Source organism: Acomys russatus, chromosome 29 (assembly GCF_903995435.1).
Source record: "Acomys russatus chromosome 29, mAcoRus1.1, whole genome shotgun sequence".
Lineage (NCBI taxonomy): Eukaryota > Metazoa > Chordata > Mammalia > Rodentia > Muridae > Acomys > Acomys russatus.
In genome coordinates this window covers 39,153,865-39,222,674 of record NC_067165.1, presented here as the reverse complement: position 1 = coordinate 39,222,674, position 68,810 = coordinate 39,153,865, and the positions used below count along the sequence as shown (strand labels likewise).

The 68,810-nt window shown below is 51.5% G+C and overlaps 3 protein-coding genes across 3 annotated transcripts; 1 reads left to right on the top strand and 2 right to left on the bottom strand.

The window, feature by feature from the left end:
- Positions 1-13,550: 13,550 nt before the first annotated feature.
- Mthfr (methylenetetrahydrofolate reductase) lies at positions 13,551-26,274 on the bottom strand. The gene is made up of 12 exons (XM_051171792.1): positions 25,565-26,274; positions 25,056-25,301; positions 22,672-22,910; positions 21,860-21,970; positions 18,983-19,176; positions 18,089-18,339; positions 17,735-17,869; positions 17,455-17,635; positions 17,030-17,212; positions 16,137-16,238; positions 14,163-14,282; positions 13,551-14,013 (listed from the first exon to the last, which is right to left on the bottom strand). The coding sequence occupies exons 1-12, from the start codon at positions 25,672-25,674 to the stop codon at positions 13,798-13,800; spliced, it is 2,088 nt and encodes a 695-aa protein (XP_051027749.1). The 5' UTR covers positions 25,675-26,274; the 3' UTR covers positions 13,551-13,797.
- A 2,118-nt stretch (positions 26,275-28,392) lies between these two features.
- Positions 28,393-61,664, top strand: Clcn6 (chloride voltage-gated channel 6). Its single transcript, XM_051171791.1, has 23 exons — positions 28,393-28,506; positions 29,442-29,501; positions 36,913-36,978; positions 37,348-37,413; positions 38,386-38,452; positions 41,943-42,049; positions 42,546-42,672; positions 45,196-45,263; positions 46,708-46,766; positions 47,648-47,780; positions 48,835-48,948; positions 49,200-49,366; positions 49,893-50,019; positions 53,112-53,238; positions 53,454-53,607; positions 53,710-53,869; positions 53,953-54,059; positions 54,907-55,093; positions 55,910-56,067; positions 56,233-56,389; positions 57,946-58,053; positions 58,141-58,266; positions 60,602-61,664. Exons 1-23 carry the CDS (start codon positions 28,420-28,422, stop codon positions 60,680-60,682), a joined length of 2,613 nt encoding a protein of 870 aa, XP_051027748.1. The 5' UTR covers positions 28,393-28,419; the 3' UTR covers positions 60,683-61,664.
- Positions 61,665-65,736: 4,072 nt separating this feature from the next.
- Nppa (natriuretic peptide A) lies at positions 65,737-66,940 on the bottom strand. Its single transcript, XM_051171301.1, has 3 exons — positions 66,718-66,940; positions 66,282-66,611; positions 65,737-65,865 (listed from the first exon to the last, which is right to left on the bottom strand). The coding sequence occupies exons 1-3, from the start codon at positions 66,835-66,837 to the stop codon at positions 65,854-65,856; spliced, it is 462 nt and encodes a 153-aa protein (XP_051027258.1). The 5' UTR covers positions 66,838-66,940; the 3' UTR covers positions 65,737-65,853.
- Positions 66,941-68,810: the final 1,870 nt, after the last annotated feature.

Here is a 68,810-nt window from a genome sequence, read left to right as displayed (position 1 = left end):
AGTTCGAGGCCAGCCTGGTGTACAAAGTAAGTCCAGGACAGCCAAGGCTACACAGAGAGACCCTGTCTCGAAAAACCAAAAACAAAAACAAAAACAAAAGAATTTAAGTGTCTGGGCCAGAGTCTCTGGAGGGTGAGGTTGTAGGAGTGAGGACTCTCAGAGTACAGAGGCCGGGCGTGGTGGCGCACGCCTTTAATCCCAGCACACGGGAGGCAGAGGCAGGCGGATCTCTGTGAGTTCGAGGCCAGCCTGGTCTACAAAGTGAGTCGAGGACAGCCAAGGCTACACAGAGAAACCCTGTCTCGAAAAACAACAACAACAACAAAAGAAGGCTACAGGGCTGGTCCAGCTGAGAGTATGAGCAGCCCAAGAAAAAGTTCAGATTCTGATTCTTATGTCTGGAACAGTTGGGTGTCACTGGAGTACAGCCAGGGGGTGCTGATAAGGGGTGGGTGTGTGCTAAGACCACTGGGCAAAGTGTAACCTGGTCATCCTTCACTCTTTACTTTTCTCCCTGTACCCATCATCTTAACCGGTTGCCCACATTTCTGCAGTCCTCTATACATCCTGGTCCTAGCTACAGATAACCCTCCCTCAGGCTCCCCTCTGTCCCCTCCCCTTTCATGCTCTATATAGCCAGATCTCGTGACAAACCATGGCACCACCTGGCTGAAGGCCTTGGAGCCTGCACACTGGCCCCTCAGGGTTGTAGAGCTGGGCCCTGCCACTCCCCAGCTCTGAGGCTCAGATACCTGCTTTTCTTACCTGAAAAGCCAGCACCTGGTTCCTGCCCCAGGGTATGGCTGTCTCTGTTCCTTTCTAGAGCAGAAGAGACCATGGAGAAACCTGGACACCAGCGTAGGGAGTGGAAGAGCCCAGAGGATGCCCATGTGCCAGGCCACCACGCACTCCCAAGGCTCAGTACTCTGCCAGGAGCCCTACCAAATCCAAAGTAATCTAGCCAGCCCGTGCTCCCACCTGGCCTTTGCCCTGAAGGACACAGCTGGCCGACTAGGTAACCTGGGGCTCTGGCAGCAAAGTAATCTACAGCTGCCAACAAGGAGGTCTCGAGGGAGGACCCGAGAGCCCTTTGTACAGCAGAGTAACCTGTGCTTCCGAGGGACCTCCAGCCCCCATCTGCAGAACAGCTGCCTGCCACCAACTGCTCCATCATCCCACCAGAAGCAGACACTCCACGTCACAGACACCCTCAGCTTGGATTTGAGACCCTCAAGGAGGAGCGTGGCACCTCTTGATGAGTGCACGTGGCCTGGTCCCAGGCCCTGGTGTAGTTCAGGGAGCTTGGCACCCAGGCTTGTAGGGGAGCCCCTCACCTTGGAGGACCTGTCTGTTTCTGTCCACAGCCAGCCTCAGGCCTCATCTCCTTCCTCCTGCAGTGCTGCCTACTGGCTGCTGGACTCCATCCAACACCTAGAACCTGAGGCGACCCATGTAGGGAGCCAGGCATCCCAGGCACACCCAAGCCCTAAACAGAGGGGCCCCACACCCACGATAGCCAGCCAACCCCTGCCCAACCTTGGCCCAGCCACCCCAGGGAAAGTGTAAGTCTCCTGGAGAGTCTGGGGGGGGGGTCCAGGCTAGACTTTCAGAGTCCCCTGTGTACAAGCTCCTGTCATGTGAGGTCACTCTAGGAACACTGGCTGGGGACCAGGAGGTCCTTTCTACCCATCACCTTGGGGCAAGAAAGAGGGGTTCCCCTAGGCCATCTATATAACAAGAGGAACAGGGGGCACTTCAGTGTCACATGAGAGACAGGCAGCAGAGAGGCCAGACTTGAATCTCCAGTCATCTTCGGTGTCCTGCCTGGGCAGGAAGGAAAAGACAAGACTCCACAGGCCAAAGCAGACAGGGATAGGAAGAGGATGGCTTCCTGCCCATCAAATACAGCCCCAGCACAGAGTACTGCGTAGGCACAGCCACTCCACCCCACCCCTGGGGCAGGGGCGGTGAGGAGGTGGGGAGAGGGTGCAGAGCACTCCCAGAAGATGGCCTTGACTGCAGCTGTCACTCTTAATCTTTGGCCTGATTGTTTCTGCAGAATAAGGCTCAAAGCATTGTGTCCCTGGATTCCCCAGGCGGCTTGGTGAGGCCCTGCTGTGTGAGGGCTGGGGATAGAGTCGAGGGCTACTTCAGCTTGGGACCCATAGGGACTTGATGGAGTCAGCACCTGATGGCAGAGCCTCGGCAGGATTTCAAGGGGACAGAACTAACTTCACCCTGTCCCTCTTGGGCAATCAGGGGCCTCCAGGGCCCAAGGACCATGGGCCTAGGTTCTATGCCCCTGGGTTTGGACCTCTGGGAATTACGGAGATCACTGTAGTGGGGCAGCTCTCCTCTCTCCAGGAGCCCTTTGCTTGGTCATCAACAAGAGTTCTTTGGGTATGCAGTGGGCTTCTGCTGTGGAGGGGGACATCACCTTTGTGATCATGGGAAAAGTCACAGGAATGGTGTCCTGGGGGGCTGAGGGTTGTATCTGCCCCCTCATCAGTCCTGCTCTGTCCCCAGCCGGAAGGTGCTGTCCAGAAGTTTCAGAGCCTGGAGGCACTTGTCACAGAGGCACCAGGCAGTGGCTAAGGCCACAGCTCTGAGCCACAGGCAGCTGATTCCACAGAGCCTCAGAGTACTGAATTGGGTCCTGTGGCTCCGGGAGGCCCGACTGGAGGCAGTGTGGGGGGACCATGCAAAGGTCCTACTGGCATGAAGCTTCCAAGAGGTCTGGGTTCTCCAGGTTGGGGCTGGGGGTAGGAGGTCACATGGTTCTGGTATGTCTGAGAAGAGGGCACCTGCCAGGTGCAGGTTGCAGCTCATGGCTGGGCCCAGGTTGATCTCTCCAGACCCTTGTCTGCCAGTTTTTGTTAGTGATTTGCTGGCTTGGCCTGGGAGGATGGGTGTGTGTGTTCTTCTAAAGTCCTTGTGTACTGAGTGAGGGTGGAAGGTTTGCCTCCAAAGGAAAGCTCTGCCTCTTGGGATTCATTCATTCATTCATCCATCCATCCATCCACTCATTTATTTCACTATTTCATTCATTCCTGAGGAAATGGGGTAGCCTTATGGTTATAATCAGAGCTTTAAGGCTAGAGAAATGGCTCAGAAGTTAAGAGCACTGGCTGCTTTTCCAAAGGTCCTGCGTTCAATTCCCAGCAACCACATGGTGGCTCACAACCATCTATAATGAGATCTAGTGCCCTCTTCTGGCATGCAGGTGTACATGCATGCAGAGCACTGTATGCCTAATAAATAAATACATCTTTAAAAAAAAAAATCTAAAAAAAAAAGAGCTGGACGGTGGTGGTGCACACCTTTAATCCCAGCACTTGGGAGGCAGAGGCAGGCTGAGCCCCCTCTTTTTTGGGGGCTTGCTAGTACTAGAACTCAGGGAGGGGCTGCATCCCTGTCCCCATATAAGCTGTTCTGGGCAGGGATCTATTCTGCCTTAGTGCTGGGTCACCCCACATTCTGCCCAGAAAACACATAGACTCCTGATCCAGGAAGCCCCTGGTCTGAGAGAGGAGAGGGTATGTAGCTCTTTCCCTAGCTGAGGAAGATGAGGTCTTGAGGCGGCCCTGCGCGGAGCATGTGGAGGACACAGGAAGGCAGTGCCCGTGATGGGGAGGCCCAGGAGGCCTGACACTGTATATTTGTGGCAGGGACTTCACTGCTTCCTGCCCTCTTCCCAGGGAATGAGGTTCTCAGCAGCTTAGTCCTCGGGACAACCGTGGCCCATTGCCTTGGGATAGTGACCCAGGCCAGCAGCTGCCCAAGGGGCCAGATCAGTGTTCCCTGAAGGAAGCCTGACAAAAGTTGGCCCTGCACTGGGCCCTGCTGAGAAGGAGGACGTGACTCTACCAGCACCAGCAAGCCATGTAAGTGTTTAGAAGTTGATGGCCCAGGGTCAGCCCTGGGCAGGTCGGTACAAGATCAGTGTCCTTTAGAGCCTGGCCAGCATCCCTAGGCCTCCCATGACCTTGACAGGAGGCCTGATATGATACATTGTGTGGCTCAGGAGATATCAGGCCCCAGGAAGTGGCCATGGTACCCTGAGACGGTGGCTAAGCAGGAAGCTGCTGGGCCGGCCGCTTTCTCCCAGCTGGCTTTACAAGGATAGGTGACACCAGGATTCTGAGCCCTGGATAATTGGTGGCTGTGGGGAGGGAAGACTGGGGCCCTCAGGGGTCAGCTTCTAATCTAAGCTCTCTGGGAGGATAAAACAGCAGTTGCAGAGTTAAGAGTTCTGTTCCAACTGGGTGGTGGCAGCACACGCCTTGGGAGGGAGAGGCAGGTGGATCTCTGTGAGTGTGAGGGCAATCTGGCCTACAGAGTGAGTGCCAGGACAGCCAGGACTACACAGAGAAACCCTGTCTCAAAAACAAAACAAAACAAATTTTGTTCTAAATTGGGCAGTGGTGCTGGTGGTGGCGGCGGCGGCGGCACAGCCTTTAATCCTAGCGCTCAGGAAGCAGAGACAGACAGACCTCTGTGAACTCGACCCCAGCCTGGTCTACAGAGTGAGTCCAGGGCAGCCAGGGCTACACGGGGAAACCCTGTCTGGGGGGTGGGGGCAAGAATTCTGTTCTAGCAAGCATGGTATGGCGACATTTAGTTCAGGATGAGTACAGACTATTGGCAATCCTCCTGCCTCAGTTTCCTGAGTGGCAGAATTACAACTGTAAGCTACCATGCCTGGCTTGTGTTTTTGATTGTTTCTGGTTTTATTTTGCTTTGTTTTTTTAGCAAAAGTGTTTTGATGTTTTAACTGAGGGCCTCACAAGAGGGCAGTGGGCTGGGCAGTCACTAGAGTGACTTGTTTGTGTCTTTTGTGGGGCTGGACATCAGGTCCTCAGACTCATCCACACTTGACGTCGTTATTTCTTTAAATATTTATTTATTTATTATTATGTATACAGTGCTCTGTCTGCATGTACACCCACAGGCCAGAAGAGGGCACCAGATCTCATTGTAGATGGTTATGAGGCACCATGTGGCTGCTGGGAATTGAACTCAGGACCTCTGGAAGAGCAGTTAGTGCTCTTAACCTCTGAGCCATCTCTCCAGTCCAACGTCCTTATATCTTGAAGCTCTGAGTGCTTCGCTGGTTTCAGCTGGTCACAGCATTTTAGCTGGGCACACTCACAGCAGGCCTGTCCTGGTCGTGAGTGCTAGGAGTCCAGGGGCTAACCTGCCTCCCTCCGCTACCTCTTCCTTTCAGGGCACCCAGAAGCGGACTCTTCGGCATATACCAAGCCAGTGGCACAGGAGGGTCTGGGGTCTGGGCCCTCCCTCAAGCAGCAGGAAGACCATGTTAGCCCTGGAGCCATGGCACAACAGCCCAGGGCAGTAGGCCTGGCTAGGCTGCAGGACATCAGAAGGGTCACTGGAGAAGGTGAGGGGCTGGAGTTGGGTGAAGGTGGAGGTGGGGAGACTCAGGACTCGCCTCTTCTCCTCAGCGTCCCAGGTCCCCCCCACTCTCCTGGAGACCTTCCTGGTGGGTATCCTGAGGACAGCCAGGTGGCAGAACAGGGACTGTGTCTTATTCCCGGGAATGTGCGGTTCCAGCAGCCTCTGGGGGCAGCAAGGTCATATTGGCATACCTTCTAGAGGCAATAGGAACCCATCCCCAGGAAGAGGGAGCCTCGTGGTCCCATACAGTGGAGTCACTGCTTTCTTTTCTTTCTTTCTTTTTTTTTTTAGACAAGGTTTCTCTGTGTAGCCTTGGCTGTCCTGGACTCACTTTGTAGATCAGGCTGACCTCGAACTCACAGTGATCTGCCACCTCTGCTTCCTGAGTGCTGGGCTTAAAGGCGTGTGCCACAATACCCAGCTGACTCACTGCTTTCTGACTGCTCCTCCCACCCATCCTTGGCCTTCCCAGAAGCAGATCTTGGTGGAGTCTGCATCTCAGGGGGCTTCCTGCTCACAGTCCTGTCAGCAGGGCCCCCAGAGTCTCCAGCCCTATTCTGCGTTGAGGAGTGGGAGCCAGTAGTGTTTTAGTTTCTCTCTAGGAGCCCTCACAGGGCCGGGCTTGAGAAGGGACTGCCTACATCCTAAGCCTTGCTCTTTGCATCTGGCTGCATGACTGAGGGCGGGTTACCTGGCTTCTCTGTGCCTCTGCTCCCCCATCTGTAGAATGAGGGCAACTACAGCACCGACTCCAATGGCTGAGCACTGGGCTTGGCATTGGAGGTTGTGAGGATCCTTTTCTAGCCCTGTAGTCTGTCATCGTGTCCTGTCGAAGGGCCCCCAGACCCCTCTAGTCTCTAGCAACCAATCCTTCATCAGGACTATGCCTGTTGCTGGGGGCAGTGGGAAGAGCGTGAGGCTGGCCCAAGGGCTGTGCTCAGAGTGGACGCTGCCCTTCTTTCCCAGTGCCCTCCACAGCTGGAACCACTGGACTGCAGCTCAAGGGGCCAGGAGAGAGCTGGCTGCTCGTTGGGCCTGGGATGAGAGCTGCAGGGCCGTGCTGGGTCTGTGGCGGCAGCGGCTGGCTGGCACAGTGGCGGGGCGTTGCAGAAGAGAGTCTAGGAGCAGAGTCAGGGACTGGTGCGAGTGGCACCGAACCACTGGCTCTCCTGTTGGCAGAGTGAGCCGAGGACATCCTTTAGTGACACTGAGTCCCACAGTCATGCCAGAGCCTGGAGATTGGGTCATAGAGGGTGGCCCCAGGCTTGGGTCTCTTCTGCTGTGTGGATCTTGACTTATGCACTTATGCACTCTTGAGTCTCTGTAAAATAGGGATAAGTACTGTACTGCTTCACCAGGTGCCTGTGGGGATCCCACGAGACAGTCCACAGCAAACTCCCTTTTCGGGCCCCATCAGTCACCTTTGCCTCCCCTGGTCTCCAGAGGTTGCTGACCTGAGCTCTGAGGTTGAGGAAATCAGAATCCTGGTGTTCTTAGGGCCATGATACTAGTTAGGCAGCATGTGGGAGGTGGGGGGTGGGGAGGGATAGGAGGTGGGGAATAGGGGGGCGGGGCGGGGGCAGCACACATAGAAGAAATAGTCCTGCTGAGTAAGCAGCCTAGGAGAGGGGCCTGTGTGGGAAGTCAGGGGCTGAATTCTCTCCAGCTTCCCAGGATCCTGGCTCAGCACAAAGAAAGACCTTTCTCAGTTTCTCTGTTTTGTCCTCAGTTTGACCCCGGCCCCGTCATGGTCACATCTCCTGGAGGTTCGTACCCCTTCCTGAGCAACAGCTGGACCCGCTCCCGTCTACCACTGAGCCACACTCCCAGCCCCTATGACAGTTTTGTTTTAATTAGTTACTCAGTTAATCGGGTGTATGTGTGTGCCTCAGCTCTTGTGTGGAAGTCACTCAAGAGCTCAGGTCCCTGCACCGCATATCAGAGTCCAGGTGATTAAGCTTAGGGTGTCAGGGTTGGCTGCACATGCTTTTGTAGGGGCGAAATGGATGTCATATCCTATATGTAATTTATATTCTACAGTTAATGATGGTCTGTATGAGAACTTGTCCACTAGGTGCCCTTCCCCCTGAGTTCTGGGAATGACACCTGCCAGCACTCTCCAGAAACTGCACCGGAACAATTAGATACAGTTAATGCCCAATGATTCTCTGAGATAAAACAGCTTCCCTGGAGATTCAGCCTCCTGGACCCAACCTGCCTGAAGGTCCACATTCCTGTGACCTCCACTCCTAATTACAGTTTTTCCTTATAAACCCATTACCCTTGAAGCTCTGCTGTGACTCTCCTATCCTGCTGCGTCAGGAAGGACTGTGATCTGAAGCTCTGAGCCCGGGATACAGGACTCTGTGTATTTTGCATCGGTATCAAGTCCTGGTGGTCTTTTTTGGGGGTCTCAAATCTGGGTGATCTTGGCATAACACTTTTAGATCTGAGGGGTTTTTTGCTGGTCCCCTGCTTATAGTTTTTTGTTTGGTTGGTTTTTGTTCTTTTGAGACAGGGTTTCTCTACATAGCCTTGGCTGTCCTGGACTCACTTTGTAGACCAGGCTGGCCTTGAACTCACAACAAGCCACCTGCCTCTGCCTCCTGAGTGCTGGGATTAAAGGCGTGCGCCACCACGCCCTGCTAGCTTTAAACCACAGACATTTAACGTCTTGTGCTGTCAATGAGCAAGAGGGAGCCTGATGGATTAAGGGGTCCCTCTGTTTCCTTCTGTCCCACAAGGCTGCAGTGAGGGGTCACCCAGGGCTGGAGTTACATCTGAAAGCTCTGTGGGGGCCAGGAACTCACTTCTAAGCTCCCTTGTTGGGGTGCTGGTAAGTCTCACCACAGGGCACCTCTCAGAACCCTCTCATGCAAGGTGAGTGACCCAAGAAGCAGTGAGGGTGTGTGTGTGCCCAAACCAGAAGCTCTGGTCTCTTTACAACCTAATCCCAGGAAGGGCAGTTGTGTCTGTCTGTCCCCATCCACCATTGCCCACCCCCACCCCACCCTGTGTGTGTGTGTGTGTGCACATGGGGTTTCTTTGTGTAGCCTTGACTGTCCTGGACTCACTTTGTAGACCAGGCTTGCCTCAAACTCACAGTGATCCACCTTCCTCTGCCTCCCGAGTGCTGGGATTAAAGGCGTGCTGCGCTACCATGCCTGGTGCGGGTCTCATTTTGAATAAATGCAACATCCAACTGAGAGCCGACCTGCACCCCTTCCCCTCTTTTGTAGCCATTTCCAGGCCTGGCGTGAGCACGTGAAGACCATACGAGTGTCCCAGGACCAGCATCAAGCCTTCCGGGATGGCCTGAGAAGAGACCCGGGGGCTATACTTGCTGTCTCACAAGAGGCCTGCAGAACAGAAACCCTGGCCCAGGACCTGCGTGTGGCCTCTGTCCTGGTCTGGAGAAGCCTTGAGCAGCGGAGTGGAGCTGCCCATGCCCAGCAGGCTTTTGTGGTGTGCCAGTCACTCTGGGGCAGTGCCGTGAGACCCAGAAACAGGCAGGAAGGAGAGCTCTGAGTCCTGATCCCAGTCCAGGTGGCCTTGTGTTGGGTCCTGTGGATGCACAAGTTCTACCGAGGCCAGGTCCATCCAGCCCATACTCCCCTGATGTTGATGACCCCATGAGTGCCCAGGGCTGGAAGGCAGCCTCACACTATGCTTCCGGTCTAGGTTTTGAACTTGGTTTTGGTAAGGGTAGAGCATATTGGGTGGCTGAGTGGTACCTGCTGAGTGTCTGGGTGTCAGGAGGACATCTTGAGCTTTGGAGTGGATCTCAATTCTGTCACTTTCTAGTGTGGTCCATCCTGGGAAAAAGCTTCTGACTTTAACTGCACTGCCCTGGCCAAGTGTGTGCACAGGCACTCAACACCATAAATGGGCAATACTTTGGCATTTGCCAGGGGAAGGAACAGATGCAGTTGTTAGGACTGCCCTCTCTGTCCCTGATGTGTGATATTCTATCCCTTTCTGGAACTCTCTGTGCACATTTGGTGCATTATGAGAGGGGCTCAGGCCTAAGCACCTGTCTTTTTCTTTCCTTCTTTTTTTGGGGGGGTTTCAAGACAGGGTTTCTCTGTGTAGCCTTGGTTGTCCTGGACTCACAGCGATCCACCTGCCTCTGCCTCCCGAGTGCTGGGATTAAAGGCATGCGCCACCATGCCCGGAGCATCTATCTTTTGCAGAGCCCTAGAATCCTGGCTCTAATGGACTCCTCCTTCTTTTCTAGGGTACCAGAAGTCTGGATGCAGTCAGCAGTCCAGGCTTATGTCCAATGAACTGCTATCACCCCATGCTGCCAGAGGCCTCAGCGTTTCTGTAGGACCCACTGGGCTCAGTCTTGGTCAACTCTGTTAAGACAGGAGGCTGGAGCCACAGATCCAGGCACTGGGCATGAACTTCAGGCAGTGGCTGAAGCTGGCCAGCAGAGGGCGCCTCCCACTCCTGATGGACACCTTTGGGTGAGGTGGGCCCAGGTGTGTGTGTGTGTGTGTGTGTGTTGGTAGGAGGAGTCACTTTCCTAGTCTTAAAATCAGCTGGTTTCTACCCATGATGGGATTGTGGCTAGTCTCCAGGGCCTAGAATCACAGACATCACCTAACATAGTCCTGGCTGGCCAACAACCTAATGGAGGCAGGGAGGAGCCATCAGGAAACCCCATTGAGTGACAGCCCTGTGCAGGTCTGGTTACAAAGGGTCTCTGTCTAGTAAAGAGACGGACACTCATTTAAACACAAACCAACAAACTTGTTCCTGACTGGGCATGGTGCTCCATGGCTTTCACCCCAGCACTAGGAAGGCAGAGGCAGACAGATCTTTGTGAGTTTGAAGCTATGCCAGGGCTGCAGAGTGAGACTCTCTCTCACCATGGGAGGGTAAAGGCACTTGCCCCGCAAGCCCAGTGACTTCACTTGATCCTTAGAACTGGTAAAGCTGGAAGGAGACAGTAAACTCCACAAAGTTGTCCTCTGGCTCCCACTGTGCATGCCCTCTCCTTACACACACCACACACAAAAAATATTTAAAAAGATTTATTATGTATACAGTATTCTGCCTGTACATCAGAAGAGGGCACCAGATCTCATTATAGATGGCTGTGAGCCACCATATGTGGTTGCTGGGAATTGAACTCAGGATCTTTTGGAGAGCTGTCAGTGCTCTTAACCTCTGAGCCATCTCTCCAGCCCACTTAACTGTTTTTTGGTTTTTGGTGACAGGGTTCCTCTGTGTAGCCTTGGCTTTCCTAGACTTGCCTTGTAGACCAGGCTGGCCTCAAACTCACAGCAATCCACCTGCCTCTACTTCCCAAGTGCTGGAATTAAAGGCGTGCACCACCATGCCTGGCTTCATTACCACTCTTAAGCTATATATACTTTCATTCTCCTGTCAGTGAAGGCAAGGCTTCCATATGCTGATGGAGAAACTGAGGTTTCTGGAAACAAAGCAGACACTGAGAATGGTACCCAAGGTCCTGCTCTTTACCTGTAGGCACATGCACACCCAGATGGCTCTCACCTGGCAACATGTGCAGGTGTGAGCTATCAGTTGGTGGCGCCTGTGTATGCTGTATTAGTCGGGAACACAGACTTTGGAGACAGGCTACATCTGAGAGGCAAGGCTCAGTAATGCCCTAAAGGGGGTGGGGTGGGGGAGGGGATGTCTTGGGACTCTTGGGTGACAGGTGAAGCACCTGATTATGCACATATGTGGGAGCCTGCTCTGGCAGAGGGCACGCAGGAATCCTTTCTGGTCAGCAGGCTCAAGCCCTCTGCATTCTATCCTTGCTCCCTGCTGTTCCCTCAGACCCACAGCTGCTGGACACCTGTCAGAGAGAATGTGCTGCCCAGCCTGGCAAGGCAGCTTCAAAGAGCCACACTGAGGACTACATCCTGGGCTATGAGTAAGCTGGGTCCCTGGGTCTCAGGCCTCAGGGGAACACTGCCCCTGTCTACCTTGGGACAACTCCCTTCTACACCCAGTAGCTCCTTGGGCCAGCCCACAGCCTGGAGACTTGATGGGAGCTACTGCTCTCCCAAACCAAGGCATTACCTTCACCTGACTCAGTTCTCTCTAGTGACACAGAGCAGCCCCTCTGCCCAACCTTCCTGGTCTGGCTGCCACTGCCTGCATGGTCCCTCAGCCAGACCCCTACAGGACTCTGCAGCTCTGAGATCAGGTCATCCAGGGCCAAGGCAAGGCTCCTCAAAGGGGGCTAGGGCAGAACCAGCTGTGCCTGTGCATAGAGAGGGTGGTCCTCTCAGGACTGTGACTATGTTACCCTTGCAGGCAGGGTGGTCCTGGGACTCTTGCTCTTCACCTGGAAGATGTCACGATGTTCTTGGCCTGCAGTAGGTACCTACAGTGTGGGCGTATCCAGGCTTCCCTGCAGGCAGGTGCCTGGCAGCGCTAGGTGGAGCAGCTGTCTCGGGCTCTGGTAGGTAGGCCTAATTCCTCTCCAGCTGCAGAGGCTCTGGGAGCAACTTCTCTCTTACTCATGCCATCCCTTGGCTAACTCGGGACACTAACTGCATCTCGTGTGACCTTTGGATCAATGTCTCAAGCCTTAGAGATGGGCTCAGGGGTCCTCATCTGCATTTCTTAGATGATGGCCCCTGTCACATCTCTTTCACCCTGGGGTGATGGAAGTAGAAGGGCCCCAGGGCTGGCAGGATGACAAAGGGTCTTTTCTGTCAACCTTCCCCATAGCTCAGACAATGTCACCTGGGACAGGCCTGGAGGCAATGACAGAAAAAGGTCCTTCAGTTGTGGGTGGCTCAACGGCTATGGCTACACGGGAGAGAAGAAAGCTGGGTCCTTTCCCAGGTGGCTTTAACCTCACTTCACCTAGCCAGGCTTCCAAAACCAGTGCACATCTTTGGGCTGAGCCAGAAAGAGGAGAGGGCACCCTGAGGTCCCCTCATTCAGTGAGTTGGTCACTGGTTATAGAGCACACAGCCTGCACTAGTGGCCTTAAGCCCAGCTCAATGTCACTGTGACTCAATCTGAGAACCAGGCTGTTTGTGGGAGTGGCTGCCCATGTTGGTCCCCATGGGGTCTGTAGGTCCCTGCAGGGCCAAACACAGGCTTCTCATTTGCAGGTCACTGGGCACAGCTTCCCAGGTCACAAGTCCAGTCTATTCTAAGCCTGGATATTTGGACAGAGGCAGGGTGGGTTGGCTGCCAGGGCAGAAGGAAGGGCGCATGGTCGAGACACACAGAGCATGGCTCAGGTGTCAGGCTGACAGGCCCAGTACAGGCCCTGGAGGGAGCCTGAGACAAGTGGCATTTCCTGTCCCTCCCTGCTTCCAGGCCTTTGAAAAGGGGCACCAGCGCCTGGTAGCCAGGAGCCCACGAGAGGAACTAGCAACAGCCTGTGCCCCTGGACACAGTTGACAGTGGCCCAAATATAGCAGGTGTGGGGCAAGCAGGGCCCAGCAGCAACTACGAAATGTTCCCTAGGAATAAACAGAAACAAGCCCAGTCTTCTGAGGGAAGGAACAGGCCCAGAGCTGGAGAGCTCAGCTCCCAGAGTTCTGGTAAACAATAAAAGGACCTCCTCATCCTGGCTGCTTCTGCCCAGTCTCTCCAAGGCTGCTCTCTACTGCAGCTGTCTGGGCCTGGGAGGCTAGGGGACAGGGAAGTCCCTACTCATACCTAACTTGCTCTCTGGATGGTTTCCTCCCTCACTCTGACTCAAACAAGAGCAGCATGCTGGGAGCCAGGCCTGAGGGCTACTGAGGGGGAATACCAGGGTCAGCTCCTAGGCTAGGCTCAACAGAGAAGACAGCAGCGCACAAGGAGCCACAGGCAGAGCCAGGCCCTGCTCAGGCGAATCTCGTCCTGCTCTGTGACAGTTAAAGAACAGAAACTAAGGCCAACAGCAAGCCTCCATTGAGGTCAAGGGTCAGAATGCCTTTAACCCTTGAGAGGCACATTATCCCCAGCCGAGGTACAGACACACCCTTCAGAAGTCCAGCAGAAGGGAGAGAGAGCAGCTGCACTCAGGGCCAAGACGGCAAGAAGGCTTGTTGGGTCCTGGGGACCTGGTGCTTAGTCAGCTGGGAGGTTTCGGTGCTCTTGTTGGCCACATCTCTGTCTCCTGCCTGTCTCGCACAGACCCCAGGGATAGGTTCCCACAGGCTGCCCCGGTGAAATGGCTCGGCTGCAATCTTGTCTCCTCCCTTTGAGGATGGAGGTGCTTGCCACCACAAGAACATGGGCTTTGGGCTTGAGCAGAGAGCATCAGCCTCCTAAATGGGGCATCTCAGATCCACACAGAGCCTGGATGCTTCCTGCCAGTCTAGCTGCCATTATCACGTGTGGAGAGATGAGGGATGGCGGCTCCAGAGAGGAAGATGCCGGGATGGAAGCTCACGGGGCCTGTGTCTCTGTCTTCATGGTATGCCTGTTGAGCAGCTCAAATGTGTCTTCTACCACCTGCCACAGGCAGCTGTCTTGCATGAACTCATTGTCCACCAGGTTGACCAGGAAGTAGTTGTCATGGATGTACTGGATGATCATGCGGGACGGGGATTCCTCCTCATAGAGCTTACCCCACTGCTCGATCCACAGAGCAAAGGCCTCATCCTACATGTGGACACAGACATACATGAGCAGGCTCAACAGGGCTGGCAACTCAGGCCCAGCTAGCCCAGACATGCAGCCTCCCAGGCCAAGTTGTAGCGCATTTGGGACACTGTATGGTCAACAGGGTGCACACCTTCCCACCCACTAACCTTCCAGAACATGAAGCTGACGGGATCCACCACAGTAGGCTGGATGATCTCTCGACCAGGGAATATGCCCCACGTGACAGCGTTGGGCTGCAGCTCAGGGGCATTCGTGATGTTCTCTCCCTGAGAAGAGAGGCAGGGCACTGCAACCCACTGCTGGCAGACCCCACCCCACTGTACACACTCCTGCTACCACTATAAGGAACATCACTCTCCACTTCACCCAGAGCTAGAGGGGTCCTGACTGGACTTCTATTCTGCCTTGCTTTTTTTATTTTATTTTTTTAAGCGTCTTTTTTTTAGTGATTAAAAAAAAAAAATCTACATTGGTGATTTGCCTGCATGTTTGTCTGTATGAGGGTGTCAAGTCCCCTGAAATTGGAATTACAGTCAGCTGTGAGCTGCCATGTGAGTGCTGGGAATTGAACTTGGGTCCTCTTGAAGAGCAGCCTGAGCTTTTAAGGGCTGAGCCACCCCTCTGTGCCCTCCTTTTTTTCTTTTTTTGGGTTTTTCAAGACAGCGTTTCCCTGTGTAGCCTTGGCTGTCCTACACTCTCTTTGTAGACCAGGCTGGCCTTGAAATCACAGAGATCCACCTGCCTCTGCCTCCCAAATGATGGTATTAAAGGCCTGTGCTACCATGCCTGCCTCCCATCCCCCCCCACCCCCCCTCCTTTTTTATTTGAGAGAGGGTTTCTCTGTGTAGCCTTGGCTGTCCTGGACTCACTTGTAGACCAGGCTGGCCTTGAACTCACAGCGATCCACCTGTCTTTGCCTCCCAAGTGCTGGATTAAAGGCATGTGCCACCACCGCCCAGTTCCCTTTTTTTTTTTAAAGATTTATTATGTATACAGTGTTCTGCCCACATGCCAGAAGAGGGCACCAGATCTCATTATAGATGGCTGTGAGCCACCATGTGGTTGCTGGGAATTGAACTAGGACCTTTGGAAGAACAGACAGTGCTCTTAACCTCTGAGCCATCTGTCCAGCCCCCCCCCCCCCTTTTTTGAGACAGGATTTACTTATCATCCAGGCCTTGAATTCAAGATCCTCCAGCAGCTTCTCATCCAGGCCTACAGTAGCAGCCCTGCTTTTCTTTTTTTTTTTTTTTTTTTTGGTTTTTCGAGACAGGGTTTCTCTATGTAGCCTTGGCCATCCTGGACTCACTTTGTAGACCAGGCTGACCTCGAACTCACAGCGATCCGCCTGCCTCTGCCTCCCGAGTGCTGGGATTACCACGCCCGGCTCAGCCCTGCTTTTCTACCTGAGCCACAGGGCCCTACTGGGTTCCCTGATCTTTGCCACCCTCGTAGTTAACTGCTGTGAACCTTGGTGGCACAGGGCAGTGGTGGTGCACACCTTTAGTCCCAGCACTCAGGAGGCAGAGGCAGGTAGATCTCTGTGAGTTTGAAGCCAGCCTGGTCTACAAAGTGAGTCCAGGATGGCCAAGGCTACACAGAGAAACCCTGTCTCAAAAAAGAAAACTGACTCAGGCCAGGGTCAGGGATGCGGGTCAGTGGGTATGAGCGCTTGCTGCACAAGTCAGGCCCCCAGCGCCCATGTGAAAAGCAACCCAGCTTGTAGAGAGGGGAGACAGGAGGATTGCTGAGGCATGCTGGCTGCCAGCATAGCTCCAGCTCAGTGAGAGATGCTGTCTCAAGGGAATAAAGCCGAGAGTGATAGAGCAGGACAGCAGACATCTTCCGTTGGCCTCCAGGTGTATGCACTTGCATACAGATTTAGCCTTCTAGAAGCTCTCCAGAGTGGCATCCTCATTGACCCTGCCTTTCCTACTCACACAGACTTGCCATTGCATATATTCCCTCACAGTGTGGGAGCCCGCCTCCATTTGCTCTGTCTGTCTTGCACGATATGCCTGGCCTGGGCTGGGCGTGTGGGGCCTGGGCGAGCGGGAGCCCCGCTGCCATCCTAGCCGGGAGCTGGCCTACCTTCACGTCCTAGCAGGGAGCTGGCCTACCTTCACGTCCACGATGTGGTAGTTGACCCTCAGTTCATACTTCCTCAGCACCTGCAGAAGGGCTTCCGCCGTCTCCCGGGAGGTGAAGAATTCGAGGTAGGCCTGAGGGAGAAGACGCCATCATGCCAAGCCCGGCTTCTCGGCAGATTCCCCGCCTCCTCCCCTCACCCTGCTCCAGGCGACCTCCACATCTAACTGGATCTGCCTAGCCCATCTCTCAGGCGCAGGCCTGTCCTCCGGGCCATCCAGGAAGGGACCCCATCAGTACAAGTGTGGGACACTGACAGGTGGCACCGTGGACCAGGGTGAACTATGGAGTTGGGTGTATGCAAAAGGCAAGAGGCCTCTGTCTGGAGTGGCCTGAGGTGGCAGCCACCTCTCCCAGCCACTGGAGAAAAGCCTGTTAGGAGCTGAACAGAGGTGGCCACTCTGACAAGCTTAGGATGAGCTATTGGATGAAAATGACCAAGAGGGCTGGACAAGACACTTCTGTCTGCAGAGGGCCTCTTTACCTTCATTTTCTAAAATGTTCAGAATACTGCAAGGTGGGCACGTTTACCAAGAAGAGGAAGGCAGGTTTGGGGCTATACCAAGGGAAACGGCAGAGCTGGCACCTAAGCCCAGGTCTTCTGAGTCCAAGGCCCCAGGCCTTGCTTCAGAGTGCAACTTAGCTCCAACAGGCCTGGGATTAAAGTCAACCTTGTCAGCAGGCAGAGCTCCTGAGAGCTGATTGGTCCCTTCTTCCTCCACACAGGGGACTTGATATGCTCTAATATATTTTGTTCCCAGAACATAAAATGCCCGCTCGCCCATTTTACTGGACAAACTGATACTTGAGGAGCCCAGGTGACTTGCTACCTCACTCTGCTCCATAGCTGAGCATCCTAGCTTACCTTCTGGAAGACATAGCCCCCACTGGGGCCCCAGCCCACAACAGGGTCCGAGGACGGCTTCCCGTTGATGTTGGGCTGCGAGTTGATGGTGAGGATGCCAAGCCTGTTGACGCGCAGCAGCTCTTCCTTCATCAGGCTGGTCTCTGCCGCCAGGGGGTCATCATTCCAGGGCAGGCATGTCACCTGCAGGGCAAGGTGGGCTGAGCCAGAGCAGTGCTGAGTCTGGGCCTGGGTTGTTTGCCCTTCATACAGTCTCTGTAGAGGCCCAGTCTGTCTCTGACTCCACGGCCTCCTCAGTGGGATCTCTTACCCCTTCCCTCAGCTGAGGCACACATCCACAAGAGAGGAGACTACTCAGCCCCATCTCCAGCCCAAGGCTCAGACTTCTGGGCCAGGTGGCTTCCTCCCTTCCCCACTGCACTCACTCTGTGGCCATGCCGGTTTGGCTCTCCTGAGAGGTAATGCTCAAAGACTTCAAAGACGCTCTCTTCGCTGGTGAGCTCCTCACCCCACATCTTCAGCAGCTCCTCCCGGGGAGACTTGCTTTTCAGGTAGAAGAGGTAGTAGTCCTTCAGCTCCCCAAAGGCTGGTGAGGAGGAATTACCCCTGGCAAGAGGAGAGCAGTCAGGACACTTCCTGTAAACCCTGGCCCTGACTCTCTCCAGGCACCAGCAGTTGTTAACAAGAAGTGGCTTCTGTCCTCACCAGCGGCCGTTGGGAAACTCATCCCAGCCCTGTGTGCGGTAGATGTAGCTTTTTGGTCTGGAGGCCCAGAAGATAGGACGCACATCTTCCTCCCGGCGCTTGGGATGTGCACTGACAGCCCAGGGCAGGGGACGCCTGGTGAGAAGGAAGACGCCTGGTGAGCTGGAGGAAGTCACCAAGCCTGACCACTGCGACCTTTTCTAAACTTGCACTGCAGGCGGAAGCTCTGAGGTGGAGGGTGGGGCCTGGGTGACCCCGCTAGCTGGGGCACCTACAGGCCTCCTTACCAGTGAGGGGCAGCACACCATTGCTGCCCTGATTCTCGTGCAATGTCCCTCAGCTTCCATTTCTTACCTGGGGTCCTCAGTCCACATGCCCAGTTGCTTTAGCACCTCCATGGTGGCCACCTCCCGGTTGAGAGTATAGAAGTGGAGGCCTGGCACCAAGCCACTGTCTAGCAGCTCCCGGCACAAGCTCACAGCCAGCTCGATGCCGTAGTTGCGGATGGCAGCATCATTGTCTTTGATGGGTTCAATTACATCCTTGATCTTCTGTGGTACCTCCAGCTTGGACAGTTTTACGAGCTGCCGAAGGGAAGTGTAACCCTGCCCAAGACACAAGGGGCATGGGGGTCATCTCTGGCCCGTGTTCCACTTTATTCCCTTCCTCGTCTCTTGGCTTATTAGTCTCATGGGGAGAGACCTGGGAAAGCCAGGTGGTATTGCCCGACTTTCTCCCTCATTTGTGGAGTCCCAGAGCTGCCTGTTGCATTCCTGCCGTCAGCCTAAGCCAGCCACTGAGCACAACACAGCAGTCACCTAGCTCAGCTATTGCCAGCCTCACGGCCAGTCATCTGCCAAACCAAAGGTTTAAAGTATAGATCCCACTCAGGTGGCCACATCAGAATGCCTACAAGTGGGGTCTAGGGACTCAATTGTGCTGAGAGTCAAGGCTGGCCCTAAACTCCTATTCCTCCTCCCTCTGCCCCTGGCATACTGGGAGTACAGGTGCAGTCCATCGGGTTCAGCTTAACGACAATTTCTGATGAGAGAAATGAGATGTCATGAGTGACATCTGTCAGCAGGCCACAGTACAAGCAAAGCCCTTTACAGACACCATTGCTGCCTGAGCGGCCACAACTGACATAACACATGTAGTGTGCGGACAATACCTGATGGGCACCGAGTTCCACCAAGGAAAGTTCAGCATGACCTGGGGCCCTGAATAAGCCCCCCCCCAGCCCCTCACCTGAATAGGAAAGATCCCAGGCAGGATAGGGCAGGAGATGCCTATCTCTTCGCAGGCCTTCACGAAGCTGAAGAAGGTGCTGGCCTCAAAGAAGAGCTGGGTGATGATGAAGTCGGCGCCTGCAGATACCTTCTCCTTCAAGTGCCTCAGGTCATCCTCAAAGCTCTCTGCCTCGGGGTGGCCTCTGGGGTAACCTACCGGTAGAGAAGACAGTCGGAAGGCGGCCTCAACCTACCTGCTCAAGGAGTGAAGACGACAGAGTGCCTGGGGCCTGCAGCAGTGTGGACAGGTGAATTGTGGGTGTCTAAGCTCACTGATGTGCTGCAGACCCTGAAGATGAACCTCAGAGTGAGTGGACTGTTCCAAACGCTACACATTGTCCTGTCTCACTCAGCTAGGTAAATCAGGCCTGCACTCTGTGGCCACAGACTGCCATATTCCATATTACTACGGATTAGGCTGTTTCTAGGGAGCCAGACTTGACTGAGCACTGGACTTAAGGCATTGGTTCACATCTTTTTGTTTTTGTTTTAGGTTGGGGATTGAACCCAGCATCTTATGCATGTTAGGCAAGCATTTGTGTGTGTGTGTGTGTGTGTGTGTGTTGAGACAGAGTCTCACTATGTAGAGATGTAGCCTTGACTGGCTTGGAACTCTGTAGACCAAGCTGGGCCGAATTCAAAGAGATTGCCTACCTCTGCCTCCCAAGTGCTATGGTTAAAGGTGTGCGCTACCACACTCCGCTCTAACAGTGGTTTTTGTTAAATATATATGACACTAAGATCCCTCTGAATCCAGGGTCCTGAAAGGTTAGGACTCACAGCTGGAGAGATGGCTCAGTAGTTAGAAGCACTCACTATTTTTTCCCCTGAGATAGGGTTTCTCTCTGTAGCCCTGGCTATCCTAGAACTAACTCTGTAGACTAGGCTGGGCTTGAATTTATAGAGATCCACCTGCCTCTGCTTCCCAAGTGCTGGGATTAAAGGTGTGAGCCACCACCTGGCTGCATTCACTACCCTTACAGAAGAACCTCTTCTGGTCTCTGTGGGCAACAGGCATGCACACGGTGCACAGGCATACATGCAGGCAGGACAAACACACATGTAAAGTAATATTGTTTAACAAAATCACACTATGTGAAGAAGAGTTGTAGAAAGAGAAATTTTGCTTCAAGAAATGAGTAGAGGGGCTGGAGAGAGATGGCTCAAAGTTAAGACCTCTTCCAGAGGACCTGGGTTCAATTTCTAGAACCCACATGGAAGCTCACAATTGTCTGTAACTCTCCTTCCTGGGGATCCAACACTCTTGCACGGACAGACATGCAGGTAAAACACCAATGCACATAAACAATTAAAAGGACGGGGCTAGCCGGGCGTGGTGGCGCACGCCTTTAATCCCAGCACTCGGGAGGCAGAGGCAGGCAGATCGCTTTGAGTTCGAGGCCAGCCTGGTCTACAAAGTGAGTCCAGGATGGCCAAGGCTACACAGAGAAATCCTGTCTCGAAAAACCAAAAAAAAAAAAAAAAAAAAAAAAAAAAAAGCCGGGCGTGGTGGTGCACGCCTTTAATCCCAGCACTCGGGAGGCAGAGGCAGGCGGATCGCTGTGAGTTTGAGGCCAGCCTGGTCTACAAAGTGAGTCCAGGATGGCCAAGGCTACACAGAGAAACCCTGTCTTGGAAAAAAAAAAAAAAAAAAGGACGGGGCTGGAGAGATGGCTCAGAGGTTAAGGGCACTGACTGTTTTTCCAGAGGTCATGAGTTCAATTCCCAGCAACCACATGGTGCTTCACAACCATCTATAATGTGATCTGATGCCCTCTTTTGGCCTGCAGATGTACATGCAGGTAGAACACTGTATACATAATAAATAAATAAATCTTTACAAAAATTAAAAGAACTTACCAAAAAAATTTCTTTAAAGTTTTACTTACTGTTTGCAAACACACATATAAAATAAAGAGGCAATTTTTTCCCCCTTGCAGTCTGATTACATCAGGGGGATAGGGGATGAGGGATGGGACAGTGGGATGAACATAAACCGAGCATGCAAAAGACAGGACCAGAGGCTCTCTAAGCTGGTGGCTTTGTCAACTTTATGACTCCTCCTCCCAATGAGGAAACTCACTAGAAGCCTTACACAGGCAGAAAGCACAGCTTTGAGACAACCTCAAAGGGACTGAGGGGGAAAATGAGGTGGGGTGGGGGGTGGGGGTGGGGATTTCTTTTCTTTCGGTTTCTCTTATCTTAGGCCTGGCTGCCCTGGAATTCACTCTGTAGACCAGGCTGGCCTCGAACTCACAGCAATCCAACTGCCTCTACCTCCCGAGTGCTGGGGCTAAAGGTGTGCGCCACCACCACCCAGCTCTAGCTCTGAATTTCTACGACCAGTTTCAGGCTGGCTTTAAACTTGTGTCCTCCTCTCTACCTGCCTTCCCCCAATCTGTCCCTTCCAGTCCCCACAATCTCCAGCAAGCATTAGAGCTGAGCCAGTGTGAGTCTTACTTCCCAGGCACTGAGAGCTAACACTGAGAACAGTCAGTGTAGGGGCTGTCTGGGGCTGGCACTACACACAGAAGCAAGACTCAGGCATAGCAGTGTGTCTCTGAGAGCCTCTCAAACAGCACATTCACAGTGAGAAGCCAGCCTGGGACCCTGTGGGTACAGAGGGAATGAAGAAGAGCCTCAGTTCTTGACTCTCCTGTCCCTGGAGTAGTCTTCATAACTAAAACTCCCCCATCCCTCAGCTTGGGCAGCAGGTGGCAGGATGAACACAGAACGATTCCATTCAGTCCACCCCTGTGTCCCCCACTCCATCCACCCAGTTGACATGGCCTGACTGAAACCTGGTTGGCTATCCTCTCATCCTGTCCCCACTCACCTGCCACACAGATGTCAAAGTAGTCGCCAAACTCGCTCCGGATGTGCTTCACCAGGTCTGTGGCACAATTGAAGCCTCCTTCTGCAGCCTCCCAGTGGTCACCTACAGGGTCTGCAGGGTTGCTGGAGGTCATGGTCACTGGGTGTCCCCTGACCTCCAGAGTCTTCTTGTTTCCTCTATCTACCCCTACACTTGGCTGCGGGCTCTTCAAAAGCAGAGACTCCCTAATTGTGCAAGTCTAGCTGACCTGGCAAACAGGAGTGGAGGACAGTGACCAGTTGTCAAATCCCTACTAAGGCCAACTCTGCAGGTGCCCCTATTGGTGGAGGGACAAGGAGAGGTGTGGCTCTCCACTGTAAGGCCTCTGACCTTACCTTGATGCCCTGGGTGTGCTCAGGCACCCTCTCCATCCTTCCACTCTCTCAAAGTGCCTACATTCAGGGTGGATTGTCTACTCATGAGAAGAGATCCTATGGTGAGGAGCAGAGGCCACAGACCCCTCCCTTGTCCCATTTGAGTGGCCTGAAGACAGCAAGCACGCAGGTGCTCCTGGGACTAGCCCAGACAGCGCCCAGACTGATTGATGGCACTGCATAACTGGGGTCGAGTGCTCCCAGAACCAGCCTCATCCCAGATGAACTGTGCATCCAGATCAAGAAGGAGAAGAGGCCACCCCACCTATGTGAGTTTACGGTGGACTCATTACCCACAGTGCTCACTGATCCTCCTGTAGCGATCAGACCCTGCCCGTGTTTAGTGTAGGGCCCAGGGAAACCAAGAACCCAAAGGGGTGGGGGGTGATGGTGCCACACCTCCCCTCAGTGCCATTATGTTCTTCAGGCCAAGCTGCTTGGCTCTGTGCAGATGGCCTGTGATGTCCTCCTGGCGCTGCTGGCAGCAGGTCATATGCAGGATGGTTTCCAAGCCACAGTAGTTCACCGCTGTGCTGGCAATCATCATGGAGGAGGTCTCCTTGTCTGAGCCAGGGTCTCCAGCTGGGTGCCAGGTAACATCTACGAAGAGGGGGCCCCCTGCCGCCATTCGGTCAAACCTGTAGGGTATTCCTTCCTTAAGTGGGGCTCCTAGGGGAAGCAGCATGCTCACTCATCCCCCCCTGGGGGCGAGGCGGCTGGAGCAGCATAGAAGGCAAGTTGCTGTATTTACTTCCCAGGCACATTACCAGAGCATCTCTCTGAGCCTCAGTGTCTTTGTTTATAAGATGTGGTGGCGCACGCCTTTAATCCCAGCACTCGGGAGGCAGAGGCAGGCGGATCACTGTGAGTTCGAGGCCAGCCTGGTCTACAAAGTGAGGCCAGGACAGCCAAAGCTACACAGAGAAACCCTGTCTCGAAAAAAGAAAGACACAAAACACAAAACAAACAAACAAACAAACAAGATTCTGGTTCGGCTAGCTGGGTGGGCCTGAGCTCAGTGGGCGCCATTACGATTGTCACACTGAACCAATGTCACATGATTGTCACACTGAACCAATGTCACTATTTCGTGTGCTTCTCAGATGCTTCGCGGAGTGCAAGCACTCTGGTTTTGGGTAAAATTAGGACGTGCCAGCTGAGAGCTTGGGACTCTCGGCAGGGGTGGACGGAGGGTCTCACTTTAGGGAAGCCAGAGAGAGATCAGCAGACACAAGGTGCTTGTGTTGCCACTGTAGCCTCCCTGCACCAGCTTACAGTCCCACAGAGCAAGGCTGAGTTCCTGAACTAGATTCAAAGCCTTCCTGGGCACGAGCACTGTGTTAAAGCTGTAATGGTATATTTAAACATCTTGGGCCTTGGGATTTCAGGGCCTAGGCAGAGGCACATGACAAGTATGGATTAAAAGGCATCAACTATCAACTTTTGTGGTTGTTTTCTTTTTCTTTCTTTTTTTTTTTTTTTTTTGAGACAAAGTTTCTCTGTGTAGCCTTAGCTGTCCTGGCCTCACTTTGTAGACCAGGCTGGCCTCAAACTCACAGAGATCGCTTGCCTCTGCCTCCCGAGTGCTGGGTTTAAAGGTGTGTGCCACCACAGCCTGGCTTTGAGGTTGTTTCTGACACAGGGTCTCATGTAGCCCAGACTGACCTCAAACTCTCTACGGAACTGAGGAAGTTCTTTCTTTGTTGTTTCATTTCAGGACAGGGTCACATGGTGTAGCTCTGGCTGTCCTAGAACTCAGTATGTAGACCAGGCTGGCATCAAACTCACAGAGATCTGCCTCCCAAGTGCTGTGAATAAAGGTGTGTGCCACTATGCCCGGCTCTTGACAAAGCTAACCTTAAACTCAGATCTGCTTGCCTCTGGCTCCTGCATGCTGGGATTACAGGTGATGCTCCCACACTGTTTAGTGCAGTTCTATGGATCAAGCTTAGTGTTTCTGCAAGCTACATATTCAGTCCATCAACTTAGCTGTACCAGCCCTCTCTGCCCCACCCCCACCCCGCCTTTTTTTAAAAGACAGGGTGTCATTATGTAACCCTGGCTGGCTGGCCTGGACTCTAGTAGCCTAAACTGGCTTTGAATTCACAGTTATCCTTTGCCTCTGCCTCTGAGTATTGGAATTAGGGCGTTACCACTCTACCTGACTTTCCTTCCTCTCTCTTTGTGTTGCACAGGGTTCTCTGTTGTTTGTTTGTTTGGAGACATGGTCTCTCTGTGTAGCCTTGGCTGTCCTGGATCACTTTGTAGACCAGGCTGGCCTGGAACTCATAGCAATCCCCCTGCCTCTGCTTCTGCCTCTGCCTCCAGGGTGCTGGGATTAAAGGCGTGCACCACCATGCCCGGCTGCACAGGGGTCTCTTGATCTAGCAAAGCTCTCTCCAACTTGAAGGAAAGGAACTGGAATTTAAAAGTGCTATCACAGAGCCTGTGGTCCCTGATTTGGAAAAGCACACGCTCAGCACCCGGCTAGCTCAACACATTTCCTGAGCTGCGGTTTGTTGACTTCCTAAGCTCCCCAAGCTCTGCCAAAGAATGCAGCCTGAGAGTGAACATTTTTGGCTTACTGAAGAGTGCGTCCAAAACACGTCTCATGCTGTATCCAAGGGACTTTCACAGGCCAGAAGTTCTAAGTTGCAGACCAAACTCTCTGCCTCGCCTCTGCTTCTTCCTGCCTCCCCTCCCCAATGCCTTTTCCTGCCGGGTTAAAGGGCAGCTCCTGGCCCCCCTCTGCCGACCCACCATTACTCAACCTCCCTTCTCACCTCGAGATGAGGTTAACAGCTCCCTCAGCAGTCCGAGGAGGGAAAAACTCCAGAGAGAACCACTTGTCACCAGAGTCCATTCTGCGCCTCATCTTCTCCCGGAGTCTCTCGTGCCGCTCCGGGTCTAGGCTGGGGGTAGAACATCTTGAACTGTCCTTGGAGCTCTCGCTGCCACTGCTGCTGCCCTCGGATTGGGGGTTGGGGCTGCTACTTCCTCTGGCCTCGTTCACCATGGCTGGATTCCTGCTGTACAGGGTGGGGGCCAGGGGGGCATTAGAGGGTTGGTAGCCAAACCCCATGCACACCCAACACCTGAGCAGCCAGCTCTAGTGGCGGACACTGCTTCAAGTAGCAAGGGAGCCAGCAAGGGTGAGACACGTGTGGCTCCTAGCCAGAGGCTCCGCGGGCTTTGCCCCCAAGCTGTCCTCTGGCTCTTTGTATGAAGACCTCCCACTAAGTACTGAGTCGCTTACAGATCCTTCAGCTCACGGATCCTTGGTGACTGCTACCTGATAAAGGGTGGCACAGAAAACGTCAGGCAGCCAGCCTCTGAGGCCCACATGCCCAGGGATGGGTAACAGTGCCCAGCTGGAAGGACTCTGGCTCCTCGATGGTTCATCTTGGTCAGCTTAGACCCAGAGTGAGTGGGGAAGGAGCCGAGGAACCTTTCCTGGAGGGTGTGCCCAACTGGGCGGAGCTGTGACAAAGAGCTGAAGCTGGGGCCATGCAAAGGGGCGGGAGTAAGGTTTCCAGGCTAGAGAGAGGGCTCAGGCGCAAGGCAAAGAAGGCGGAGGAAGGGCGGGGGCAAGTGGCAGTCAGGGACTGCAGGGGCTAGTGGAGATTAGGCTATCAGTCATTCAGGATTACTGGATTTCCCCCTCCGAAGAAAAGATCTCACTGCAGCTGGCCCCGCCTGGAACGTGTTATAGGTTTTTTTGTGCAGCATGACTAGGCAGCCTGACTGCCCGAGATCACACAACTGCAAAGACACTTGACAGGGGCTGGGCTGCAGAAGCAGGCACGCTGAAGTCACCACGGGTAGGGATTTATGTCCAACTCTGAACAAAGGCTGTCCCCATCTGTGCCTGCCCTGCCAGCAGTTCTCCCTAAACACACCAATGAAGTCAAAGGGATCAGTGACCACAGTGCTACCACATATGCAGTCCTGGCCACAGCGTGGTCACAGCCTGGCTAACGGAGCATAGGGCCATAATGCTGTCTGCTCAGGAAATAGCAAAGACCTGCAAACAAAACAAACATTACTACTGCAGGGTAACGGGAAAACACACAGTAGTGGATATCTGTGTGTTGACGTGGAGCAAGAGCAGAACTGCCGGGTCAGGTTCATTCCTTTCCAGAAACTTCCATCTCTAAGTCAATGTACCATTGTGGGTTTCATCCTTAAGAATCAGAAGAGCCAGGCGTAGTGGCGCACGTCTTTAATCCAGCACTCGGGAGGCAGAGGCAGGCAGATCGCTGTGAGTTCGAGGCCAGCCTAGTCTACAAAGCAAGGTCAGGACAGCCAAGGCTACAAAGAGAGACCCTATCTCGGGGGAAAAAAAAAAGAATTAGAAGAAACCCACTGCTCCTTCCTCTCTTAGATTCTAAACACTGTCCCTACTTAGCGCCAATGCTATTTCTAATCCACCTATATCAGTCTCGTTCTGTGGAGAACTGTCCTCCCACCTCCAAGGTATAGGCCTTGTTTCACCACTGGGACAAAACCTGAGGAGCTGACTCACATGTAGAAAACTGCTCCAAGGTTTAAGCATTTGGATTTCTCTGTGTAGCCTCGGCTGTCCCAGACTCTCTTTGTAGACCAGGCTGGCCTCGAACTCACAGAGATCCGCCTGCCTCTGCCTCCCTGAGCGCTGGGTTTAGAGGCATGTGCCACCATGCTTGGTTAGGTTTAAGCTTTTTTTTTTTTTTCCCTCTCCGAGACAGGGTTTCTCTGTGTAGTCTTGGCAGTCCTAGACTCGCTTTATAGATCGGGCTGGCCTGGAACACACAGATCTGCCTGCCTCTGCCTCCCGTGTGCTGGGATTAAAGGCATGCACCACCACACCGGTATGGTTTGAGCATTTCTGATATGTGCCATATTTCAACCAACACCCATCAATTATCCACTATTAGTTGGGATCCTACAACACACAAGGTTGAGACTGTGGACCAACAAGTTTGTTTACCCTTCTACTGTCTGGTTCCCAGCCTGAGACGGGGCCCAGGGATCCTGCCCATGGCATCCCCAGGGCCTGCCAGAGTAGTTAACAGCTGGTTCTTTCTGGGCACAGACTTCCAGTGCCTCCACAAGTCTCTCCCATCTACTGATCACTTACTTAGACTGCCAAACACTGAGCCCACCACTCCCAGAAGCATTGTGGTAGACGTCAGTGCACAGCAGGGCATTGTGGACACCTGGGCAGCAAGGCCAGTCAGTGGTCCACTACTCATTTCCAGATGCTGTTAGAAAGGCGTTTAGTTTAAAGACTATGGTGGCACACGCACTTAAGCCCAGCTCTTGGGGGGCAGTGGATCTCTGAGTTCCAGGCCTGATCTATATACAGTGTTCTGGAACAGCCAGGGCTACACAGAGAAACTGTCTCGAAAAACAAAACAAACAACCAAACGAATAAAAACCCCAGATAGCTGGATAGAGTGAGCGCAGAGCTAGAGAGCTACACACTATGGCTGGCAGCCACCTTGGCGCTGGGTGGCCTGAGGGATGAGAATCAGGTCACCTGGTCAATGGGTCACAGCCCGGGGCGGGGATCCTGGTTCCGTACGGCTCCGGGGGCCGGGTATGCCCCCAGATCAAGGACTCCTTTAACCTTAGGATAGGATACCTTCGTGCACGCAGTAGGGCTTGGGTGACAGCCACTTAAGAGTTCCTAGGCTGGAGGAGCGTCTGGAGCCTTCACGTCAAGAGGGCGGGCCAGCCCGCAACTGCCCGCCCACAAGGACTCAGCGAATCCCTCCGCGGTGTCCCAAGTCTCTTTGCTACTCACCCAGCTGTCAGAACGCTGGCGGATGCGAAAGCCACCTCTCTAGCATTTGCGGAGGAGGCGGGGGCGCAGCTGCCGGTTGCTAAGGGAGACAGGACGAGCGGCAGGCGGAAGCTACAAAAGAGGGCGACAGGAAGTCCCGCCTCCAATATGGCCGCGCCCGAAGGTCTCTTGGGAAGCCAGCCAGGCACTGCGTCCTGTGACGCGAGCTCTCGCTCCACCCGTCGGCAGCCACTCCCTGTCTCCGTACCCAAAGCGCCAGAGGGCCACGTGACTCTCCCGGGGCCAGTCACGTGAGGCACGGATCCTGGGTGGGAGGGGGGGTTGGCCTAGGGGGTCCGGAGTGGCAGGAAAAGAGGAAGATGGCGGGGTGCAGGGGGTCTGTGTGCTGCTGCTGCAGATGGTGCTGCTGCTGCGGTGAGCGCGAGAGCCGCACCCCCGAGGAGCTGGTGAGTGGCGGCTGGGCTGGGGAAGGGGGCAGTTGCTAAGGGACGGCAAGAGGCGTTGCCGGGGGTGGGGCCGAGCCGAGCTGCGCCGGCAGGTGGCTGCGGGTGGGGCCCGGGGACCGCTGCCTGGGTTCTGGAAGCATCCACCTCCCTTCGCGTGCCCAAGTCAGCGTTCTTTTTTCATAATCTCTCTGGGGACTGAGAGAGGATCTCGGCCAGCTTGGGTTAATGCTATCCGTATTTTTCTTTTATTTCCATCAGAAAGGAGTTTTGAATGAAGCAAGCATTGTAGAATGTGCCCTTTTGCAGGACTTGATGCTCGTGCAAGCTGGTTTAGTTTCTCCGGCCTTTTTTTTTTTTTTTTTTCTTCCTCCACTGTATCCTTCACTCTTTCTGGGTCACTGATGATCCAGCTTCCCCCTGCAAGGCAACCTGGGAAAACTTGAGTTGTGCTCTCAGAGTTCCTATGTTCCCTCCAATTTCATATTTGGTCTATTGTCAAGTGAAACCAGAATTTTCTCCTCGCTAAGCTGCCATCAGACATCTTCCAGGTGTCCTGAAGGTGAGCATTGTGATTGGGAGGATGTGTCAATGAGTAGAAATGTACAGCTTAGGTGGTGACTAAATATCCATCCCAAGTGGATTTTTTGAAATCTTGTTTCTCCGCCAGGCGTGGTGGCGCATGCCTTTAGCCCAGCACCCGTGAGCCAGAGGCAGGCGGATTGCTGTGAGTTCGAGGCCAGCCTGGCCTACAAAGTGAGTCCAGGACAGCCAAGATAGCATAGAGAAACCCTGTCTCGGAAAACCAAAAAACAAAAAAGAAAAGAAAAGAAAATTCTTGTTTCTCTTTGATAATGGTCCCAGCTGACTTAGATTTTTACTAATACTCCCCTCTTTCCACCCTTAACCATAAAAAAAGTCTCTGTCTGTTTTTCTAGACCATCCTCGGGGAGACACAGGAAGAGGAGGATGAGATCCTTCCCAGGAAAGACTATGAGGTGAGGTATTCCCATGCTGTCTCTGGTAACTGAAGTAGTGAGAGGCCTGGCTGCTTCAGACCGCCATCCAGAGACCACCTTTGACCTTCTGCCCCAGGGAGTGAGAGGGGGAAAGAGATAACTGACCTGGGAAATGCTGCCTAGCAAGTCCTTTCTTCACCCTAAGCCCCACACAAGGTCTGGCGTTGATGGTTAACAGTTCTGCCCGGATATGGAGTGAGTTTGCCATTGACCCTTTATACCTGACAGAGACCCAGCCCTAAGTCTTTCACTGTGAGTCCTCATAACAGGGTCCTGCTCACCAGCTCATAGGAGGCCTTCCCTCTCTCTGTTCTGACCTACTCTTGATCATAATTTCCAGTGTCAGGTATGGAACTTTTAAGAGTGTGGGGCCACATGTTGTGGTGCCCCTTTAGTCCAGCAGGGGACTTGGGGGACTGAGATGGAAAGGCCTTCTGGGAACCCACGAAGGCTCCTCCCTCAGTCCTACCCAACATTTTAAGTAACCCTGTTAACTTCTACTTGTAGCTCATTTGCCTTATGCTGATAGCACATTCATGTGAATTTCATGGGTAAATGGCTTTTTTTTCAATGTGAATCTTTAATATTTCCCAATTAACCATCTCCGCGTACAAGTGTGTGGAGAACAGTTTGTTTTATGTTCGTAAGAGCAAATTCATTCAGACACATAATCAGGAAAGTCTGCTCAGCTTGTATCTAAGGATCAACTAGAAAACTCTTCTGTTGAGATGCTGGGTATGGTGGCACATTCCTGTCAACCCAGAAAAAAAAAAAAAAAAAAAGACACAGACACAAACAACCTCTATCAAAAAAAAAAATTTTTTTTTTTTAAATTTGAGACAGAGCGTTATATATCCCAGCCTGGCCTCAAACTTTTCATTCATAACCCTAAGAGCAAGACACCTATACAAGACACCTATACAAGACTTAACTGCAAAAATTTGCTAGGGAGCAAGAGAAGCTAATAGGGAACAAACATGAATATCATTAATGTACATTATATATGTGATGGCGACGATTAAAACAAAATACGAACGGTTTCAGCTGTGGAGGTGGAGGTGGGGCTCAATCCCTAAACCAAAGAACAATATACATAGCAGAGACAGAGGGTCAGTCCTAGAGGAAGAGAGAAAGTGTTGCATCTGGTTGACACAGATAGTAGATTCCCTGGTGTTGCCTGGTGTTAGGGCACAGATTATACAGTTCATCTAGGTGATGTAGATCATCCCACCAACACACCCCACAGGGTTTTCTTTGTGTTCCCTTGACCGTCCTGGACTGGCGTTACAGACCAGGCTGTCCTAGAACTCACAGAGATCCGCCTACCTCTGTCTCCCGAGTGTGGGATTAAAGGCATGTGCTACCACGCCCTTGTAGTTCTTAGTGCATCTACAGAGGTATACAGCCGACACTAGTCAATTCTAGAACATTTTCTTCTATCCAGGAAATCCATACTCAATAAAAATCATGAGCATCACTCTTCTTGGTTTTTTTTTTTTTTTTTTTTTTTTTTTCCAGATAGTTTTTCTCTGTGTAGCCTTGGCTGTCCTAGACTCCTTTGTAGACCAGGCTGGCCTTGAACTCACAGTGATCTGCCTGCCTCTGCCTCCTGAGTTCTGGGATTAAATGCGTGCGCCACCACCACCCAGTTTAAGATTTATTTATTTATTTATTTATTTTTATTTTTTGGTTTTTCAAGACAGGCTTTCTCTGTGTATCCTTGGCTGTCCTAGACTCACTTTGTAGACCAGGTTGGCCTTGAACTCCCAGCAATCCACCTGCCTCTGCCTCCCAAATGCTGGGATTAAAGGCATGCGCCACCATGCCCAGCAAGATTTATTTTTTATTATGTGTATTTGTGTGGGGGGCCGTATATGTGCATGTGAGTGCAGTGCAGTGCTGGAATTAAAGGCGTACACTACCACGCTTGGCTTCCTCTACCCACCCCACCCACCCCACCCCCGGCCCCCAGTGTTTCTCTGTGTAGCCTTGGCTGTCCTCAGATTCACATACCTGCCTCTGGCTCCTCAAGTGCTGGAATTACAGTTGTGTACCCCCTGTGCCTGGCTTCTTTTATTTTTTTTTAAAAGACAGGGTCACTATATGTCCAACCCAGCATTCTATTTGTACTAGCAGCACTCTCATCTTAGGCAGCCCTTAATTTTTCTGCTGCTGTAGACTTGCCTCTCTGGACAACTGCAGCTTGTTTGTGAAGCCCTGGTGTGAGACAAAGAGCCTCCCTGGAGTGAAGTAAACTGGCCAAGGCTGGATTTTTTTTTTTTTTTTTCTTTTTTGAGACAGGGTTTCTCTGTGTAGCCTTGGCTGTCCTGGACTCACTTTGTAGACCAGGCTGGCCTCGAACTCACAGCGATCCACCTGCCTCTGCCTCCCGAGTGCTGGGATTAAAGGCATGCGCTACCACGCCTGGCTCCAAAACTGGATTAAGAGAAGAAAGGCAGGTGCACAGTGTGAGCTAGGCAGGTGCACAGCGTGAGCTAGGCAGGTGCACAGCGTGGGCTAGGCAGGTGCACAGCGTGGGCTAGGCAGGTGCACAGCGTGGGCTAGGCAGGTACACAGTGTCAGCTAGGCACAGCAGGAGAGATAAAGGAGAGGGAAGGTGAGTATAGACCACTTCAGAGAGTACTTGGCTTTATTTATTTATTTACTTTTTGACATTTAAAATAGAAGCATCTTTATTGGATTTTATTGGAGGATAGATGAATGAGTTTAAAGAACAGACAGTTGCCAGAGACAGAGTTGGGGCTGTTGACTAGATCTTCCTCTTGCCTTGTGATTCTGTCTCCGTCATCTGCCCCTGGTGACGGGAGGTCTGGATGGGGATTTCCAACCTTTTACTGTGGTGTGGCACATCCTGCCCTTGAGTAGACAAAGGCTTCAGAGAAAGTACTTCCTGTCACTCTCACCCCACTCTGTACCCATTTTTTACCTCAGGTACAGGAGGCTTAGTTACCTACACACCAAGGTGTTCTCCAGCAGACACTGGCTGCTTGTCTGGAGGTAGCAGCAGATCCCACAGGGTTGAGGGGTGCACTTGCCTGTTGAAAGTGGTAGAAACCGGAAGTGGTGGTGGTGGTCTTTAATCTCAGCATTTGAGCCGCAGAGATAGGCAGATCTCTGAGTTTGAGGCCAGCGTGGTCTATGTATGAGTTTGCGAACAGCCAGAGCTACATAGTGAGATCCTGTCTCAAAAAAAAAAAAAGTGATAGGTTGTCCTGCCACTGTAGTCTGATTATTTTGCTGAGCCATTCACAGAGCTCAGGGAAACATGATTCGGGGCAGCCAGTTCATTAATAAAGGATATAATTAAGGGTATAGATGTCCAAGCAGACGGAGGGTGTGTGGGTATTGTTTGGAAGAGCTTCCATGCTCGTGGAATAGTTGTTAAACTCTTACGGGCTATTCTAACCTAGCTGATTGAAACAGAGGCCTATTGATTTATTTAAATAGCTTTTACACAATAACTGGGCAGGTACCATTTAAACTATTTTCTAAGCCAGTGTCTGGCCACCTCTCACTGTGGTCTCTCCTCAGACCCCCAGCCTGAGCCGAGGCTCCGCCTACTTCTATTCAGCCTAGCCACATTCTCCAGCCTTTCTTTCTTTTAACCATAGAGTAGTGGGGATCAAAGTTTACACATTATTTGGTGTATGTGATCTGGATAGCAGCCAGATCTTGGGGGCCAGTGTTTAGCATCTGAATATACAGAGCAGCAGGCTAATCCCCAACACATGCTGTCCTAGTGTTCAGCAGTCTGGAAGCCCTCAAAACTCAGCCCCCAGCTGCTGCTGCTTTTTTTTTTTTTTTTTTTTTTTAAGTCAGGGTCTCTCAGTGTTAGCCTTGGCTGTCCTGGACTTGCTTTGTAGACCAGGCTGACCTCAAACTCACAGCGATCCACCTGCCTCTGCCTCCCTGAGTACTGGGATTAAAGGTGTGTGCCACCACACCCGGCCTCAGACCCCAGCCTCTTACAGGCTTTATTACTTTATTACATAGGTGTGACTGATTGCATCCTTGGCCATTGGTGAGCAGCTTAGCCTTTGGCCCCTCTTCTCCTCAGACGTCAGAAGTTACAAATAAGTTTTCTCTCCTACTTCCCTTTTTCTGTTTGAGACACAGCTTCACAGGGCCTGGGAATATGTCTCAGTAGAACACTTTTCTAGCATGTGCAAGGTCCTGGATTTGATCCCAGCACAACAAAGGAACAAGGAGGGATAGGGAGAAAAATAGAACGCTAAACGAAAGATTGCCTGGGTCTTGCTCTGTAGCCCAGGCTGCCTCAAGATCCTTCTGAGTGCTGTGTACAGCTGTATGCCTGGATACAAGTTGAGCTTTCTAATCATGTCTTGGCCTCTGCAGTGGCCAACCACATCCTGACCTCTTTAGGGGCGCAGCTTTCATCCAGTCATTGTGCTAGCATACTGGGCGTTCTTCACACTCTGGAGAGGCAAGGGCTGAAGGAGTTGGTTCTCAGGTAATAGAAGTGCATGATAGAGTGACTGAGTAGCACAGGTGAAGTCCTGGACTCCATCCCCAGCACTGCATAAGCTGAGATGATTGTGCACACCTGGGATCCCAGTTCTCTCGAGATAGAGGCAGGAGGAGCACAGTCAGGGTCATCATTGGCTACATAGTAAATCTGAGGCCAGCCTGGTTTGCATGAAACCCGGTCTTTTTTTTTTTTTTTTTTTTTTAATTTGAATATATGTGTGTTGGTTTAAGAGTGTCAGGTCTTGGAGTTACAGATAGTTGTTAGCTGCCATGTGGGTGTGGGAATTCAACCTGCATCCTTTGGAAGAGCAAACTGTATTCTTAAGTCATCTCTCCAGCCCTGAGACCCTGTCTTAAGAGAGGAAAAAACAAAAAAGAAAAACAGCCATGCATGGTGGCGCACCCCTTTAATCCCAGCACTCCAGAGGCAGAGGCAGGCGGATCGCTGTGAGTTTGAGGCCAGCCTGGTCTGCAAAGTGAGTCTAGGACAGCCAGGGCTACACAGAGAAACCCTGTCTTGAAAATACAACGACAAGGCCTGGAGAGATGGCTCAGGGGTTAAGAGCACTGACTGCTCTTCCAGAGGTCCTGAGTTCAGTTCCCAGCAACCACATGGTGGCTCACAACCATCTATAATGTGATCTGATACATACTGTATACATAATAAATAAGTCTTTTTTTTTTTTAAAGAAAATACAACAACAAAAACAAAACAAACGAGAGAGAGAGAGAGAGAGAGAGAGAGAGAGAGAGAGAGAGAGAGAGAGAGAACACACCAAAAGAGAATTTCTGTACCCAGCTGCAAACATTCAAAATAGCGCTTTCAGGTGTTTTCCCATTACAGATGGCTAATTCTGCTAAATCAAAGTAAGATTGTGGTATACATTTTAGATTTTTTTTGTGGTGATAACCTCTAGGCTACATCCCTGACCCTTAATTATACATATTATTTTGCATCTTGCTTTTTTTGTTTTGTTTTGTTTTTTGTTTTGAGAGTGTCTCCCAGCTCCATCTGGCCTGGAACTCACAATGTAGACCAGACTGGCCTTCAACTCAGAGGCCTGCCTCTGTCTCCCAAGTTCCCAAGTGCTAGAAGAAAAGGTGCGCCACCATACCTGGCTTGAGGCTTGCTTTAAGAGTTTTTTTTAGCCAGGCGTGGTGGAAGAATTTTATAATAATAATAATAATAATAATAATAATAATAATAATAATAATAATAATTATTATTATTATTATTATTTTATTAATATTAATATTATTATTATTATTATTTTACACATATAGAGCTGGAGAGATGGCTCAGTGGTTAACAGCACTTGTTGCTTTTACAGAGCACAAGAGTTTAGCACCCTCGTGGTTCACAACCATCTGAAACTTGAGTTCGAGGGGATCGAGCAGTCTTCTGACTTCCATAGGCAACAGGCTCATGCATGATATACGTACATACATGCAGGCAAAACACACATGCATACACACAAAAATAAAAGTTGTGTTTATGTGTGTTAAGTATGGACTTGTGTACATGAGCGTACTGCCAGGTGAGGCTGTTGTGAGTACCTGGTGGCGCTGGGAGTTGAACTCAGGTCCTCTGCAAGAGCACAAGGACTCCTAACTGCTCACTCCTGACTAACTCCCTAGCCCCTACACTTTGCTTTTTCCCTCTCTTAATGAAGCTGAACGTTTCCCATATCTGGTGATAAAAAGTTTGCTATAATGGTTTGATTGCTACCTAGTCTTGTGTTGAGATGCATGATAGTTGATTTACCAGTCATGTGTTGTTACTCCAGGACTCTTATAAGAAAGGAATTTGGACCTGCTCCCAGCAGTCATGGATGGATTAAATTGTCACATATCACACTTATATCTGGCTGACTTTAAACTCATGCCTCGGAATAAGGCCACAGGCCAATGTCCAGCTTGCTTTTTAGCTGACATGGCGGTGGAGCTGGTTATGGGGAGGGGAGACCCAGGCTGGACCTTCCCTCACAAGCCCTAGAAATTAGATGATTTCTTTTGACCTGCACCTGCACTCAGCCTGCAGGGTCTCTGTGATTTCTGGAACCTGGCTGAAAGGATGCTGCCTCAGGTGCAGAAACTGGATGAACTGGGCTCAATCTGTGCCTCTTTTACAGACATGAGAAGTTGCTTTTAAAAATAGAGCCCATCTGGGTCTGCCTTGTGACCAGCCTCGTTTTCACGAGGCCACCTATGAAGAGAATTTTACAATTAGTTGATCTGAGTTAGCTTGGTTCTGGTTAATTGAAGGTTTGTTCACATGTAAGGGAATACATTGAGTAAGCCTGGTGATAACCGAAGGTCTTTAACTGTTATGTAGAAACAGGGAATGCTATCTTTTTCTTTTTCTCAGTGCTGGGATGGGACACATGCCCTCAGGTACGCTACCCTACCCCTGAGCGTTACTTCCCTGGCTCTAAAAATTTACAACTGAAAGCTTTCTCCTGAGCCTGAGGCTTCTCAGAAGCAGTGCTGCTGGGTCTCACTATTCATGCACAGGTTCTTTTTTTTTTTTTTTAAAGATTTTATTTATTATGTATACAGTGCTCAAAGGCCAGAAGAGGGCATTAGATCACATTATAGATGGTTGTGAGCCACTGTGGGTTGTTGGGAATTGAACTCAGGACCTTTGGAAGAACAGCAGAACAATCAGGGCTCTTAGCCTCTGAGCCATCTCTCCAGCCCCCTCATGCACAGGTTCTTAAGCCACCGGCCACAGGGTGGGAGTCTGCATTTGCTCCAGGTTCTCCGTGGCACTGCCAGTGCCCACTTCCTGCTGAGCAGGAGGAAACTATAGCTTTGCTTGGGTTAGGTTCTGCCATGATCCCTTATGTGTGCCATCACCGTGCCATCAATGTCCTTTCAGAGTCTGGACTATGACCGCTGCATCAATGACCCATACCTGGAAGTGTTGGAGACCATGGATAATAAGGTGAGCCCAGCTTCTGAGGTGTCTCAGCAGGAAAAGGAGCTTGCTTCCAGGCATGGCAACCTGAACATGATCCCCAGAGTCCCAGTGGTGAAAGGAGCTCTGACACGCACGCACACGCGCACGTGCACACGCACACATACACACACACGTTTGCAAGTCCCACCCAAACACACAAAAACCTCTAGTTTTCCTCCTGCCAGTCAGTATACCCAGCTCAGCCCCGTAGGGCTCCTCAGTGCCATTGTGGGGCCTCTGAGGCTGCCCCTCCTCACCATGCTTGCTGTCTCTATAGATTTAGTCCAGAGCCGGTTAGCCAAGATGCATTCTTTCCCTGTCACAAATGGACCCCTTCTTTTCCCCTGTGAACAGAAAGGGCGAAGATACGAGGCAGTGAAGTGGATGGTGGTGTTCGCCATTGGCGTCTGCACTGGGCTGGTGAGTAGTGGAAGCCGGGGAGATGGCAAGCCGGATGGGTCGGGGAAGCCTTGCCTGGGGGAAGACCCTGTTTGTTGCTGTAGCATTTGTAGCATTGGCATAGTTGTCACTCTGCTTAAGACTGCCTTTTCTTTTTTCTTTTGGAAATTAATTATCCTGGCCTGGTTTTTCGCATTTTGCATTTACTTTGTATTGCAAAAGTGAACCACAGGCGCTGACCCCTCTAGCACTCAAGGCTTGCTTGTCGTCTCTGATAGTGAGGCAGTCCTTGTTTCTGGGGGCAGGTAACACACAGTAGATAGAGCCCAGTGGATGCTGAGGTCACACTGAGCTGCTCACACTGAGTTGGCAGTGGTGGATGAAGTGCCAGGATGAACAGGGCTCCTGGACTCCCCAGGTTCATAGATGGATCACAGATAAGGGAGGCTGGGCACATCACCAGAGACGATGACACCTCTCTTTGGTCCTCACTCCCCAACACGAGGCGGCTTCCTGGGCCTCCCTTAAACTCTGCAGTGGAGCAGTAGTGTAGACATTTTCAGGTGGCCAGCAACTGATAGAGTGGTTCCCAGTCAGTAATGCGTGAGCAAATAAAAAGGGCTAGTCCCCAACACAGAGGCCACTGTGCCCACATAAATTTCCCTCAGAGCAGCGTCCCAAGCTGCCACGGACCACACTGTGGCCATTCTCTTTAGTCCTCCTTTGGGAATTGCTGAGTGGCTTCCACGTGACCCAGTTGTGCCTTTCTGACTAAGACTCTGCATCTGTTCTGCTCCTTCTGCCTTTATGGCCTCACTTCCTCTTCTCTTTGGTGATGCAGTGGGGACAGTCTGGGGCAGCAGAGCCTTCATTCCCCCGCTGCTCCTGGTACCACGAGCAACCGCTGGGAGTGCGAGGGAAGGTGGGCTTCTCGGGATGGCCTGTGCGGCACCTGGACAGGAAGCTGTGTGACTGGTCTCTCGTGCTTTGCAGGTGGGTCTGTTGGTGGACTTTTCCGTGCGACTCTTCACCCGACTCAAGTTCGGAGTGGTTCAGACATGTATCCTTTGTAGACCTCCATTGTCTCAGGCCCTCGGGTTCTTGCAGTCCTTTCCTGTTGAGAATTCAAAGAGTAAATGTATCTGAAAGGATGCTTGTTAGCCATTTAGGCAACAGGTTTTAAATCGTCACTGAAGGACAGGAAAGTAAGACCTTTTTTTCTCTTTTTTGACACAGAGTCTCATTAACTAGCCTTGGCTGTCCTGGAACTCTTTATTTAGACCAGGTTGACCTCAGACTCACAGAAATCCACCTGCCTCTGCATCTCAGGTGCTGGGGTTAAAGGTCTGCACCACCACACCCAGCCTAGGGAAGGCAGACTTTAACTGGGATGCTGATGCTGAGGGTGGAAAAGGCATGAATGCCCAGAGAAGTCTTTGCTCTACAGCCATGTATGCAGTCAGGGTTCTGATCAGAATTCCCTTGGATTCCCACAGAACTCAGCGCTGCTCTTTTTACAGCAGTATGAAAGAATAAAGAGCCGGAGTCATTGCGTTAGTTTGAGTAAAAAGCAGGCAGAAGGGTCCGGTAATGTTAGGACAACAAAACTAAGATGCTGGCTCTTGCACATGTGTCCTGTTGGTACAAGAACGCCAGCTACAGCCGGGTGTGGTGGTGCACGCCTTTAATCCCAGCACTCGGGAGGCAGAGGCAGGTGGATCGCTATAAGTTCGAGGCCAGCCTGGTCTACAGAGCAAGTCCAGGACAGCCAAGGCTACACAGAGAGACTCTGTCTCAACCCCGCCCCCCTCAAAAAAAAAGAAAAAGAAAAAAGGAATGCCAGCTATAGAAACAGAACTCAGCCTGCACTTGTTGAAATGTGGTGACTGACAGTTGTGGTAACAGTCAGTGAGGAAGACATGGATTGTTCAGTGAAAGACGACAGGCATTGGCCATCACTGTCCACATGGAACATTGCAGATACCTACTCACAAAGCTAACTTCCAGATGGGTGGAGGGCAGTGTCACTTTGGATTTTAGTTGTGGTTTTGAAACAGGGTTCCATGAGCCTGGACTCAAAACTTCTGATACACCTGCCTCAGCATCCCAGGTGCTGAGGTTACAGGTCTGCACCACCTCTCCAGGCTTTCGGTTGAAGATATAAAAGAGCAAAACAAGAGACTGAATATGGCAGAGGTACTGTATAAGTTCTCAAAACTCCAGAGGCATAGGTTGGAGGCAAAGATACTCACCTTAGTCCTTGATCTTAAAGCGTGACCACATTAAAGTAAACACTCCATTTATGAAGACAAATAGAAACCCAAACAACAAGAAAACGCTATAAATAAAGGGAAACACGAGTTCACAGCTTGAATAGGTTTCCCTGCGTTTGAGAAACAAAATCTAGGTCTCTTTGTGCTCATAGTAATCTCAGCTACTAGGAAGGCTGAGGCAGGAGATGTGCAAAGTCAAGGCCAGCCTAGGCTACAGAGTGAGTGCCAGGCCAGCCTGGGCAATGTAGACCATATCTCAAAATGAAAAGCATAGCAGGGCTGAGGTGTAGCGCGATGCTAGAGCACTTGTGTGGCGTATACAAGGCCTTTTCAGTCCCGGTACCAAACAAGACAGACAGACAGACAATTCATCTCCACACTTGTAGAAAGAATACTGATATCTTATCTGAACAAAGTCAAGCTACTCAAGGATGTCTCAGGAAGATAAGGAAAGGCTGGAAAGCTCTGGCAAGAAACAGGAATGTGCTCATTCCTTTGTATATGGCTTTTAAGTTCCTTCTCAGGCCGGGCGTGGTGGCGCACGCCTTTAATCCCAGCACTCAGGATGCAGAGGCAGGCGGATCGCTGTGAGTTCGAGGCCAGCCTGGTCTACAAAGTGAGTCCAGGATGGCCAAGGCTACACAGAGAAACCCTGTCTCGGAAAAAAAAAAGTTCCTTCTCAGATGTGGCCTTTAGATACATTAAAGGCAGCTTTCGTGACAGCTTATGACAGCAGAAGCTTGACTCACCAAATGAGGGAATGGGAGAAATTATGGTTTGTTTATACGCTATAATTGTATGCGGAAGTTTAAGTAAATAAGCCACAGCTGTGTGTATCAACATGGTTAGTTCTCAGGCAGCGTGGCTCTGAGAGATACTGTGGGATGATACAGCAGAGAACTGCAGGGGCACAGGGTACACAGTAAATGGGGCACAGTAGTTTCAGGTTAGTGGCGCCCTCAGTGGGAGGGAGGAAAAGGAAGCTTTGAGAGGGATGGTTTATTTTTAGTGGTAGCTGATGGCACATAGGGCATATTGTAGCGGTTTTTCAAGCTGGGCTTCGGGAGCAGTTAGTCACTTTTTGTAATGTTTGGGGTGAGGAATTCTGTAATCTTAAAGTGGCTCCTTTTTAACTTATTTATTTTGTGCAGGGGGTTGCGGTGCACCTGCTGCAGTGTGTGTGGAGGTCAGAGGACAACTTGTCACCTCCTTTCACTATGTGAGTCTCAGGGATCAAACTCAGGCTGTCAGGCATAGCAAGCACCTTTACTCATGGAGCTGTCTGGCCAGTCCCTAAGTGGCTCTTTTTGTTGGTTTGTTTTAAGTCAGGGTCTCATATAGGCCTGACTGGCCTGGAATGAGCCTACATAGGCCAGGCTGACCTTGGATTAAAGTTTGCCCTGCCACACCCAGCTGAAGCAGTTTTAGGGGCTGGGAAGATGACTCAGTAGTGAGAACACATGCTACTCTTCCAGAGGACCAGAGTTTTGTTCTCAGCACCCACAAACTCACAACCACCTGCAACTCAGTTCATCTCCACACTTCTAGAAAGAATACCGATATCTGAACAAAGTCAAACTACTCAAGGACGTCTCAGAGGAAGACAGGGAAAGGCTGGAAAGCTCTGGCAAGAAACAGGCATGTGCTCATTCCTTTGTATATGGCTTTTAATTTCCTTCTCAGATGTGGCCTTTAGATCCCACACCTCCTTCTGGCCCCATCAGGCACCTGCACACAAGTACATATACACCTATTTTCACATACACACACACACACACACACACACACACACACAATGCTTAAAAGATGTCGCCTGTAGCCAGGTGGTAGTAACCTACACCTTTAAATTAATCTTAGCACTTGTGAGTCAGAGGCAAGCGAATATCTGAATTTGAGGCCTGCCTGGTCTACAGAGTTCCGGGACAGCCAAGGCTACACAGAGAAACCCTGTCTTGAAACAAACTAACAAAAACAAACAAAACCCCCAAAAATAAAAATTATAAGATGTTGTATGTGGCCGGGCATGGTGGTGCATGCCTTTAATCCCAGCACTCAGGAGGCAGAGGCAGGCGGGTCTGATCTACAAAGAGTACATGACAGCCAGGCTGCACAAAGAAACCCTGTCTCGGAAAACCAAAAAAAAAAAAAAGAAGAAGAAGAAGTACGTGGAACACAAGGAGAGCTGCACTGAGCAGCTGAGCAGCCACCGTGGCTGTCCCATTTCAAGTGATGACGGACACATGGCTGAGAGCTTTTTCCTTGACTCAGCTTCTGTAGCGGTGGAGGAATGCAGTCAGAAAGGCTGCCTTGCTCTGTCTCTCCTTGAACTCCTGGGTTTTAACTTGACCTTTGTCTTCCTGGCAAGCCTTCTTGTCTTGATAGAGGTAAGGTGGTTTGGAAATTGTCTGCAACGTTTTACTTTTGTATGCTTATGTTTTTCTTTTGTGTGTGTGTTTTTGTTTTTTTCTTGTTTTGTTTTGAGCCAGGTTTCTCTGTGTAGCCCTGGCTGTCCTGGAACTCACAGAGGTCCGCCTGCCTCTGCCTCCTGCAGAGGGTTACTGCAGGAATCCTATTTTTACTTGAGATCTGTCTAGAAGCAAAGCCTAGGACGTGTGGTGAGATTAATGAGGAGTGTGTGGGTGGGAAAGGTGCTTTTCCTCCTCCTCAACACCTTGGAATTGCCTAGAGAGCAAGCAGTTTACCGTGTGTGTTGGTCAGAATCCGGGGAAGGTGACTCTGCGTTGATGTTGCAAGTCCCCCATGCCGTGAGGGCTTGTTAGAATGCTGCCTCAGCATGACCCTGCTTAGCTTGTTTCTGGCTTGTAGAGTATAAGCTGCAGAGTGGGTTTTTAATGTCTTTATGTGTTTCCTTCCCCACAGCCAGTAGCAGCAGGTTCTGGAATCCCCGAGATCAAGTGCTATCTGAATGGTGTGAAGGTGCCAGGAATTGTCCGGCTCCGGACCCTGCTGTGCAAAGTTTTTGGGGTGCTGTTCAGTGTGGCTGGAGGTGAGGAGAGGAATTCTACTCATCCATTGGGGTGCTGAAGGCATCCTGGGTGTTGAGTAGATTTGGACTGTGGCTGCTCCACTGGTAACTGTACTTCTTGTCAGCTCCTTGTCTCTGACAGAACACATAACAGAAGCAACTCAAAGGAGGAGGGGTTGTTTTCACTCATAGTTTCAGAAGGATTTCAGTTCAACAAAACTGAAAGACGAGGACACTTCATGATGGAGGGCCTGTGTTGTGGGCATCAAGAAGCAGGAACCAGGGCTAAGCTAGAACCTTCGAAGGGCCACCTGGAAGTTAGCTGCTTTGACCAGCCAGGCCCTGCCTCCTAAGGTTCCGTAGCCTTCAAAACAGCAGTACACACTGGGTGCCTAGGATTTAAAACAGGAGCCTGTTGGGGGAAGCCGAGATTCAAACCACAGCACGGTTCTTGTCCACACAATTTTGTTTCCTTTGGTCCTTGCCTTACCTTTCTCCTTTCCTTTTTCCCTCTCCACTCCTTCCTCTCTCCCTCTCTCTCCTCTCTCTCCTCCCTCTCCTCCTTCTCTCTCCTTTCACTCCTGAGATAGTGCCTCATTCTATAGCCCAGCTGACTTGTCTGTGAGCTTTCAAATATGGACTGTTAGTGCGTTGTCATTCTGTGATATCCAGTGATGGCGCCATTTCTGTCTTGAAGAAGAATGATCAGGCCGGGCGTGGTGGCGCACACCTTTAATCCCAGCACTCGGGAGGCAGAGGGAGGCAGGTCGCTGTGAGTTCGAGGCCAGCCTGGTCTACAAAGCGAGTCCAGAACAGCCAAGGCTACACAGAGAAACCCTGTCTTGGAAAACCAAAAAATAAAAATAAAAAATGAAATAAATAAAATATCCCAGCTTTTGGGAGTCTTATATAGTGTAGGCTCACAGGGTTGGAGACAGCTTTGGCTATAAAGTTCAAGGCCAGCTTGGGCTACATAGAACCTGTCTCAGGAAAAGGAAAAAAGAAAGAGGAAAGGAAGTGAAATGGAGGAGAAGGGGAAGGGGAAGAAAGTAAAATACTGGATCTAGTGGCACAGTGTTGTAATCCTTCTTTTTGAAATTTTTTTTCCCCGAGACAAGGTTTCTCTGTGTAGCCTTGGCTGTTCTGGCTTTGTAGACCAGGTGGGCCTTGAACTCACATTGATCTGCCTGCTTCTGCTTCCCAAGTGGGATTAGAGACGTGTGCCATCACACCCAGCATTGTAATCCTTGAGAGGTTAAGGCAGGAAGATTTCAAGTTCAAGGCTTGCCTAGGGTACAGAGTGAGTTCAAGGCCAGTGTTGGTAATTTAGTGAGATCCTATCTCAAAATGAAACTAAACCATGCCATGTAGTGGCACGTAACTATAGTCTTAGCACTCCTGGGGCAAAGGCATCAGGCTAGCTTCAGGTTTTAGCTCAACCTGCTTTTACATAGTAAGTTTCAGTCCAGCCATGGTTACATAGTAAGATGTTGCCCCAAAAGTCAAAAATAAACAGATAAGGGCTGGAAAGATGGCTCAGAGGTTAAGGGCACTGACTGCTCCTCCAGAGGTCCTGAGTTCAATTCCCAGCAGCCACATGGTGGCTCACAACCATCTATAATGTGATCTGATGCCCTCTTCTGGCCTGCAGGTGTACATGCAGGCAGAGCACTGTATACATAATAAATGAAATAACAAGTGGTAGAACACCTGCCCAGGGTATACAAGGCTCTGGGCCTGATTCCTAGCACCTTCAATAAATAAGAAAGGGAGTAAACCTTTGTTCTCAAGCTACACAAAAACAGGCAGGGTGCTTGTGACCCATAGGCTGTGGCTTCTTGGCACTGAAATTTGAAAATAAGAACTGTATGTAGCAAGTGAGCTTGGTGTGTGTGTGTCTCTCTCTCTCTCTCTCTCTCTCTCTCTCTATGGTGTGTGTGTGTGTCTGTGATGCAGCTAGGACATGGAGGAAACCACACAGCAACCTTAAATGTCACTCTTTTTTTCTTTCTTTTTTTTTTTTTTTTTTTTTTTTGTCACTCTTTTTTTTCATTTGGTTGGTTTTGGTTTTTTCAAGACAGGGTTTCTCCGTGTAGCCCCGGCTCTGTGAGTTCTGGAACTCACTCTGTAGACCAGGCTGCACTCAAACTCAGAAGTCGGCCTGCTTCTTTGATCCAAATGTTGGGATTAAAGGTGTGCACCAGCACTACCAGATTAAATGTCACTCTTTAGGAGTTACGCATATTGTTTTTTGAGATGGCTCTCTCACTGGCCTGGAACTTGGCAGTTAAGCTAGGCTGGCTGGCCAGGTAGCCCCAGGGACCTCCAGTCCCCCAGTGCTAGATGATGGTGCATGCTGTTGCTCTGGGTTTTCTGTGTTGGGGGTAAGGATGGGTCTTGGGTCCTTATATTTTTCAGGAAGTACTGTACTGACTGAGCTTTCTCCCTGGCCCTGGCTCAGTTTTTGTCTTATGCTTGCCTGCATTTTCTAGTTGCTGAGAGGCCCTTTACTGACTGTGCCTCTTTCTTTCTCTCCATTCCCAGGGCTCTTTGTGGGGAAAGAAGGCCCCATGATCCACAGTGGTGCCGTGGTAGGAGCTGGCCTCCCTCAGGTAAGGGTTGCTGAGCCAGGATATATCCCTCAGAATGTACCTCCTGGGTAGGCCCAGCAGATCTGGAAAACTCCTTTGTGAACTCCCTGATGCAATTTCGGAACCTTTTGGAGTTGAGGTGAAAACTGTGGTCTGTCCCAGGGAAGCATGCCATTCTTGTTTCTCAAAGTACAGCAAGGCAGGGTCCTGGGAGCAGGCCCAGACGCAGAGAAAGCTGATAGCAGTGTGGCTGCAGGGCTAGCACCTGCAGTCGAGCGCCACACGTCTGGAAGAGTTGGTGATGCAGTCTCAGGCCCACCCCTGATCATTCCACAGTAGCTGATGGCAACAGTCACTGGGCCAGGCAGGTGTCACCTGAACATAGATGACCGGGCCAAGGCCTAGCTCCTGACTCGATATCCCATTTTAAAAATTAGGTTTCAGGCTGGGCGTGGTGGCGCACGCCTTTAATCCCAGCACTGGGGAGGCAGAAGCAGGCGGATCTTTTGTGAGTTCAAGACCAACCTGGTCTACAAAATGAGCGTAGGACTGCCAAGGCTACACAGAGAAACCCTGTCTTGAAACTCATGCCCCCGCCCCCCAAATCTTTTTAGGTTTCAGCCAGGCAGTGGTAGCACATGCCTTTAATCCCAGCACTTGGGAGGCAGAGGCAGAGTCAGGCGGATCTTTTGTGAGTTCGAGGCCAGTCTGGTCTACAGAGCGAGTTCCAGGACAGCCGGGGCTATTACACAGAGAAACCCTGTCTCAGTCAATCAGTCAATCAATTAGTATTAGGGTGTTGTTTTTGTTTGTTTGTTTTGTGTTGTTTTTTCAGTGTTAGGTTTTATTGCTTGATTGGTTAGGATAAGGTCTTAGTATATATTTAGACTGTGTTTGAACTCAAAATTCTCCTGCTAGGCTGGAGAGATAGCTCAGAGGGTAAGAGCACTGACTGCTCATCCAGAAGTCCTGAGTTCAATTCCCAGCAACCACATGGTGGCTCACAACCATCTATAATGTGATCTGATGCTCTCTTAAGTGCTTCTAGACACCTGGGCTTCCGTTGGAGAAGCCTTGTTTCCTTGAGAACATCCGCTTGTGGACCTTAGTCCTCCTTGCTCTGAGTGAGGGGACTTACCTGGAGTGTGAGTTGTGGGGTGAAGAATGAAGGCTCTTTGCTCCAGGCCCATCGGCTTGTCTTGCTTGCTGTCTCCCAGAAATGAGCCTGGAAGTGGAAAGAGGCCAGCATGGTGGAGGCCCTGTGTGAGAATTTAGGGTGCCAGGGACGTCCCCTGAAAGAGCTAGTGCCATCATACGCAGCATATCTACTGCTGTTCTCCTGCTCCTGACTTGTTGACACTGCACAGGGTGAACCTTAGGTGACTTTGTTGTTTTCCCTCTTGCTGTGCAGGATGCTTGAGGTCCCGCCCTCATGGCCTCTCTGACTTTGCTTTCCCCATTTCAGTTTCAGAGCATCTCCTTACGGAAGATCCAGTTTAACTTCCCCTACTTCCGCAGCGACAGGTATGGGAGCATTGGGAGGCACAGCATAGCGGCACTGTGCATCAGCCTGGCTTCTCGTGACCCCTGGCTGTCAGGAGAAGGGGCCCGCTGTGCTTTCTCCTCACAGTGAGAAGCAAGAGGACCAAGCTCTTACCCTGACTTTTGTTTCTACTTGTCTGTCACTTGTCTGTCATATGAACCATTTTAGGCAGTAATGATGGTCCCGAACCGAAAGCCCAGCCAGGGAAAGGTACCCAGGACTCTCTAGCCCTGTGGGTTTGTGGCTTTGGTCCTGCAGCCCTCTCGGCTGCTGGCTGCCACTCTGCATTTGTATCAGGTCAGGGAGCTCCTGTTCTCAGATGAAGAGCTGTTACCCTGAGGGAGTGGGGTACAGTGCATTGGCTTTTGTTATAGTAACAGGCACCTGGGATGGGCAGCTGAAAAGCAGAGGTGTGTTCTCCCTCTCGGTTTTGAAAGTTTTAGTGCCCTTCCTTCACCTTGTGGCTTGGGTTGGGTCCTAGCACCCTCTTTATGAGTCTACTCCAGATGGCCTAACAGCTCTCGGTAGGCTGCACTCTCAGAGTCCTCCACCTTCCACAGTGCCTCAGGGTGATGGCCTTGAGCACACTGGAGAATATATGACATTGAAACTCAAGCGTGTGAGGAGTGTGTGGTGCTCAGAGGCAGCCTGCTGACTGTCCAGGACCCAAGCGTGTGGGGAGTGTGTGGGGCTCAGAGGCAGCCTGCTGACTGTCCAGGACCCTGCTCTGTTGTGATCCTGACACTCCTGGGCTGTGAGGGAGAAGGTTCATGGGTAGAGAAGTGAGAAGCTGGCTTTTCAGTCTGAAGGCTCTTTCTTGAATAAACAGATGCTCTCTCTCCCCTTCCCATCCTCTTCTCAGGGACAAGCGAGACTTTGTATCAGCGGGGGCGGCTGCTGGAGTTGCTGCAGCTTTTGGGGCCCCTATAGGGGGTACCTTGTTCAGTCTGGAGGAGGGCTCATCCTTCTGGAACCAGAGGCTCACGTGGAAAGTGGTAAGGAGACTGTGGAAGCCACCTGTTAGACCCAAGCGCAAGTGCAGAATGCACCAAACATCCCTTGAAAAATGTAACTGTCCTTTTGTTGGAGCTGGCAGACTGACTCCATGGAATGTCCCTGTCATGGCAGTCATAGCCTCCAAACAGTGGGCTTCTGTGCTCTTCTGTGAGCCACTCCTGTGGCACCCTCGTTGTACCCCCCACTCCCATGGCACCCAGCTGTACACCCATGCCAAACAGCTGCTGTTTTGTCTTTGTGAAGTCCCTATTGGGAGGGAGGAATGACAGGATTGTGACTTGGAATGTCTTCTGTTGTTCTCCTTCCTGTTGGGCACAGGGCCTGCTCCACAGGGAGCTCCCACATCAGGCACTCACAGAGGACTGTAGAGCAACCCTGGCTCAGAGCCTGCTTTCAGCTGCGTTCCCAAGGGAGGCCCTGAACCTAGCCACTTCCGAAGGTCTCTTCAGTAGCCATGGGTTTTTTGTTCTTTCTTTGTTTGTTTTTATTGTTGTATTGTTTTGGTTTTGAGACAGGATCTCACTCTGTAGACAAGGTTAGCTTCAAACTCACATAGATCTACCTGCCTCTGCCCCTGAGTGCCTGTGCCCCACACCTAGTGGAGTGGTGAGCCTTAAAGGGACTGTGGCTGGCATGGTGCCTCGGGGGTGAAGGCACTTGATGCCATTCCAGACCCAAGCGGATCCCTTGATACTGGGATGGTAGAAGGAGGGAACTGACTCTCAAAAGTTCTGCTTTGACCCCACATATGCACCAAGTAAATACATAAGTGAATGAATAGATAAATAAAAGTAAGGGAGAAGCCGGGCGTGGTGGCGCACGCCTTTAATCCCAGCACTCGGGAGGCAGAGGCAGGAGGATCGCTGTGAGTTCGAGGCCAGCCTGGTCTACAAAGTGAGTCCAGGACAACCAAGGCTACACAGAGAAACCCTGTCTCGAAAAAAAAAAAAAAAAAAAAAAAAAAAAAGTAAGGGAGAGTGTCCAGCAGAGGCGACGTCACCAGTGGCCTCATGCTTGGTTACCTGTCTCTAGCTCTTCTGTTCCATGTCTGCTACCTTCACCCTCAACTTCTTCCGTTCTGGGATTCAGTTTGGAAGTTGGGGCTCCTTCCAGTTGCCTGGGTTGCTGAACTTCGGAGAATTTAAGGTATGCCTTGTCCTTCCTCCCAGGACATTTCACTTTACCCATAAAACTTGCTCATAAGTCAAAGTCCAGAGGGGTAGGTGGCCTCTGGAATGGCCATTGCTCCTGCACATACCTGCTTCTGTCAGCAGTGTGCCTGGGCCCTCAGCAGGGAAGGCAGGCCTCCTGCTCTTGTTCCTGTCTCTGTTTCTCTCCCTTCCTGCTCTCATGGCCACTCTGGTTTTTCTCTCTCCCTCTCTTTCCCCTTCCCTCAGTGCTCTGACTCTGATAAAAAATGTCATCTCTGGACAGCTATGGATTTGGGTTTCTTCGTCGTGATGGGGGTCATTGGGGGCCTCCTGGGAGCCGCATTCAACTGCCTGAACAAGAGGCTTGGAAAGTGCCGCATGCGCAACGTGCACCCGAAGCCTAAGCTCGTCAGGTATCTGCGGTGAGCCCCTGTGGGCAGGCCGTCTCTCCCGAGGAAGATGGCCCCGGGAACAGACCCTGCTTCCCACACCCACTGCAATTCCTCCTCTGAGACTGAGCACGTGGACAGGCTGATAAGGATGCCATACAAAGGCCAGAGAAGCAGGCGCCAAGCTAATAACCTGAGTATCTGGGTAGCCCATCCTCTGCTGACCTGCTGCTAGCACACATGACCAGAGGTCAGGAGGGTCAGCAAGTCCTGCTGAAGAGCTGTCATGAGCTGCCCTTGCCTGAACTTAGCAAGGAAAACCATTTAGCTCTTTAGAGAGAGATGTGTGTGCAACAGCTCCCTCTATCAGCTGCCTGCCCTTTATTGCAGCCAGCTTGATGCAGCAAGTCTGGAGTGAAGTCTAGATGTGTGCACTCTGCCCAGGGCTGCCGGGCTCGCCCTGTGGGGGAAGGGTATGGATGTGGAGATTGTGCTACTCCAGCCTAAACGTGTTTGGATTGTGCTGTAATCTCAGTGCTCTGCTTTCCAGAGTCTTAGAGAGCCTCTTGGTGTCCCTGGTGACCACTGTGGTGGTGTTCGCAGCCTCCATGGTGTTAGGAGAATGCCGCCAGATGTCCTCTGCGAGTCAAACCGGTAATGGCTCGTTCCAGCTCCAGGTAACCCTAGCAAACTAGCGTCTTTACCCTCCATCCAGAAGTGTGTGTCTGTTTCGAGCCATGCTGCTTCCTGCCCTGAGCTGAGTATGCGGTCGCCCTTTACCTGAGGATGTGCACAGCTGCTCTCCATCCTTTACGTTCTCAGAAGCTCAGGCAGTTCACACCTCTCTAGGCCCCATTTACATTTGTCCCTCTTCTTTTTTTTTGTCCCCCCCCCCCCCAAGATCAGGGTTTCTCTGTGTAGCCTTGGCTGTCTTGGACTCACTTTGTAGACTAGGCTGGCCTCGAACTCACAACGATCCACCTGCCTCTGCCACCCGAGTGCTGGGATTTGTCCCTCTTCAGGCCCGCAGGGACACACTGGGTCAGGGCTCCAGCACCTGCCATCTCGCCTCTGTGATATGAGGTCACTCACGGGTGGTGCTCACTCCTCCCAGCACCTGGCTCGTGCTGGGCTGCTCTTGATAGGGCTCCATTGTGCACTTCTCCTCTGCCACCTTAGGGGCCATGGGAGCGCACTCTGCCTGCGTGTTGACCCACTCTGATGCTCAGGGAGGCAGCATGTGCCTTGGTCTCCAAGGTGGAAGCTGCTGGCCGTTCCCTGAGTTCTGCCTTCTTGTTTCTGTGTAGGAACTCAGAGCTCTTAGAGCCATCTTGGTGGCTGCTTCTTCCGAGTCTCCAGTCTGTGACTCCCCAGGGTGTCTTAGATGAGAGGTCTACAAGCTATAGCCAGGGGTCACATTTGGCCCTTGCTGCAGCCTATTTGTGTGGCCCCCAGGCAGAGGGTGGCATCAGATGAGACAAAAGACCATCTGTGTGTGACTGGCAGAGTGAAGTTTCTGACACCTAGCTATTCCCAAGGCCACTTCCGTTTATGAGACTGGGTTTTCAGAATGTGTTTTGTTGTGGAACACTTAAATAAAAAAACAAATCATTCTGTGCTCCAGTCAGCTAACCTAAAGAAATGAACTAAAGCCAGAAAAAGATGTTTGCCCTAGAATGAAGTGACTTTATTTTTTTTCTTTCTTTTTTTTTTAAGGATTTATTTATTATGTATACAGTATGCATCAGATCACATGTGGTTGCTGGGAGTTGAACTCAGGACCTCTGGAAGAGCAGTCAGTGCTCTTAACCGCTGAGCCATCTCTCCAGCCCTGAAATTACTTTCTTGACCGTTAGACTGCTGGGCCCGTGATAGTCCAGCAAGGGCCAGAGAGGCCCAGGCAGCGTGTCTCAGAGCTTCCACAAGGACTTCGCAGAATTCTCGTTTTTGTTTTTCTTCCACTGTCCTGCCTGGTTTTAGCATCCCTGTTTTTCAGATGAGAAAACAGGCAAAGTGACTGCTTGACCCAGATCTCAGCTGGCAACATGTAGCATGGAGGGGAAGGTATTAGCTCATTTTATAGATGAGGAAAAGCCCTTCCCAGAGACTTCCGAAGTGCACCGCTGCGCCTGGCTGGAATGGCGTGTGGTAGAGAGGGCGGAGTTAGTGTGGAGGCTGTCTGAATTTGTAGTCTGTTCTCTGCCAGCAGGCAGGTGATCTCTTTGCACTGCAGCTGCCCTCAAGACCGTTTCCAGGGAACCTCTGGGACTGGCTTTTTTCTGACATGGTCTGTCAGTTATAAGCCATGGCCAAGTGGTTCCCTGTTCCCTTCCACTCATGTCTCTCTGCCAGCAGGAGGCGCTGTCTTACTTCCTAGTGCAGTACTGCCTGATCAGGACCACGTGCTGGGATTATAGACACCATCATCCAGTGCTGTTACAGTGCCCACAGGTGGACAGCTATCTCTGTGGCATCATCCGTGGAGTAGAATCCAGGAGACCTCGTGTCCTTAATGTCCGTAGTCACATGGGCAGCAGGAGGGTGAAGCTCAGCCACTGCACTCTACCAACCAGAAATCCAGAACCAACCCTCTGTAGGTGCCCTGCCTCCACTCCTAAGTCAGGGGCACCAGAGTCCTCTGCTCACACAGGCTGGGCAGACCGTGAAGCCTAGAACACCAGGAGAGCCTTCTCTTCCCCGTTTGGCTTGTGTTCTCCTGCTGGGTTTGGAGGAAGGTGGCGGGAGCATGGTGCTGCCGTCGGGCTCCTGTTAGGCTTGGTTTTTTTTGCAGAATATCCAGGGTAAAGGTTTTTTTGTTTTTGTTTTTTTCATTTGTTGGAGCTTTAAGTCAAGCGTTGGCCTGGTCTCTGCTTCCTAGGTGCCTGTAGCTTCCAGCTGCTTATCTAGTCTGCACTGTTTTCCATAGTGCTGGGGGCTCTCCCTCGGAAGTGAGTGTGACGTAATGTGAAGTAACACATCACTTCAGAATCTACACCAAGGAGTAAACCAAGTCTGTGGGGAACTGTGATCCAGTTAAGTTTAGTGATGAGTATAACTGAGGGCTGAGGAGACGGCTCAGTGAGTAAAGCATTTGCCAGTCAAGTGTGGGGACCTGAGTTCAGATCCCCAGACCCCATATATAGCTGAACATGGTCTATAATCCCAGTGCTGCCATGGCAAGATGGGGAGTGGAGACAGGAAGTGGAGCCAGCTAGTCTGGCATGTGCAGTGGTGAGTAAGAGACCCCAGCTCACTGTCATATGACATGACATAAGTGCATGCTATACAAGTTGTGCACTTATGCTCACAGACATACACAAACACTTTTATTTTTAATTTTTTTTTAATTTTTGTTTTTTTGAGACAGGCTTTCTCTATGCAGGCCTGGCTGTTCTGTAACTCACTTTGCAGACCAGGCTGGCCTCAAACTGAAGAGGTTTACATGCCTCTGCCTCCCAAGTGCTGGCATTAAAGACGCATGCCATCATGCCTGGCTCATAGATACTTGTTTTTTAAAAAGTAGATGAACAAAGACCTTTATCCTCACCCAGATTACCTCGCTCCACATTCCAAATACAAGAGCCTAGCATCACAGTTGCCATGTAGTACACACACAGAGATATGTACCCACTTCCTCCAGCCAGACCCCAGCTCCTCCCATTGGTACCACTGTCCAGCCAGACATCCAACCTCTTAGGAGACAGTGCTAAAGACTTGGATGTCCCAGTCAGGTGCCTTTATATTAGCTTTTTGATCCCTCCCTCTTCAGGTCACATCAGAAGATGTGAATTCAACTATCAAGACTTTCTTCTGTCCCAATGACACCTACAATGACATGGCCACACTCTTCTTCAACTCCCAGGAGTCTGCCATCCTGCAGCTCTTCCATCAGGACGGTGAGTGCCTCTGCTGCACACCCGGGATTGGTGTCCGCTCCCACCAGACATCTCTTCTGCTGCAGTGGCATCCTAAGCCAGAGATTCAAGTTTCTGCCTCCAGTGTTGCATGGCAACCAGGCTGGAGTGCAGAAGGACCTGGAAGGGCCCAACACAGTTTTCTGAGCCGGTGTAGGCATCTGCTGGTATGACTCAGGCCTGTTCTCACCCCGCAGGGACTTTCAGCCCCATCACCTTGGCCTTATTCTTCATCCTCTATTTCCTGCTTGCTTGCTGGACTTTCGGCACTTCTGTCCCCAGTGGCCTCTTCGTGCCTTCCCTGCTGTGTGGAGCAGCTTTTGGACGTTTAGTTGCCAATGTCCTGAAAAGGTAGTATGGATTTAATGTGTGCATGTGTGCCCACATGTTTACAAGTGTGTAAGCTCACACCACCAATGTGAGTCTAAGCCTGGTTGTTTTTCTCTTCACCAGCTACATTGGACTGGGCCACATCTATTCTGGAACCTTTGCCCTGATTGGTGCAGCGGCTTTCTTAGGTGGGGTTGTGAGGATGACCATCAGTCTCACCGTCATCTTGATTGAATCTACCAATGAGATCACCTATGGGCTTCCCATTATGATCACTTTGATGGTGAGCACTTCCCTCTGGCTGCTGGTGGGCCGAGGGCCAGGCTCACCCCAAGGGCTGCTTCAGGCTCCTGCTTTATGTTCCAGGTGGCCAAGTGGACAGGAGACTTTTTCAATAAGGGCATTTATGACATCCACATTGGCCTGCGAGGTGTGCCTCTTCTGGAGTGGGAGACAGAGGTGGAAATGGACAAGTAAGATGCTGGCCTCTCCCCATGTCTTTGCACCAGTTTCTAAGCTCTAGGGCCTGCAGGGCCTGGCAGTGTGGAAAACGGCCTCACCTTGCTCAGATTAGAGGAAGGTACACGGTGTCCCTTGTGTTTGGGGATGATGAGCAGCTTGAGTTGGCTAGGAATCTAGAAGGCAGGCCATGGGGCTGGGTAGCAGGTGGGGCACAGGGAAGCAGTGTCGCCTGTGGGTATTTGGCTCCTTAGCATCCTGGCCAAGTCAGCTGTGAGAACCGTGTCAAGCTTTTAAGATGGCCAGATGCCCACACCGAGAACACAGAGCCTGGCACTGACTCCAGCTAGGCACCACTCAGCTGGACCATCCACAGGTGTTCAGCCTCTACCTGGATATCAGGCAGGCCCTGTGAGCTAATGCAGGGTCAGCACACTCCCCCCCTCCTTTTAGGGCAGCGCATCGGCCCCACCTCCCTGCCACTACAGCAGGAAAATGGATGTGGATGAGCATGCAGGGCTAGAATCAATCTGTGGACTCTGGCTTGCCATCCTGGTCTAAACAAGGACTCCAGAATTGCCCTTTAACTTCTAATAACTAGCGATTTGTGGTGATAAATACATAGCATGTGACATGGCGTGTCCAGGGGTGACTGGCTAACCCTTGGGAAAAGCAGGTGGGGTTCATGGAGAGGCAGCAGTGGCCCTGGCATGATGAAGTGGGGAATGGCATAGCAGGCATGGTGGTGGGAGTTGAAGGAGCTGCTGGGATGGTTCAGAGCCCCCATGATGCAGATGGAGATGGAGAAGGCCACCCTAGTACAGTGGTCTCTCTGAGGCTGTGACAGCTTCCCCTCTGCAGGCTGAGAGCCAGCGACATCATGGAGCCCAACCTGACGTATGTCTACCCGCACACTCGCATCCAGTCTCTGGTGAGCATCCTACGCACCACGGTTCACCATGCCTTCCCAGTGGTCACAGAGAACCGGGGCAATGAGAAGGAGTTCATGAAAGGCAACCAGCTCATCAGCAACAACATTAAGTTCAAGGTAAGGAAAATGGCCAGAAGGGAAGGCCAGTGAGGAAGCCCATCTGGCCCAGGACTCAAGCTGGACAATGCTGCCCCTGCAGCTGGGTGCATTCAGACTGGCTCAGTCTAGGGCAAGTCTGCAGCACCCTCATGTGTGCTCACAGTGGTTGTGTGCTCATCCGGGCAGCAGGGAGCAGTGGGGTGGCTCCTCTTTTAGAGTCAGCAGGCTTGGTATTAATTATTTACCATAGAAAAGCCTCAGGGAGGCTTCTAGAGTTGCTGACACAAATGCACTCTGGCCTACTTAGGAAAGTGGGTGCCCAGGCAGAAGGATCACTGAGCTCTGGACCAGCCGACCTGCCTCAAGAAACCACAGATAAAAAGAATGCGGAAGAAATTGGCTAGGGAGCTGGAGAGATGGCTCAGTGGTTAAGAGCACTGGCTGCTCTTCCAGAGGTCATGAGTTCAACTCCCAGCAACCACATAGTGGCTCACAACCATCTATAATGTGATCTGATGCCCTCTTCTGGCCTGCAGGTGTACATGCAGACAGAGCACTGTATATACAATAAATCTTTAGAAAACGAAAGAAAAATTGGCTAGGTGCTGCAGATCTGGGCTGCGAGCTCTAGGGATGCAGATCCTGGCCTCATGATGTCATTTGGTATACCAGGTGGGATGGGCACTGGCAGCTCCGTCCTTGGGTAGCTCTCAACTCAGCCCAGGGAGGGTAGATCCATCACCACAGCCCTGAAGATGCTTCTGTGTTTGTATGCCCAGCACCACCGTCTTGCCTCCTGTAAAGACTGTTATTGTCCCTGCTCTCCATCCATAGAAATCCAGTATCCTCACCCGTGCCGGTGAGCAGCGCAAGCGGGGCCAGTCCATGAAGTCTTACCCTTCCAGCGAGCTGCGCAATGTGTGTGATGAGCATGTGGCGTCCGAGGAGCCAGCAGAGAAGGAGGACCTGCTACAGCAGATGTTGGAGAGGAGGTGAGGGCCTCGCACTGGCTGTCTACAGCCTCCGTGCAGAGCACCCTGCACACACAGGGTGTGAGGAGCCCTGAGCTTGCTGGAGATTATGGGAAGGCAATGAGGATGTGGCAGACGTGACCCTGCTGAGGGTATACGAGGCAGCATCTGGTTTTTGTGTAACAGATACACTCCCTACCCCAACCTATATCCTGACCAGTCCCCGAGTGAAGACTGGACCATGGAGGAGCGTTTCCGCCCACTGACCTTCCACGGCCTCGTCCTGCGCTCTCAGCTTGTGACCTTGCTTGTCCGAGGAGTGTGTTATTCCGAAAGTCAGTCCGTAAGTCTTGGGCTCTGGTGTCTGGAAGGCAGGCAGGTGGCAGGGACAGACCTTCTTGTTCAGGAGAGGTGGTTCTGTGCATGTGATGTGTGCACAGCTGCTGAGGAGGATTTTGCTGTGTTTGTGAGGCCCCCACGTCATAAGGGAGGTGAAGGCAAGCTGACTCCACTTGTCCCTTGCTTAGCCTCTGCCACATTATGTCCAGTGTCTCCTGCTTGCTGGCCTGTGAGCTTTTCATATCCTGAGGGGTTTTTCCTTCTGGTTTTGTTGTTGAGACAGGGTTTCCTGTAGGTCAGGCTGGCTGAGGATGAGTGCCTGGTCCTGGTGGGATTGCAGCTAGGCTGCTGCGCCTGTCTTTAAGAGTTCTCTGCATATGCTAGTGAAGACGTACTCCTCTTCCTGCCAGCTCCCCCCTGTAGCCGTCTTTTCTCTCATTTGGTTTTAGGGTGTTCCCATGGCACCTTCTTTTCAGCAGGAGCCTGAGCAAGTTACCAATAGCCCTTGTTTCCAGAGTGACTCTTGTCATGTTGAGAGTTGTGGGTTTCTACCATTATAACCACCTGAGCCCCTCTGTGGTGTCATAGCCTGCAGAAGAGCAGCCATCCTGGCACAGGGACCTGCATGGAGTATGGGAGACCAGCCTGGTTGGAGTGGGTAGAGACTGACGGAGGGTTGAGGGGTAAGAAAGGTGGAGTGGTGACAGCTTAGACCCTAAAGTTCCTGTGGCCTGGCCTCCTAAAGCAGATAGATTCTAGGGCTGCCCACAGTGGGGCATTTGTGAGCCAGGGGAAGGTCACAGAGCAGAGTTAGGGAGCAGGAGCCCACTCAAGAAAGCGATGGCCAGCCAGCCCTGTGCCCCCGTGCTGTCCTGTGGGTCCTTACACTGGCCTCCCTGGCCTGTGACAGCACAGTGAGACCCGAGAGATGATGACAACACTCCTGTGATAACTATCCCCAGTAGCCATTGTGTCAGATGGTCATCCGCCTTGTAGCTTGAAGCAGGGTCTTTCATAGTTCAAGACTTAAATATAAAACCCAGGGGGGCCGGGTCAGCTCTTTGAAGGAGCTAGGAGAGGGCCCTTCTGGCCTCCCCTTGCTCAGTCCCTCGTGGTCACCAGCTATTCCGGGCCTTGTCTTTTGTATCTGTCATTCGGTTTTCCTTCTGTCAATGCACAGTGCTCACTCTGCTTCCTCTCTCCGCTGTGGAAGGAGGCCTGATGTTGGAATTTAGGCCCCTACTCCAGCGTGAGTAATCTTCAGAACCCTGCCTCTAGGAAAGGCACCTGATAAATAGTAGGATTTACAAGTTGGTATGTCTTTTGGGGGCACAACTCAACCCAGAACCCCTATTAGCAGTTTTCTCATTCATTAGAACCTGGCTGTCTCCCTCCTCAGCACCCACTATGGCTCCTGTGTCTTTCCCCCTTGGTGGCAATATGACTGACTGCGTATGACATATGGCATATGGCATACTAGCACAAGTGGGGAGGAGACCATCAGTGACTGTCCTAGCAGCTGCTGTTTGTTGCAAGGACATTGTCTTGGTCGGATTGCAGAGTGCCAGCCAGCCACGCCTTTCTTATGCTGAGATGGCTGAGGACTACCCACGGTATCCGGACATACATGACCTGGACCTCACATTGCTGAATCCCCGGATGATCGTGGTGAGGAGGGCTGTCCCTCGGGACTGTCCGACGTGCTGTGCCATGTTTATCCTAGGCTGTGAGTGATTCTTGCTTTCTCTTCTGCAGGATGTCACCCCATATATGAATCCTTCACCATTCACTGTCTCCCCCAACACCCACGTTTCCCAAGTTTTTAACCTGTTCAGAACTATGGGCCTGCGCCACTTGCCTGTGGTGAATGCGGTGGGAGAGGTAAGTTAGTTGGGTGGAGAAAAGCAGTGTCCCTGGCTGCCTCTCATCTGTCTGTCCACCCACCTCTCCGCTGCCCCGTGTGCTTGTTGCATAATCCAGCAGGGGGCACCTGTGCTCCTCCTTCCTTTCTTCCACCGCCTGCTCTAGTCTTAGCCCCAGGCCTTCTCCTCACTTTCCCCTTGGTCTGTGTTCCTTGGCTCCCACCTCTTATGAGCATTTGTAGCATTAATAAAATTTAAGGCAAAATGCTCAGATGGTTTTAAAAGGTAGCACACCCAGTGATTAGTTTTGTTGGCTTTTTTTTTTTTTCCTTTGTCTTTTTCTTTTTTGAGACAGGGTTTCTCTATATAGCTCTGGCAGTCCTGGAACTCACTCTATAGACCAGATTGGCCTCGAACTCATAGAGATTTGCCTGCCTCTATCCTCTACCTCACAAGTGCTGGGATCAAAGGAGTGTGTACCACACCTGGCTTTGTAGGCTTTTTCATCATTTCAGAGTTACTCTGGTCTGTTTTAATTGTACATGTGGGGTGTGAGCGCACAACTTTGTTCAGTTGCTTTTCTCCTTCCACTTCTGTGGGTTCAGGGAACTGAACTCTGGTCACCAGACTTGCATGGCGAGCATATTTACCCACTGAGCCTTCTTGTTAATATTTTTATTTTTATTTTTTAAATATATTTTATTGATTTATTCATATTATATCTCAATTGTTGTCCCATCCCTTGTACCCTCCCAAAATTTTTATTATGTAGTTATTGTTGTACTGTTGTACTATATTATAGCAAAATACAAAAAATACAAAACCTGCAGAGGTCGCCACCCTGTCAGCCTTGTTGTGCACAGATTCTGTGTGCCCAGAGGTCATTCCCAGTGGCTTTTCCTTCAGGACCCATCTCTGCTGGGTCTGGTTTAGTCTTAGGCATGCTACACAGGCACTCTACCACTGAGCTACAACGCTCTACCCTACTCTGCCGTAGATGAGCGTCGTGGCCATGTGATCCATTTTCCCCATCCTTCCTTCTCATTCATTATTCAGTTGCATCTCAGTTCCTTTTTGAGGTCTTCAGTACATGTCACCAAAATGACCCCTTAGGAAGTGGTGCCTCTTACAGAGGATATAGCCTGCCTTCCCTCCACTCTTCTCTTGCTGGTCTGGTACTCATTAAGTAGCCCAGACTGGCCGTGATCCTGAGGTAGTCTTGTTTGTTTGTTTGTTTGTTTTTTGTTTTTCAAGACAGGGTTTCTCTGTGTAGCCTTGGCTGTACTTGCTTTGCAGACCAGGCTGGCCTCAAACTCAGCGATTCACCTGCCTCTGCCTCCTGAGCGCTGGGATTAAAGGTGTGCACCACCATGCCCAGCTGAGACAGTCCTCTTGACTCAGCCTTCCAAGTGCTGTTATGGGTGTGTGACATCTGGCTTGGCACGTGCTCTGTTTACGGACCTATACTAGACAGTTGTATTTCAGCTTGACACAAGCTAGAGTCATTTGGGAATAGGGACTCTCAATTAAGAAAATGCCTCTGTAAGTACTGGGCTATAGGCAAGGATGTAGTACATTTCTTAATTAGTGACTGATGTGAGGGTGCCCAGCCCGTTGTGGGTGGGGCCATCCCTGGGCTGGTGGTCCTGGGTGCTGTAACAAAGCAGGCTGAGGAAGTCATGAGGAGCAAGCCAGTAAGCAGTACCTGTCCCTGGCCTCTGCATTAGCTTCTGCCTCCAGGTTCCTGCCCTGTTTGAGTTTCTGCCCTGACTTTGCTCAGTGACGGGTTATAAAGTAGCTGAAATAACAGCCCTTTTTCTTCCCGTGTTGCTGTCGTTCATAGGGTTGTATCATAGCAATGGAGACCATAAGACAGGGCAAAGCATGCCTTGGGGATGTAGCTCAGCAATAGATGCATGTGCCTAGGCTTGTTCATAAACAAGACACAAAATTAACCTCCGACTAGTTCTGCCAGGCACTGTGTCACACACCTGGACCCCCACCACACAGACAAGTTGTGTCTGGCTCCAGCCAAACCAAGAACAATAAAAGATGCCTGGGGCCACGCAGACTTGTGTGTTGGGATAAAGCAGGTGACGCAGAGTCCCCTTCCAGTCCCCTTCTCTCCCCAGTTTCCCTTCACCCCTATTTCAGGGCCCACTGACTCCTTTTGCGCAGCTTCATCTGTCTCCAGGCCTCCAGCTTGTGACTCCTGACCTCCCCCTGAGACGAGGAAGTCAGTCCATGAGCACACTAACCCTGTCCTGTCCGACAGGGACCGGCTCTCCTCACGTACATCCTCACGAGTAGGTGGGTTTTCCTGCGGTGACTTGGGTGTTTTCTCCTTTCCCTAGATCGTGGGGATCATTACACGACACAACCTGACATATGAGTTTCTGCAGGCCCGGCTGCGGCAGCATTACCAGACCCTCTGACAGTCGGCCAGCCACCACCAGCTCACTCTCCCAGAGGTGCCTCTGCAGGTGGCTCGCTCACTTGCTGGCCCCCACAGCCGGCACAGATGCTCTCTGTCACTCACTTGCTCAGACGCCTGGAGCCCTGGATGATTGGTGTCAGGTTTTGGGGGTGTGTTGATCAGGAAGTTGGGGTTTTACTAACTTCCTCAGCAAGAATCTTCCATTTCTCATTTCCCAGGCTCCCCTAGAGAGACATCAGGGTGAAGTCAAGCTGGGTCCTAGGTAAACACTTGGTACTTCTCTGTTGCTGTTTCCCAGAGAACCCAGCTGTTACCCAGAGCCTTCTGGGAAGGGCTTGGGCTGAGGCAAACACTGAGGATGTTATTTGCATATCATGTTCATTACTAAGTTCAGGAATTGGGCCCTGAGAACTGTTTGGAGAGGCCTAGGATCAAAACCAGGGCCTCAGATACAGTAGAGCTGTCTGCCTCTTCATTGGCCCGTCTTTCTAGGAGCGAGTGCCTGCTCTCAACCCTGTGGCTTGAATTGCCTTAGAATCATTTCTGACCAGACCCTTGAAGCATTAAAACCCCAGTTAACAGCCTTCTAACCATTAAATCCCACCCCAGGGGACCACACCTCCTCCCTCTGCTGTGAATGCTCAGTACCCCCCCATTCACTAATTCCACCTGTTCTCCATAACACACGCTCTCCACCCTTTCTCAGTTCCTTCCTCCCCACAACTGCTTGACTTTCTCTGTCTTCCTGGTGGGGCAGCCATAGCTTTATCTTGGATTCATTCCTGAAGTTAACCAAAATTGAGAAATCCTTAAACAGAGCCAGCACCCAGCGCCCTAGTGAATCAGGATCGCTCTACAAGCTGCCAAGCAAGCTGTCCTGAGCCAGAGCCAAGCAAAGGTCGCCCTAGGGGAGAGCCAGTGGCTCCACTCACCTCTTGCACCCCACTTCACACTCCACTCCCCGGTCACCTCTTTCTGAGGACTTGCGGAGAAGCTTGTGCCACTGCTGGCTCAGGGCTGGGGAGCGAGTGGGATGCTCTTGCCCCTCTGCCTCCCTGCTTTTTCATGGCTTCATTCTCTCCTGGCTGCTGGTCCTCCCTGAATTGACACCTCAGTTAACATCTGTGTAGGGACATTTGCACCCCAGGGCCCCTGCGGTATCTGTCCTTTGGATGCCAGGTGACATTCATTTGCATTACTTTTTAAATTGTGGAAGTTGCTGGAGGGCATTTGTGCTAGGGCCTGGCAGAGTGTTCTGATCACTACTTGGGGAATCATGCCATGGCCTCATCAGAGGCTACCTTGGATCTTTGCAGCTGACAGTGACCTTGACCCTCTGTTTTCCCCACTTGCTTATCTTTTTACTATAATGAGATTGAGGTGGGCATGGGCTTGAAACTTTCAACAAATACTTGGGAACTATCCCAGCAGGCTGTGCTGGCCCAGGTGCCCGCTTTGTTTTATGGCTGTCTTTAGTGCCTGTCCTGCTGTGTGCCCCAACAAGAAGGAAAGAGTTGCCCACACCAAGAGAAAGGCACAACACACCACTGACTCTTCTTCCCAGCTGGTGGCTTTTCAGAGCCAGCAGCCTGCAGGACCTCAGTCCACAACTTCCTGCCTCCATGGCAGCCCTGTTGCAGTTTGTCCATCCTGTGTGTGCGTGCTTGAGTCACCCTCAGTTTAGCCCAGAGTAGACATGGTCCAGATCTTTCCACCCTGGAGGCTTGAGCCCATGCCCCTCTAGGACGCTTGGTTTCCTATGCTCCTCCCCTCAAACCTGCCTTTCCAGAAAAGCCCAAAGACAACCGCTTCTCCACTTGTGAACTATAACTGTAAGCCTTCCTCCCATGGCCGTCCTTGGAACCAGTGGCTCAGTCTCTCACCTGCCATAGCTCAGTGGCCCCTGGTACCACAGCACCTTGTCAAACACAGCTCTGTGGAGGGACACTGAGGTCGGCTTGAGGCAGCTTTCCTGGCTTCTGCACTTGGGTGTTTGTATGGCTCCCTGGTACTGCTGTGGGAGTTTGGTATTTTATGAGATGTCTCCGTGTGACCTTGTTAAGCAGTTCCAGCTGGAACGGACATTAGCTTGACTCAGCCAGCGTGTGACAGTTTGATGCAGACCTTGGTGACAAGAAAGCTTCCGGAAAGGCCAGCACAACCATAACCCTGGCCCAGCCCTGTTGACATGTGTTGCCCTCGGCTCCTGTGGACCTCGGTCATTCCCCAGCCACAGCTTCCACCTTTCCGTCTGCACTGTTTGTTTATATGGTAACATAGCTGATTCCGCTGTGTAGATAAACGGTCTCTTTTTTGTTTTGTAAAGGTCTATTTTTATTTGGCCCTTTGGAAGGTGGAAGTCCTTGTAGTAACTCTCAAGTCGAAATAAAATGTCTGCAGCTTCCCTGTAGACCTTGTCTGCACAATGCTTTCTTTCCAGGTTTTCATTTCTTTCAAGTAGGGGAGAGTAAAGGTGCTAGCAGCAGGCTGTTCCCGAGGAAGGGTCTTACATAACCCAGCTAGCCCCAGACTCACCTTAACCAAGGACGATCTGAGCTGTCCTGCCTCTGCCTTCCAAGTGCTGGGATTCCAGGCATGTGCCATCATGCCCAGACGGAAAGGCTAGTTTGCTGGCCCTGCACTTCCGTCCCTGCCTGCCCCCGTCCCTGTCTGTTTTCTGTAAGCTATTACACTGCCCTTGTAACCTATAAACAGGGCTCCATTTGCTCTCTTGATCTTTCCTTCCTGCCTGCTGCACCAGGGCAGCAGTGGACAGTCTGTCTTGGGATTTACCCCATTGGCAGGAACCTGACGGCAGAGAGGAGAGGAAGCCCTCCAGACTGTACCCACGTGGGCATGTGCATCTGCCTCCCTGCTTTGTTCGCTTGGTTTTTTGGTTTGGTTTGGTTTGGATTTTGTTTTTTTTTTTTGTTTTTCAAGACAGGGTTTCTCTGTGTAACAGACCTGGTTGTCCTGGACTCACCCTGTAGAACCAGGCTGGTCTCGAACTCATAGAGATCCACCAGCCTCTGCCGCCCGAGCGCTGGGATTAAAGACGTGCCTCACCGTCCCCTGGCCTGTTCGCCTGCTTTTTATTTTACAAGAACCACTTGCTGTGTCCATGGCTGAGCTGCCATGTCAGCAATCACTGACAGCTCATTAGGCCCCTCTTGCATCTACTTTCTCCAGGTACTAGGGGCACTTTGTGTCTTGTTTGCCCCTTTCTGTCCCTTCCAGACAACCCTCAGTGACAACCGTTTGTCACCAGGAGACATAGAGGGCACCCCTACAGCTCACTCTTTTTTTTCCTTAGCAATTAGGACTCCCAAATACAGACCTAATGCTCATACATACACACACGCAACACACAGACACGCGCGCACGCGTCCTTGCAAGTCATTCTCCGGCTGGTTTCCTGCACCTTCTGGTTGAGATCCAGCTAGGAAGTGGGTTTTTTGTTTTGTTTTTTTAGTTGAGTCAGAGTCTCACTTCATAGCTCTGGTTGTCCAAGAACATGCTGTGCAGACCAGGCTGACCTTGAACTCACAGAGATCTGCCTACCCCTGTCTCCTGAGTGCGGGCACTAAGGGTAGGTGACCATACTGGTCCATATAAGAACCATTTTGATGGGAAGTGGTTGACTTCTTCCTCCACCTCCAGCCCATCGCTGTTGGCTTCTGGCCTGGCCTCCCCTCTACAGGTATGCACCCCACTACTTGGTTTCTTCTCCCTGTTTTTGTACAACATGTCCAATACAGGTTAGGGACACATGCACACAGCCATGCACACAGCAAACCATGTCCTGTTGGAGTTCAAGATGGCCTGTGAGTACCGGGAAGATGACGCAGTGTTCACTATTAGCCTTGAATGTGTAGGATGTTGAGGGCATCAGATGTGGCATCCCTGACTGGCTGGTGGGGGGGGGGGTGGGAGGGAAGGGGGGCAGCAGAAATGAGCACAGCAAGGTGAGAGTGTAGATGCAGAGGGTGTCGCTGTGAGAATCTCAGGCAGGGGTGGGTGCACAGGACAACAGGCAAGAAAATATTGATTCCCTCCTTGTTTAAAGGGAACTTGGTGTCCTGTTCTCTGCTGCTCAGGGTGACACCTTTCACAAGCAGATACTTAAAATGCTGCACCTTAGCCAGTTTTGGTAGTGCAGCAAGGCAGAAGCAGACTGATCTCCCTGAGTTCGAGGCAAGCCAAAGCTACATAGTGAGACGAAAAATAAGAAACTGCATGTTTCCTGGTGGCTCTCCTCTCCATGCATTGTACAAGCTCAAACTCCACCGTCCTGGGTTAGGGAGATCATGGATGTTTTTCAAATGCATTTGGCTCCCTGAGTTTGAGCTCCAGCACTGATTGGTGGACACAGACAGATAGGTAGTGTGGTAGCTCACAGAGCATTTGAACTTGCCACTTGTCAGCCTGGAAACCTTGCTTCACTTCTCCCAGCTGGGTAACCCACCGTCCATTCACTCCTATCTAAGCTGAATGTGTAAATCACAAGACTGCTGCAGCTGGCACTCAGTAACAAGATCTGGACGGTCCCAGGTTCTCTGAACCAGAAAGTGAGAGGGCAGCAAGAAACTGTCTTCTGAGCACAGCTGTGTTACCTGTCCTCAGGAAAAGATGCATTTGTGTTTCTTTTTCGTGAATTAAAAATAAATGCCCTTTTGGTCTGGGTGGGCTTTTCTGGGATCTGAGGAGTGAGGGGCAGATAGATCGCTGTGAAGTCTATGCCCTGAGGGGCTCTCCATACTCAGCAGGAAGAGGGAGGCAGGGAGAAATGACAGGAAAGACAAGGTGGTGGCGAGGGGGAGGAGTGGACAGCAAGGAGCTGGGGCAGAAGCGAAAGAAGCACACCAGGCCTCCGCTTCTGTCCTTGGTGCTGAAGTTTATTCAAAAAAAATTTTTTTTCCAACTGCTTTCCGAAAGGGGTGAGGGTGAGGATCTACCTTGGTATGCAGGGTGGGAGAGGCAGGGCCTCACTCAAACCACTCATCTACAGTTAGCATTGGTCGTGACAGATGAAGGCAGGAAGCCGCAGCTCCCGTAGGGTATTCACCACATCTCGGTGGCATTGAGACCAAGCCGCGTGACACACCGCAGGGGCTTAGGATCCTTTGCTATCTGCTCCAGCGGATCTGGCTGCCTTTTTCTCCCTGGCTGTTATCTTCGATACTACAAAGAGAAAAATATATTGGTTTGAGGATCTGGCTTTGCTGTGCTAAGCTGTTCAACTTGACGAGTGACCAGCTTTTTCCCACCAGCCCCAGTCTAGTCTCTGTGATAAACTGGCAAACAAGCCATTCATAAGCGTTAATGTGAGCACTCAGTCCATTTCATTTAAATCTGCCAGACCCTGACAACAGTGGAAAGAACACTAGCTGCCGATCAGCAACACAAAGGTGACTTACCCTGTATTCTAAGTTCCCAGTGCTGGTGCCCAGATTGCCTTGAAACTTACAGAACATCCATCATAGTGGGACAGACACATGCCAGAGATGCTCCCTGGCAGTATTCCTTGGCACGGTTTGAGCCTTACGAAGAGCATAGTCTGCTCCCCAAACCCAACCTCCATCTATGGTTCCTCTTACCCGGAAGCTGTTGCAGCCTAGTCCACTCTGGGCTCCAATCCTGTCAATCCTGCCCCCGAAGCAGCTGGACCTCTGGAGGCTCCGAGGAGCGGCAAGCAGAGCCCTCAGTTTGCTTTTCAAGAGGGCAGATCTATCGGAGGGGTCCCAGGGCCTATGCCCTAGGGCACTGCCATCTCTCTGAGGTGGGTTGATGACCTCCTCAGTCCAGGGAGGTACCTCAGGGAGGGAGCTGAGTGCCACCCCTGCTTCGTTGTTCTGCTCACTTAGGGCCTGTGGGGGCATGACTTCATCTTCTAGTGGCGTCTTCTCCTCCAGGTGGTCCAGCAGGTTCTTTATAAAGGGAAAATAAATGCAGGGAAAGGGAGATGTCTTAGAGAAATGGACCCAGTACCAATGAGACCCTGGCCCCAGTCTGTGTGCCACTTCCTGGCCCTACCTTGAAATCCATCAGATCTGTGTTGGACATCGCACTGTACACAGGGTTTGCTCCAATATAGCCTGGAAGCCAAAGGGCCAGGAAGAGGATGAAGCCCACGGTGATGGAGAAGGAGCCCATGCTGGTGTAGGTCGGGGCACAGTCTGATGTTTGCCGCCTCTGCTCGCTCTTCTCTGGCTTCTCTCTCTCTCTCTCTCAGCCTTTGTCTGTCACTGTCTCCCAGCTGCCCAGTGTCTCCCGTTTTTATAGCCCCCCAGCTCTCTGAGAACGCAGGAGGGCTGGAACCCTCCCCATTCTATCACTTGCAGCGATAAAGCGATGGAGTGAGGAGCCAGCACAAGATGCCCTTTTAAAGTTATCAGTTCAGCAAGGCTCGTCACAGCCCCTGTGCCTTGAGCAGCTCCGGTAACTCCCCCCACCCCACCCCGCCCAGATCCTCAGCTGCAAGAGCCACATTCTTGCTGATTTGCCTCAAGAGGCTCCCACTTCAAAGGTGTGAGGGGAGCAGAAAGGAGTCCTTGGTTATCGCTCTGGGCGCTCGCCTCAGGATTCTTTCTCCCTGGCAACGGGACCCATGCGGGGAAGCAGAGGGTGACAGGCTGGCTTGCACCCAGCTCCCCCTGCTTGCAGCTCAGCTGTCAGGGGCTCCAAATAAGGGCGGGAGAGGAGGAAATGACAGACAGCTGGGAGGCAAGCTAGGCTGAAGCTGGCTTCACACCTGATTCATCAGCCTCATGGGGTGAGCCTCTGGCCCCAGACAGCCCACCCCAACCCTAGATGTCTATATTAGCAGTCAGGTGAAAGTTATTATTGTTATTATTATTTTAGAGTGTGAAGTCAGCTAGAAAGCCACCATGATACAGGCCCTAAAGAATTCAATTACATGTATAAACACCAAGGACATTAGGAGAGCACAGTTCTTCTTGGCCTTGCTGCTTTCAGAAGCTTGGACTCAGAGTGTGAAGTGTGTGGTGGTCCCACCTTTCCTAGGGAAACAGAAGGAGGGGAAAAAGGATTGAAGCAGGCACACACAATTCTCTGTGATGCCCTTCATGACGTCTGAGGCCAAGGACATGAGCCATGAAGGCCTCGACTCCTCTGGCCATCCTCGGAAGTATGGAGAGACAGTCTATCTTGAATGAGCGGTCGCCATACCTCAACGTTGCCATTTTCAACACCGTGTGCTTTGCCTGTCTGACCAGTATGTGTGCTTTCCTCTGCTCTCTCCTTTCTGACCATCTATGGCCTACCGCAGAGTTCCGTACCCATGTTTCTGTGCGTTTCCAGCATTCATGTACTGGACGGCCAGTTTCAGGATGGCTAGTTCCATCCTCAGCTGTGCCGACCCTGTGGCTGCCTGGTGAAGTCAGTCTGTCATGCGGCCACAATGGCTGGAGGTCACAAGAGGTATCTATGGTGACATTCTCTAAGAAAGAAGAAAAAGAGAGCCCCTTGGGAAAGCTGAGCGTTGTGGGTAATCAATTTGGGTTTGCCAAATTGAAATCTGAAATCAGTGCTAGTCTAAGTAGGAGCTTTGGGTCCAAACTTTGTCGCCTCCGGATGAGTCCCTGGGAGGTACTCAGTGTGTAATTGTGTGGCTTCAAATTATTATTAGTGAAGAGGACTCAGCGAGTAGCCCAATGGGGGGGGGGGACTTAGGTGTCACATGGCCTATCCTCTAGAGATGGCTTTTGAATCAAGGCTGTGGCAGGTGGCCTCAGAGGGCTGTTGCTCCTTTTCTGCCCTGAGCCACATCTGAAGTTCATAGGTGGCCCTGGGAGAGCTGAAGTCCTGACCGACCAGTGCTCCAGGAGGACAATTTCACAATTTCCTAGAGGGGACATGAGTGTCACCCACTGGGACTCTATGACGTCAGGGTATCCCTGAGGGGCAAGGACAAAGGATGCTGTGAGTGCACGCTATACCTCGGTGTTACCATACTCAATACTGCATATACTTTGTGTCTGGCAGGTGGAGGAACCCATCACCCACTCAGCCCTGTCCTTAAGAAGTCTTTAATTTGAGCCCCAAAATTGAAGGCAACCCAATATGAAGGTCCCCCCCCCCATATGTCTGGCCCTGGTCTGCTTTGG

Bases quoted from the DNA above. Each gene is read 5' to 3' on its own strand.
- Mthfr (XM_051171792.1), bottom strand. From the start codon at position 25,674: ATGAACCATCGAGGAGCCAGAGTCCTTCCAGCTGGGCACTGTTACCCA. The intron at 19,177-21,859 runs GTGAGTGGGGAC...CTCTACCGGTAG, and splicing joins CTTTGACATCTGTGTGGCAG to GTTACCCCAGAGGCCACCCC. The intron at 14,014-14,162 runs GTTAGTGGGTGG...GTCCACATGTAG, and splicing joins TCAGCTTCATGTTCTGGAAG to GATGAGGCCTTTGCTCTGTG.
- Clcn6 (XM_051171791.1), top strand. From the start codon at position 28,420: ATGGCGGGGTGCAGGGGGTCTGTGTGCTGCTGCTGCAGATGGTGCTGC. The intron at 38,453-41,942 runs GTATCCTTTGTA...CAGCTTCTGTAG, and splicing joins GTTCGGAGTGGTTCAGACAT to CGGTGGAGGAATGCAGTCAG. The intron at 50,020-53,111 runs GTAACCCTAGCA...CTCCCTCTTCAG, and splicing joins ATGGCTCGTTCCAGCTCCAG to GTCACATCAGAAGATGTGAA.
- Nppa (XM_051171301.1), bottom strand. From the start codon at position 66,837: ATGGGCTCCTTCTCCATCACCGTGGGCTTCATCCTCTTCCTGGCCCTT. The intron at 66,612-66,717 runs GTAGGGCCAGGA...CCCTTTATAAAG, and splicing joins CAGATCTGATGGATTTCAAG to AACCTGCTGGACCACCTGGA.